The sequence below is a fragment of the Nycticebus coucang genome, chromosome 9 (genome assembly GCF_027406575.1).
Source record: "Nycticebus coucang isolate mNycCou1 chromosome 9, mNycCou1.pri, whole genome shotgun sequence".
Classification (NCBI taxonomy): domain Eukaryota; kingdom Metazoa; phylum Chordata; class Mammalia; order Primates; family Lorisidae; genus Nycticebus; species Nycticebus coucang.
In genome coordinates this window covers 48,830,635-48,891,582 of record NC_069788.1, presented here as the reverse complement: position 1 = coordinate 48,891,582, position 60,948 = coordinate 48,830,635, and the positions used below count along the sequence as shown (strand labels likewise).

Sequence of the window (60,948 nt, the reverse complement as noted above, 5' to 3'; positions counted from 1 at the left end):
AGTGGGGTCCTGGGCGGCGCCTGTGGCTCAAAGGGGTAGGGCGCCGGTCCCATATGCCGGAGGTGGCGGGTTCAAACCTAGCCCTGGCCAAAAACTGCAAAAAATAAAAATAAAAATAAATAAATAAAAAATAAAAGTGGGGTCCTGAAATAATCAGCATGAGCATCAGCTGGGGACATGTTAGAAATGCAATTTTCTTTTTCTTAATCCAGGCCTGCCACCTAGTGTCTATAACAGTGATTTTCTTTCTTTCTTTTTTTTTTTTTTTTTGAGACAGAGTCCCACTATGTCACCCTTGGTAGAGTGTTATAGCGTCATAGCTCACAGCAACCTCAAACTCTTGGGCTTAAGCAATTCTCTTGCCTCAGCATCCCAAGTAGCTGGGACTACAGGCGCCCACCACAATGCCTGGCTATTTTTTTTGTTGCAGTTGTCATTGCTGTTTAGCTGGCCCGGGCTAGGTTTGAACACTCCAGCCTGGGTGATGTGGCCAGCACCCTACCCACTGACCTATGGGCAATGCCAACAAAGATTTTCCTTTTTTTTTTTTTCTTCTTCTTCTTCTTCTTCTTTTGAGACAGAGTCTTACTTTGTCACCCTTGGTAGATTGCTGTGACATCACAGCTCACAGAAACCTCAAACTCAAAGTCTTGGGCTCAAGCGATTCTCTTGCTTCAGCCTCCTAAGTAGCTGGGACTACAGGTGCCCACCACAATACCCTGTTATTTTTCGAGACGAGGTCTTGCTCTGGCTCAGGCTGGTCTCGAACCTGTGAGCTCAGGCAATCCACCGGCCTCAGCCTCCCAGAGTGCTAGGATAACAGGCATGAATCACCATGCCTGGCCTTTTTCTTTTTTGGTTAAGACAGAGTCTCACTTTGTCTCCCTGGGTAGAGTGCTGTGGGGTCAGAGCTTACAGCAACCTCAAACTCCTGGGCTCCATTGATTTTTTTTTTTGCAGTTTATGGCCAGGGCTGGGCTTGAACCCGCCACCTCCGGTATATGGGGCTGGCACCCTATTCTTTGAGCCACAGGCACTGCCCCTCCATTGATCCTTTTGTGTCAGCCTCCCAAGTAGCTGGGACTACAGGCATCTGCCACAATGCCTAGCTATTATTTACTTATTTAGAGACAGAGTCTCATGTTGTCACCCTTGGTAGAGTGCCATGCCATCATAGCTCACGGCAACCTCAAACTCTAGGGCTCGAGTGATCTTCTTGATTTAGCCTCCCAAGTAGCAGGGATTACAGGCACCCCCCACAACACTGGGCTATTTTTAGAGACAGGGTCTCACTCTTGCTCAGGCTGGTCTCAAACTCCTGAGCTCAGGCAATCCATGCACCTCGGCCTCCCAGAGTGCTAGAATTACAGGAGTGAGCCATCACGCTTGGCCCTATAGCAATGATTTTCTTTCTTTCTTTCTTTTTTTTTTTTTGAGATAGAGTCTCAATCTGTCACCCTGGGTAGAGTGCTGTGGCATCACAGCTCACACACCTCCAACTCTTAGGCTTAAGAGATTCTCTTGCCTCAGCCTCCCAGGTAGCTAGGACTACAGGTGTCCGCCACAATGCCCGGCTAATTTTTGGTTGCAGTCGTCACCATTGTTTGGTGGGCCTGGGCTGGATTTGAACCCATCAGCTCTGGTGTATGTGGCTGGCGCCCCAGCCGCTTGAGCTACAGGTGCCGAGCCTATAGCAGTGATTTTCAAGTGGTGTGCAGTGGCACACTGGTGTGCTGTGAGAGGATCTTAGGTGTGCTGCGAAAAATTTTAAAGATCATTAATTAAATTCTTTTTGATAGAAGTTCGAAGCAGAGTAAATATATTCCTTTTTTCTTTTTCTTTTTTTGAGACAGACTCTCACTCTGTCACTGTGGGTAGAGTCCATGGCATCATCATAGCTCACAGCAACCTCAAAGTCTTTGGTCTTGAGCAATCTTCTTGCTTCGGCCTCTCAGTAGCTGGGACTATAGGTGTGGGCCATTATACCTGGCTAGTTTTTCTATTTTTAGTAGAGACAGGGTCTCACTGTTGCTCAGGCTGGTCTTGAACTTCTGAGCTAAAGCAATTCACCTGCCTCAGCCTCCTAGAGTGCTAGGATTACAGGCATGAGCCACCACACTCAGTCAAATATATTCTTTTTAAAAATTTTTTTTGATCAATATAATTTAAGTGTGCCTTGGAAGTTCAACTATAGGTTCAAGTGTGCTATAAAAAAAAAGTTGAAAAACACTGGTCTATAGCAATGTAATTTTCAGGCCCTATCCCAGACCCCACTGAATCAGAAGCTCTATATTTTAATAAATCCTACACCAGAATTTTTTCTTTCAAGTTAGCTTTGCCCCCCTGTCACTCAAGTCTCAATACTGAGTAGCTGTGATTTCTGAACAGTCAGATGTGGGATACATTTTCTTGCTAGGTGATCCTAAATCAACCTAGTCTGAGTCCTGGCCTGGCCCATGGAAAGAAATCCATGTCCTGGATTCTGAGCTGTACTCTCTTGTTCTCAGTGTCTGTCAGGCTCCTACTTATATATCAAAACACAGCTGAAATATTATTTCTTTTGTTGGGTTTCTGTGACTCCTTGGTCAGAGTGATGGTTTGTGTATACATCCAAAAACCAAATGCACATGTCCTACTAACCACTTGTGTTAGAATTTCTGTACTGATCTCTGCCTAAGCAAGACTGGGTCAATGTTGAGGGCAAAGAGGGTTTGGTTCCTCTGACCAGCTCCTCTAAAGACAATGCCCAGCACACAGCAGATGTTTGAGAAATGGTTACCAGATGAATGGGTTGCCTGGGATGGCCTAGCAGACAGGGCCGTGGAACAGGAAACCACAGGCAAAAGTGGCTCTTTGCCGGGCTGGCGGAGGCTCACGCCTGTAATCCTAGCACTCTTTGATGCCCAGGCAGGTAGATTGCTTGAGCTCACAAGTTTGAGACCAGCCTGAGCAAAAGTGAGATGGAATCTCTACTGAAAATAGAAAAACTGAAGTAAGAGGATCACTTGAGCCCCGGTAGGAGGGTGCTGTGAGCTGTGACACCAGGGCACTCTACCTAAGGCAACAGCTTGAACTTCCATCTCAAAATAAATAAATAAATAAAGTGGCTCTTTGCTGGTCCACAGAGCCCCTTAATGCTCACTTTGGAGCCCTCCCATCTGTCTAGTCTCCCCTCATCAGGCACTTGCATGGCCCCCAGAGCCCATCTCCTCAGACTCTACCTTTGAGGACCACCCTCCAGATCAGCCAGGTGCAAATTCAGAAGTAACTTCCTGCCTCAGTACCAAGTGCTTAGCTGCAACTCTGAGGCCAATTTCCATGGGAGTTGAGAGATTATCCATTTGAGATGTCACTAGCAGGTTGGGTACGGTGACACGCCTATAAGCCTAGCACTCTAGGAGGCCAAAGCAGGCTGATTACCAGAGCTCAGGAGTTTGAGAACAACCTGAGTAAGAGTGGAACCCCCTGTGTCTAAAAACAATAGCCAGGCATTGTGGTGGGCACCTGTATTTCCTGCTACTTGGGAAGCTGAGGCAAGAGGATCACTTGAGCCCAAGAGTTTGAGGGGGCTGTGAGCTAAGATGCCACAGTATTCTACCCAGGGCAACAGAGAAAAAAAAAAGGAAAAGAAGTATTTCTTGCTTTCCGTACGCCAGGGCATCTTGATCTTCAGTTCTCCCAGTAAACTCAGGGTGGAGGGGGGAGGATGGCGCTGACTAGAAATGGCCAAGCAGTTGAGCACAGCCCAGTCCAGGGTTATATAAGAGATAGCAGGGGGGGGGGGAGTTTCTCTTTCACTTTCGGAGGCAGCTGTTACACCCAAGGTCTGAGAAGAGAAAGTTGTCTTTATTCTCGTGAGTCCAGGGGTCCAGAGGGGAGAGGGTGGTAGAAAAAGTAGTTTCTGGGTCAGAGAAGAAGGTGGGTGGAGAGGTTGGGGCGAAGTGAAAGGACTTTGTACAGAAGACGATCTGAAGGGTTGATGGGGCAAGGGTAGCCAGTCCTGGATTCTGGGGAGTGACTTGTGTCCAAGCCCAAGATCATTAGGGCCTCCTCTTCTCCTAGAACAGCAGTTTTCAACCTGTGGGTGGCAACCCCTTTGTTCCATTTGTAACAACACAGCAATTAGGAAGGTTGAGAACCACTGCCCTAGAAAGTGGGGAATCAGCTTCATGTCAATCAGCTTCATATCTCCTGGCCATCTCCTCCAGGAGATGTTTGTTTGCCTTGGAACAAAACTTTCATATTTAATATTGTTATCATTTTCTTTTCTTTTCTTTCTTTCTTTTTTTTTTTTTTCAGACAGAGTCTCATTCTGTCACCCTCAGTAGAGTGCTGTGGCATCATAGCTCACAGCAACCTCAAACTCTTGGGCTCAAGTGATTCTCTTGCCACAGCCTCCCAAGTAGCTGGGACCACAGGTGCCCCCCCACAGTGCCCTGCTATTTTTTGTTTGTTTGTTTATTTAGCAGGCCTGGGCCGGGCTTGAACCCACCATCCCCAGTGCATCTGGCTGCGCCCTAACCACTGAGTGACAGGTGCTGCCAATTGTTATCATTTGCATTGAAGTATTAAAATTCTTCTTTAGAGTGAACTGAACTGAGACATACTGAGGACATTCTGCAAAGAAGGTAGACTTTGTGGAGAGAAGGGCTGCGGAGCACCTGTCAGGGGCGCTGAGTCCTCTCCTTCTCTGCCCTTCACTACCTTTGTGACCTTTGGCAATGAAAATAATCTCTCTGAGATGGGGTCAGGACCCCAGTCACTGCTGAGATTAATAAAGTATGATGATCAAAATAAATAATTAATGGGCTTGGTGCCCATAGCACAGTGGTTATGGCACCAGCCACATACACCAAGGCTGGTGGGTTCAAACCCAGCCTAGGCCAGCTAAACAACAATGACAACTGCAAAAAAAAAAAAAAAAAAAAAAAAAATAGCCGGGCATTATGGCGGGAACCTGTAGTCCCAGCTACTTGGGAGGCTGAGGCAAGAGAATCGCTTAAGCACTAGAGTTTGAGGTTGCTGTGATGCCAAGGCACTGTACTGAGGGCAACATAGTGACACTCTATCTCAAAAAACAAACAAAAAAAATTGATTAATGAGTCTGGGTGTGGTGGCTCATGCTTGTGATTCTAGTACCCAAGGAGGCTGAGGCCAGAGGATCCCTTGAGCTCAGGCGTTCAAGACCAGCTAGAGCAACAGTGAGGCCCCTTTCTATACTAAAAATAGAAAAACTAGGTGGGCATTGTGGACAGCACTGGTAGTCCCAGCTGTGGCTAAGAGTTTAAAGTTGCTGTGAGCTATGATGACGCCATGGCACTCTACCCACAGCAACAGAGTGAGACTGTCTCAAAAAACAATCAAAATTGTCCAAATGGTTATATAAAGTGATTAAGTTTGAGGACCACTGGCTAGATACTAAAGCCTAAGAGAATGTGCATTAGGGTAAATCTTTCAGTAGAAGAAGGCTTTCCAGATGGCATTATTATTAAGATAGAATTCATATACCACGTAAATTACCCTATTAAAGTGTATGGTTCAGTAGCTTTTAGCATAATCAGAAGATTGTGCCTATATAATTGGGAACATTTTCTTTTCTCTCCTTTTTGTTTAAAGGCTAGTCAAGAGAGGCAGTGGGAGTGGAGAAGGAACAATTAAATTTGTAATTGGTTGAGATCAATTAGTTGTAAACACCACTGCAGTGGGACCAGCCCCATTGGGAAGATTTTAGGATGAGGTGAGGTCTGCTGGGTGAGAAGGTACAGGTGACAGCAGTCTGGAGGAGAGAGACTGTTGAAGCAGTGGCATCCTGGGGGGACAGGTTGAGAAGATCAGGGAGGCCACCCTGGGGAGATGTCAGAGAAGTGGGGGTTAATGCCAGAATGTATGTCATGGCAGCTGTGGGTGTTATGTGTTAAATTCCTAATGGGGCACTGTGGGTGGCCTGGAATACTCTGGTTATAACTGGGGCAGGCACAGTGTTTGGGAAGCCTGAGCGGTGTTCCAGGTGGAAGGTAGAGAGAAAAGCCTGAACTAAGGGAGTGAAAAAGGGTTGAGGGAGCTGACTTTGAGTCTTAGAGAAGCAGGGGACAGGAGAAATCAGACGGGATCAAGGAGCAGGATGCTGTTAAGAGAAACAGGGGAGCGGGAGGGGGAGGTGTGGTGAGAGAAGTGCAGGTTGTCCTTGCAGACCCTAAGGCAGGTGGCGAAAAGGAGTCTGGGGAAAGCTTGTTGTTGGAGTGGACCTTGGGGAGCTGCTTTATTAGGCCTGTGATCACCCAGGGGCTGAAGTGGTAGAGTTTGGACACTTGCAGGATGTGGCCACAGGAAAGGAGACCTGGCCTCCAGTCAAAGAGAAGGAGATTAAAAGCTGAAACGCCTGAGAGTGTTTGGCTTGCGAGCGATTCAACTCGGGGAGGTGCTTCTGAGAGGCAGAGGTGGCTCAAATCTGCAAATAGGTCTGAGAATCTGGTCACTGATCACATTGCCAGTAACTCTGTGCGGGTCGAGGGGGATGTGTTTGGGGCAACAACCCCGCGCGCTCTCTTCTCTAAGTCAGTCCCAGAGGGAACCAGCGGAGGCCGAGGACGGCCTGGCCATCTGAAGGAGCTTGGCGAGACCAGCTCTGCTTGCTGTGGGCGTGCGGGGGATGGGGTGGTGGCCGAGGCAGGGAAGGGCGCTAGAGCCCTGGCGGTACTCATCAGCTTGGGACTGTGCCCTCGGTAAATCGGAAACGCTCGCTGGGTTCCGCAGGTGGGCACCGGAACTTTTCTAGCGTCAGAACTTTTCTACCAGGTGTAGCGCTTATTGCTCGCTCTGGATTGGCCTGAAGTTCCGCGGCGTCGGTGCCGGTGTTCAGTTCATTGGATGAGCGGCGAAGGAGGGGCGGGGCGAGGCGAAGCCCGGGGAGTTGGCGGACTCCGGCGCGGGTCATCTGTGTTTGCAGCTGGCGCTGTGGCTGAGGGACTGGCCGCGATGGTGGCAAAGTTGGGGCCCATGGAGGTGGGCCGTGTGCTGCTGCTCCTGGCCCGCGCTGCCCTTTTGGTACGCCTGGGGGCCGCTACTGGTGAGTGGAGTGTCTGGCGGTCCTCAGCGGAGCCGGAGCCCGGGAGTGTTTTCAGGGGTCTGGGTGGATGGCGGCGGGTGTCGAGCTGCACAGGTGTCTGGTGAGGTGGCGGAGGTGGGTAGAAGGAAGAGCTGGACTCGGCCCGGCCCCGTCGCACCTCACTCCTGCTTTTCCAACCTCTTTTCAGTCCTTTTCGGGATCGCTCATCCCCAACCCCGCACAGCCCCTCTTCCCTTTGACTCACCAACACCCCCTGCCCTGCTGCATTTTCTTCTGGTTGCGCCGTGCTCTGGTCCCTTTCTCTTCCTTTTCAGACATCCTGGTCCTTCTTGCCCCGAGGTTCCTGAGTTGCCTCTGGGGTTGCTCCTTTGAATGGGGTTCGAGTACCTTTCGAGTTCTGCTCGGGTAACCGTTTTCCCCGGTGTCGGGGACCAGCTCTCACGTTCTTCTGAGCCCTGTCTTCTCCGCGGAGTCAGCCTGTTCTCAGCTCTGGGGCCCCAGTACCTGGAGTTAGGGGCCTTCCTGTCTTGTGACCAGGAGCTGGCACTTTGTCCTGCTGCTGTGGGGACTGTGGCTGCTCCTGACCCTCAGGTGTGGGGAGTTTGCGTCTTCTGAGGCCAGGGATTCTTCCTGTGACTCTCTCAGTCCCACCTCTACTCTCCCCACCGCCCACTCCCTGGGGTTCTCTCCTCCCTTGTATCCTCCACCCCCCACTATTAACCCTATGATCTGACCACACATCTCCCACCTCCTCCCCCGCCTGCCTCACCCCTTTCCCTTCTCCCATACACTTCCCTGCCTCCCTGCTCTCCCTTCCTGGCCACAGTTCTCTGATCCATTTCTAGGGTGCCCTCTGCCGTCACCCCCTACTGCACTACTGCAAGGCTCTTCTCCTTCCCTAGGGCCCTTCCTGCTAGGAGCCTTCACCCAGTGCTGCTGGTATGCCACCACTTCCAATGCCCTGACTTTCTGGTGGTGCCTTCCGTCCAAGGGTCTTCTCTCCATCCCACTCCCCTCCGGCTGTTCCAAGGGAATCCCTGATGAGAATGACACTCAGGCCCTAACGGGGACCAAGGCAGAGTAGTTCCCCTTCTCCCCATACAGGTGCTTGCTTGTGCCCTGCCTTGCTGTGGCCCCTGTCCTCTCCTTCATCCTGAGCCTCACCCTTCCGAGGCTTGCTCTGCAGCCCATAGGAGCTGCCACTGCCTCTCTCTGGTTCCTCTGGGCCTTTCCACCCAGAGGAGGGACCTCATCTTGCTCTCATCCCTTGCCCAGCTGCCTGGGGCCCTCACCAATTTCTCATCATTCCTTGCCCCCGCCTTCTCTCACCCAGAGACCCCCCTTCTCTCTTGTCCTCTCTTGACCCAAGTTCTCCCAGGTTGCCCCTGCCCCTTGGGTGCTCACCTCACCCCAATCCTTGCCCTGACCATCTCCACTTCCCCACCAGACCCCAAATGGGCTCTTCATCTACCTGTTTCTTGACCCTCATCATTCCCTTTTGATTCTTTGACTTCCTACAGCATGTCTCCAAAATCTTAGTTTTGCCTTGTTGTTGGCTGTGGTCTTCCCCTAGTGTGGACCTTCTCCCAGCACTATCTTCTTCCTGGATGGTTTTCTAACTCTGACCCTCTTTTAGGGAGTGACTGCTCCTCTTCAGCTCTGCTCCTCTCTGCAGACCTTTCCTCAGGCTGTGGCTCTGGCCTGGCTGCTTTGTTTTCCCTCCTTTCTAATTTTGTATTATTCTGGGGTACACTGTGCTGGTTCCTTTTTTGTTGTTTAATTGTGATTAAAATATACATAACACATTTTACTGGTTTTAATCTTTTTCAGTGTACAGTTGTGTGGTATTAAGTGCATTCATGTTTTTGTACAATCTGAACCTCTGCAACCTTGAACAGCACCTCCCCAATTCCTTGCTCCCTGGCCCTTGGTGACCCCATTCTACTTTCTGTCTCTATGAACCTGACCATTCTAGGTATGTCATGTAAGTGGAATCATATAATATTTATCTTTTTTTCTGGTTTATTTGACTTACCATAATGTTTTCAAGGTTCATCCATGTTGTAGCATGTGTCAGAACTTAATTCTTTTCTTTTTTTCTTTTTCCAAGGGAAGGATTTTTTTTTTTTTTTTTTAAAGATAGTGTCTCTCTCTGTTAGTCCAGTCTAGAGTGCCATGGCATCAGCCTAGCTCACAGCAACCTCAAATTCCTGGACTCCTGGGTTCAGGCATTCCTCCTGCCTCACTCTCCCAAGTAGCTGGGATAAGTAGCTGGGAAGCACAGGCACCCACCACCATGGCCAGCTCATTTTTTCTATTTTTAGCAGAGACTGGGTCTCACTCTCCCTCAGATTGTTCTCAAACTCCTGAGCTCAAGCAACCCAACTGTCATGGCCTCCCAGAGCACTAGGGTTACAGGTGTGAGCCACTGTGCCTGACCTCCTTTGCCCATTTTGGAATGGGTAGAATGTTTTGTCATTTTTGCATCGTTAAGAGTTCTTTGTACATATATTCTGGGTATTAATTGCTTATCAGATAGGTGACTTGCAAATATTTTCTTCTGTTAGGGGGAATTGCTTTTTCATTCCCTTGATTGTGTCCTTTGAGGCACACATGTTTTATTTTATTTTATTTTTTATTGTTAAATCATAGCTGTGTACATTAGTGCAATCAAGGGGTACAATGTGCTGGTTTCATATACAGTTGGAAATATTCTCATCAAACTGTTCAACGTAGCCTTCATGGCATTTTCTTAGTTATTGTATGTAGACATTTGTATTCTGCATTTAGTAAGTTTCCCCTGTACCCATTCTAAGATGCACCGTAGGTGTGGCCCCACCCATTACCTCCCTCTACCATAACCTCCCCCCTCACTTCCCCTTCCTTAGCCCTTTCCCCATAGTCTTGTGCTATAGTTGGGTTATAGCCTTCATATGAAAGCTATAATTTAGCTTCATAGTAGAGCTGAGTACATTGGATACTTTTTCTTCCATTCCTGAGATACTTTGCTAAGAAGAATATGTTCCAGCTCCATCCATGTAAACATGAAAGAGATAAAGTCTCCATCTTTCTTTAAGGCTGCATAATATTCCCTGGTATACATGTACCACAATTTGCTAGTCCATTTGTGGGTTGTTGGGCACTTGGGCTTCTTCCATGACTTAGCAATTATGAATTGGGCTGCAATAAACATTCTGGTATAGATGTCTTTGTTATATTGTGATTTTTGGTCTTCTGAGTATAAACCTAGTAAAAGAATTATAGGATAGAATGGCAGGTCTATTTTTAGGTCCCTAAGTATTCTCCAAACATCCTTCCAGAAGGAATGTATTAGTGTGCATTCCCACCAGCAGTGTAGAAGTGTTCCCTTTTCTCCACATCCACGCCAACATCTCTGGTTTTGGGATTTTGTTATGTGGGCTACTCTTACTGGGGTTAGGTGATATCTCAAAGTAGTTTCGATTTGCATTTCTCTGATGATTAAGGATGATGAGCTTCTTTTTCATGGGTTTGTAGATCGTGCGTCTGTCTTCTTTAGAGAAGTTTCTCTTCAACTCCCTTGCCCACCCTGAGATGGGATCACATGTTCTTTTCTTGCTGATATGTTTGATTTCTCTGTGGATTCTGGTTATTAGACCTTTATCGGAGGTATAACCTGCAAATATTTTCTCCTATTCTGAGGGCTGTCTGCTTGCTTTACTTACTATGTTCTTGGCTGTGCAGAAGATTGATCAGGTCCCAGTAGTGTATTTTTGATACTGCTTCAATTGCCTGGGGAGTCTTCCTCATAAAATATTCACCCAGGCCGATTCCTTCAAGAGTTTTCCCTGCACTTTCTTCAAGTATTTTTATAGTTTCATATCTCAAGTTTAAATCTTTTATCCAGTGAGAGTCTGTCTTAGTTAATGGTGAAAGGTGTGGGTCCAGTTTCAATCTTCTACAGGTTGCCAGCCAGTTCACCCAGCACCGTTTGTTAAATAGGGAATCTTTTCCCCACTGAATGTTTTTAATTGGCTCATCAAACATCAGATAACGGTAAGTAGGTGGATCCATCTCTTGGTTCTCTATTCTGTTCCACACATCTACTTCTCTGCTTTTGTGTCATACCATGCTGTTTTGATCACTATGGATTTATAGTACAGTCTCAGGTCTGGTAGCGTGATTCCTCCTGCTTTGTTTTTTTTTTTTTGTAGAGACAGAGTCTCACTGTACCGCCCTTGGGTAGAGTGCCGTGGCGTCACACGGCTCACAGCAACCTCTAACTCTTGGGCTTACACGATTCTCTTGCCTCAGCCTCCCGAGTAGCTGGGACAACAGGCACTCGCCACAATGCCCGGCTATTTTTTTTTTGTTGTTGCAGTTTGGCCAGGGCTGGGTTTGAACCCACCACCCTCGGCATATGGGCCCGGCGCCCTACTCACTGAGCCACAGGTGCCGCCCTCCTCCTTCTTTGTTAATTTTCTTTTCTTGTTGGGTCTTTCCCTGGTTTAGGGATCCAGGTGATGTTTGCTTCGTAGAATGTGTTGGGTAATAGTCCTTCTTTTTCTATATTTTGGAAGAGGTTTAGTACTATAGGTACTAGTTCTTCTTTAAAGGTTTGGTAGAATTCTGACGTAAAGCCATCTGGTCCTGGGCTTTTCTTTTTAGGGAGATTTTTTATAATTGATGCTATTTCAGAACTTGATATAGGCCTGTTCAACATTTCCACTTCGTGCTGGCTAAGTCTTGGTAGGTGGCGTACTTCCAGGTATTGTTCGATTTCTTTCAGATTTTCATATTTCTAAGAGTAGAGTTTCTTGTAGTATTCGTTAAGGATTTTTTGAATTTCTGAGGGGTCTGTTGTTATTTCATCATTACCATTTCTGATTGATGAAATTAGAGATTTTACTGTTTTTTTCCTGGTTAGGTTGGCCAAAGGTTTATCTATTTTATTGATCTTTTCAAAAAACCAACTTTTGGATTTATTGATCTGTTGTATAATTCTTTTGTTTTCAATTTCACTTAATTCTGCTCTGATTTTGGTTATTTATTTTCTTCTGCTGGGTTTGGGGTTGGAGTGTTCTTCCTTCTCCAGTTGCTTGAGATGCCCCATTATGTTATTAACTTCCTCTCTTTCCATTTTCTTGAGGAAGGCTTGCAGTGCTATAAATTTCCCTCTTAGGACTGCCTTTGCAGTATCCCAGAGGTTCTGGTAGTTCGTGTTTTGATTGTTTTGTTCCAAAAATTTTTCTTAATCCCATCTATAACTCATCTATCCTTCAGCATAAGGTTGTTTAGCTTCCATGTTTTCATATGGGTATGCAGGTTCCTGTTGTTGAGTTCAACTTTTATTCCATGATGGTCTGAGAAGATGCAAGGAATAATTTCTATTTTTTAAAATTTGCTGAGGTTAGATTTGTGGCCTAGCATGTGGTGGATTTTGGAGTATGTTCCATGGGCTGATGAGAAGAAGTGCATTCAATTTTGTTGGGATAAAATGTTCTGTAGATGTCTGTTAAGTCCAGATGTTGAATGGTTAAGTTTAAATCTAAAATTTCTTTGCTTAGCTTCTTTTTGGAGGATCTATCCAGCACTGCTAAAGGGGTGTTAAAATCTCCAACTACTATGGAACTGGAGGAAATCAAGTTGCTCATATCTGTTAGAGTTTCTCTTATAAATTGAGGTGCCTTCTGTTTGGGTGTATAAATATTAATAATTGAGATCTCATCATATTGAGTAGTAGTACCTTTAACAAATATGAAGTGTCCATCCTTATCCTTCCTTATTTCGGTTGGTTTAACGCCTATTGCGTCTGCGAATATGATTGCAACGCCTGCTTTTTTCTGTTTTCCATTTGCCTGGAGTATAGATGACCATCCCTTCACCTTGAGTCTATATTTGTGAGGCATACATGTTTTTAATTTTTTTTTTTTTTTTGAGAACAAGTGAAACAGCTCCTCTCTCTGTAGCTCTGAGAGGGGAGAAAGTTGGGAACCCTGGATCTTTACAGGCGGCATGGGTGAATAGGCAGGTAAGGCTATACCCAGGGATGCCCACATCATGCCCAAAGGACTTAGGGCCAGTGCTGGACCCTGTTTGACAGGCAGACAAAAGGCCAGCAGAGGGCAAGGCTGGGACCCCACTCAAGGGTTTGCTGGTGACCTCACGGTGGATGCCTGGGCACTGGCCCACACTGTTCAATCTATTCCTACTGTCTCTGGAGATTCTTAGATGGCAAAGGGTAGGTTGGCTTTGGTGGGGGCCATCGCCTCATTTCTCAAGAGGGAGAGACTTCCAGAAGGAAATGCTGGAAAAGAAATTCAGCACCCTGGGCCTCCGTTTCTTTATCTCTTTGAAGTCCGTGTTCTCTTAGTAGAATGGGGATAAGGTCTATGATAGGACAAACGTTGAATACACAGTTACCTAGCAGGGTTTGGAAAGTTGTTAGTACTGGGTGCTTGGCCTGGGTCCGTGGCAAACCAAGTGCTGAGTCCTAGCAGATCTGTCTCTCCATCCAGAGGCTCCATGCTAGGGCATGGTAGGTGAATGGGGTAATGAGGGAACACTCTTGCTGCTCCCCTCCACCTCCGCACCAGGGCAGGATGGAGTCCCCTGCACACATGCATGCCCACCCCTCCCTTCCTCCCAGGATGCCCTCAGTTGAACTGGATCACCAACTGTCCCCCGCCAATCCCTCTCCCCAGCCCCATCTACGAGATATTTTTAATTTTTTTTTTTTTTTTTGAGACAGAGTCTCACTATGTCACCCTTAGTAGAGTGCTGTGGTACCATAGCTCACAGCAACCTTAAACTCTTGGGCTTAAGCGATTCTTTTGCCTCAGCCTCCCAAGTAGCTGGAACTACAGGCACCCACCACAACACTCGGCTATTTTTTTTGGTTATAGTTGTCATTGTTGTTTTTCAAGCCCAGGCTGGGTTTGAATTCCCACCAGCTCTGGTGTATGTGACTGGCGCCTTAGCTGCTGAGCTATGGGCACCGAGCCTATCATTTTTTTCTTTGTTGTCTCTGCTTTGATGCCATATCCATGAAAGTGTTGCCAAGTTCTATTTCATCAAGATTATCCTCAGTGCTTTCTTCTAAGAACTTTTTAGTTTTAGTTCTTGAGTTTAGGTATTTAATTTATTTTTGGTTAATATATTTTTTTAATTTTTTGAGACAGAGTCTCACTTTATCACCCTTGGTAGAGTGTTGTGGCATCCTACCTCATAGCAACCTTAAACTCTTGGGTTCAAGTGATCCTCTTGTCTCAGTTTTTTCATTTTTAGTAGAGATAGGATCTCACTTTTTTTTTTTGAGACAGTCTCACTATATTGCCTCCAGTAGAGTGCTGTGGCACCACAGCTCACAGCAACCTCAAACTCTTAGGCTTAAGCAATTCTCTTGTCTCAGCCTCCCAAGTAGCTGGGGCTACAGGTGCCTGCCACAATGCCCAGCTATTTTTCTTCTGTTGTTGCAGTAGTCATGGTCATTTTTCAGCTAGCCTTGGCTGGCTTCGAACCTGCCAGCCTTGGTGTATGTGGCTGGCTCCATAACCACTGTTGTATGGGTGCCAAGCCATGGATCTCACTCTTGTTCAGGCTGGTCTCAAGCAATCTGCCCGCCTCAGCCTCCCAGAGGGCTAGGATTACAGGTGTGAGCCACTGTTCCCAGCCCATTTAGTTAATTTTTACGTGTGTGTTAAGGGTCTAACTTCATTTTTTTGCATGTGAACATCCACTTTTCCCAGCACCATTTGTTGGAAACATGAACTGACTCTCGAGACCTCTGACACGTGCCTGTCCCAGGAGACACTAGTAGGTCCATCTACCTGCTCACTTGGGGCCTTGCCATGCCATTCCACTTTGAGCCCAAGCCTACACTGTTGCTTCCCCCTGGGATGCTGACCTCAGTCTAAACTACTTTTTTTTTTAGACCGAGTCACCCTGGGTAGAGTGCCATGGCATCATAGCTCACAGCAACCTCAAACTCTTGGGCTCAAGTGATTCTCTTGTCTCAGCCTCCCTAGTAGCTGGGACTACAGGTGCCTGTTACATGCCTGGCTAGTTTTTCTGTTTTTAGTAGAGATGGGGTCTCACTCTTGCTCAGACTGGTCTGGAACTCCTGAGCTCAAGTGATTCTCCTGCCTTGGCCTCTCGGAGTGCTAGGATTACAGGCATGAGCTACCCCACTCTAAACTTCTCTGGGGCCACAACCTTCCTGCCTCTCCTACTTCACAGCCACGTCCTCCCTTCCCCCCTTGTCAGTGATGAGCCTTCCCCAGGGGCCGCTGCCCCCACTCTCAGTTGCACCTCAGCCTGTCTGTGCATCGCAGTTGCTCAGGCCAAGGGGTCCCTCTTAGCTTCAGTCCCTGCACATTCTCTCCTCCCCTCTGGCCAGGACTTCCTCCCACTACTGGCCTCCATGCTCCTCTGTGCCCCCTGCAAGGCGGCCTCTCTCCTGACCTCCTGCCCATACCTTCAGGGAAAATGTGGCCACTCTGCCATGACAGCTGGTCTGTGCCTTTGCCATCTCCATTCCCCCTCTTCCATTCCTCAGTCCTCTTCATCTTTCCACTTTTCCAATTTTCCTTGCATTTGAAATCCTTATTCTTGTCTGTTTGCTCATGTGTGTTTTCTGCATCCTCATGAAGGTCAGGGGGGTAGAATCTGTTAGACTCTGAAATGAAGTTACTTCCAGGAAGAGGTTTCATCTGTGGTTTGCTCTTCCTCAGGGTCCCACAGACTTCATTACAACGTCACAGTGGTGTCCGAGAATGGATCTGTGTCATCAAAGTTTCTCGCTGAGGTGCATCTGGATGATGAGCTCTTCATGCTCTATGATGGGCAGAAAGGCAGGGCAGAGCCTCAGGTGCCCTGGGCAGAACCATTCCTGGGAAATGAGACCAAAGACTTGAAACAGAATGGGAAGGCTCTCAGGATGACGATGGCGCAAATAAAAGACCAGAAAGGAGGTGAGAGTGGGCAGGGGGCAAGGGTGGGGCCTTTTCTAGGAGATTTGGAGGCACTGAGCAGTGACCTGTCTCTTCCTGCTGGATCTGGCTGGGGAGGGGGTGAGGACAGGGTCAGTGGAGCTCAGCGGGGAGAGAGCCAGTCCTCAGCCAGCACAGGGGGACAGAAGGAGGGTCAGGGAGGGGTCCCCTCTGGGCTGCATTTCTCCCTGGAGTGGGAAGGCGAAGGTTTCAGGGAACTGAGACATCACTTCTGGCAGGGTTAGGGGCAGCCTGGCATTCGCTGCAGGAGATAACGGAATGTGAGATCCACAAAGACAATAGCACCAGTGGCTTCAGGCATTTCTACCATGATGGGAAGTTCTTCTTATCCCAAAACCTGAAGACTCAGCAGATAGTGCCCTCGTTCTCAAGAGCTAAGGAAATCCGGAAGATCTTGATTACAGAAGCCATGACACACGCCAGCCCTGTGCTGGCAGACTGTGTGCATAAGCTACAGCGACATCTGGAATCCAAGATGGGCTTCAGGAGAGCAGGTACTGACCTAGTTCTGCAGGAGTCACCCCACCCCCAGCTCTGTCCTGAGGACCCTTCTCGTACTGTGGTTGCACATTCTGTTGGTGTATTGTGTTCTGATTAGCCTCTCCTGTTAGAGCCACTGGCTCAAGACAGTAGGTCAGCGACTGAACTGTTTAGTGTCATAATCCGGGAAGGCAGTGAGCCTTCTGACAGAAGCCTGCACCTGGGACGTGGGTGTCAGACAGGAGCGCAGCCCTCAGAGCTGGGGCTGTCCTCCCTGCCTCCCAGACTGCCTGTCATGGAGAGTCCCTCCTGGCCCACGGCCCAGGAGCCCACCCCTGACATCCTCCTCAGCATCAGCACAGGGACCCGAGGGCAGTAGACCACTTTCCCAAGGCCCTTCCTCTTTCTTGCCAGTCTCGAGGAATGGAACCTAGGAGGGCAACAGGCTTACAGAAGGCCTGGGGTCAGTGAGGGCGTCAGGCAGTGGGGGAAGAGTGGGAGGACCCAGCGTGCTCCCTGTGTCTCCTGTGGAGGGAGCAGGGCTTGGCCCTGGGCCTCACTGCCTCTCCTCTTCCTTCTCCAGTACCCCCGACAGTAAATGTGACCCACAGTCAGGTCTTGGATGGCTACATGGGACACGGCAGGAATCAGAGCACTGACACAGGTGAGCCTTGGGTGACCCTGGAGGCTTCTGTCTCAGGGAGGGCTGGGTTGGGGCCGGGAGAGCAAAGAAGTCTATGCCCTGAGTCTGATGAGGCCCTTTTCTCAGGGAATGCCCGGAGGCCTTGGAGTCGATGGCTAGCCATTCTCTGTGCCCTTATTTTTGCCTCGCCTATGGTGTATTTCTTTTGGTTAAAGAAGAGGACATCAGCTGCCGGAGGTCCAGGTGAGAAAGGGGCACGGGCTGGAGATGGAAGTGCCCCTGTCTGGGCAAGCGGGTTTCCTCCTCCGTTCCACTGTGTAGACAGGTGTGTAGGTGATGGGCTTTCTGGAGAGAGGGTGGAAGTCAGGGAATTTGGGAGGTAGCAGGAGCCACATCTCCATCTCTATCCCTTAGTCCAGCTGGCCAGGGCTGGTGAATGTCCAGCTGTGGCTTCTTCTCTCTGCAGGGTGAGGAGTGGGCAGCAGAGAGGGCCATGGCATCTGCTTTGCCCCCAGCCCCAGCTTTCTGTCTCCCAGGCTCACCAGGGTGCAGCTAGAGGGGTGTGCTGGGCATCCTGTGCTGATAGTGAGGGCCTAGGTTGGCATGGCCTCGGAGGGAACAGGTAGTGCAAACGTCTGTGGCCTGCAGGAGGGTTAGAACCCAGAGAGGAGGGAGAGAAGGCGTGACATGTCTGGGCCCTTCCTTCCCAGCATCCCTTTCCCCAGGGTCTCTAGTCATCATGAGGACACCAAGAAAAAGCCCGTGGAAGGGGTCACTGGCTGTGCAGCCCCCTGTGACAGATGGGTCTGAGCACGCAGGGTCGCCTTCTGTGTACTTTGTACCTCATGTGGCTCCTCCAGGGACTGTCTAGAGAGTGTGGGGTCCTCTGGGTCCCTTAAGACCTGTACTCTTTCTAGGTCCTCTTCACCCCTATGGCCCTTGCCTCCTTGAGTTTCTCTGGGGATAATGTGGAAGGGGAGAGAAGCAGATGGCCCTGGAGTGTGTGGCAGTAGGGACCAGCCACACATAGCCCGTGTCGGGGCAGATGTGGTCACTGAGTTTATCCCACCTCTGGGTTTCCCTGTCCATGTTCCAAGGACCATGTATTTCAGGGCATTTGGTCTGTGCTCTGTGGCCTCTCCTTGCTCCCTACCCCTCCAAGCCAGTTCCTCTTTCTCAAGGTAGTCACTGCCTACTGAATTTCGAGGAAGGAACAGGACAAATAATTCCCCAGGATCAGGTTGCTTGAGGGGAGAGGAAAAGAGAAATAGGAAGTTTGACTTTCTGCAAAGAAAGAAGTAGTGCAGGGGACAGTGAGAGGGTGGGTGCCCTGGAGACTCAGGTCTTTCTGTCATTTTTCCCACTTCTGAGACTGGCACTAGGGGTGGGGTTGGGGGATTTCTCATCTGGGAACCTAATTGTGCTGTCAGTTGGCCCCCCAGGCATGCGCAGAAGGGCCAGTTCATTCCCTGCAGCTGCCCTCCCCCCAGGTCCAGGTGGCAGCTACAGCAGGGACACTGCAGGTTTGTCATGGTTCCTGCTCTCACCTCTGCATCTCTCATAGAGGGAGCATCAGTTCTGGTTCCCCGTGGGCAGGAATGGCGGCCTTGTGGGTGACTGCGGCATTGGCCACAAAGAGGCTGTGTGTGTGACATGCACAATTCTCACAATTCCAGCTTTAAATGTTAATGTCCAGGAATGATGTTTATAATTTCAGCTGGATAATCTTAATAGGATTCGTCCATTATGATGTTATGAAGCATATTAGATGAAACGGGAAATCCAGTTGTGGATTTCCTTCTCCAGGAGGGGTCGTGTGGAGACCGCAGATGTGGCAGTGGAGTCTCAGGCTGCAGAGGGTGGACAGATGCTGTCACATCGAGGGGTCTCAAGAACCCCCCTATTCAGCAGGGAGAAGATCCCTTGGGGTTTGGAGGGCAGAGGCCTGGGCAGAACCCAGCTAGAAACAGAGGCAGGAAGGCCAGGGCGGCCTTCTCCAAGCAGCAGCCCTGGGATGGAGCTGTGTTTTTAGGGGTGAGTGGACCAGGCAGGAGCAAGGATGGCCCAAGTGCAGGTCTCAAGCCTGGGCTTCTCAAGACGGTAAGGGGAGGCCAGGCCTCCTTGAGCTCCAGGGTCAGGTCAGATGCAGACCCAGTGGCAGCCACATGTTTTAGTGCTGGGCCTGGGGATCCCCTGGGCTTCCTGCTGGGCTGTCCAGTTAGGAGTTGCTGGCTCAGGGCTGGGAGGGAGGACCATGAGCTGCAGGTGGAGGGTAGAGCCCACAGTGCCCAGGGCTGCCTGGGTGTACAGGCGCCTCCGCAGGTAGGGGGCCTGGGGCCTGAGGGGAGATGGGCTGTAAATATGACCTACTCCAGGTTCCTTTGAGGAGACATCTGGCCGTGTTGGGAGGGCACTGGGTTCCTCCTCAGTCTCGTCCTTTAGTCCTGCGGCCCTTTAACTCCCCATTGGGCACAAGGCAGGTGCCATTGTTGATGAAGTCACAGGAGCAGGCTGGTGGGACCTCAAAAAGCAGGGTAGGAGGGAGAAAATGTGGGCGTGTCACCTTCCCTGGAAGGAAGGTTGAATCTGATTTTGGAGAGCTGAGGAGGGAGAAGTCTTGAGGGAAGGAAAGGCAAAGCTCTGAACCCAACAAGACATTCATTGGTTTCTCTCCTTCTAGATCTCGTGAGCCTGCACGTCCTGGACCAAGGCCAAGTTGTGACAGGAGCCCATGAGGGCACCACACAGCTGGGGTTGCAGGCTCTGCTGTTGGCTCCTGGGGCCACTGGCCACGCTGAAGGCACCCAGACCTTGCAGCCAGGTGGCCTGGCCTCACCTCCTTGACGGGACCTTACCAGCACGTTCCCTCTCAGTGACTCAGTCCCCTCATTTGTGAGGTGTTCCTAGCACTACCATATGACTACTTTATTTTTGTTGTTTTACTATTTATCACATTTTAAGGTATCATACGTGCAGTAAGTGTGTCAGGGGAGCTTTGTGTTGAGTGTCCTTGGAGTGACTCCCCCTGGGGAACTCTGACCTTGGGAAGTGCTTTCTTGGCACTTGGAGGACCCCATGCCACCATCACATTCTTATGCCTGACCTGGTATGCATTATGTCTGTACAGTTTTATGTAATAGAAATTTACTATTTAAATATACATTTCTGGTTTGTGTCTCACTTCCTGTGTCTGGGAAGGGACTGTGTGTGAGGTTCAGGAAAAAATCTCCCCCATCTTCTCCCCACCAGCTTGGTGACTGACAGATTCTCAGCAAAACAGAGGGCTGGGACAGGAGGGTGGGCGATCCCTGGGGCCAAGTTTGGGTCTTCATCCTGTGGGGAGCAGCTGCCCTGAAGGGTTGGAGCCTTCCTGTCATGATGAGAGCCCAACTGTGATGTCGGGGAAGGGACAGAAGGTGCTTTGGATGTCCTGATGTTATAGAACAGGGTCAGTGTGCTGCTGTGCTGAATGTCTGCTGGAGAGAAGTGACTAAGGTAATGAAGGATAAATGAGCCCAGAACGTGGATGAGTAAAGAGCCTCAGGGTCTCCTACCCTCAGTTCAGACTAACTGGAGAAGGGAGGTGGGAGGTAGGATGTTCCCCTCTAATCCCTGATGCTTGGTTCCCCTGAGTACTTGTTGTGGGGCACACAGGTGGCCAGTGCTTTTCTTGGTCAGGGCAGCTTCAGCCTCACCCATGCCAGGCAGTGGTGGCCAAGTGCTGTAGGGTCCCTGACCAAGAGACCAGGGCAGTGGTGGGATCCTTCTGAGTAGCAGGATCAGGACCTGCCTGGGAACAGGAGATGGATGAGGGACCCCATTAGGTCCTGTTTCCCCAACCTGGCTTCACAGAGTAACTGATAGGGAGCTGGAGCGGGGAATTCATTCATACATGGCTTATCCAGAGATGAGTTTATTGACATATTCCTTTGTGTTTTTATTCAGTGCTGATGTCATCGTATATACATTTGTGCATGCATGTTCTGTGTTTAAGTATTCTTGTGTTTTAGTTAAACTTCAAGTGTCACTTGTACTAGTTGTCATCAGGCCTATAATCTTATATTCATTGAAGTTTTTATTTTAATCAAAGGTATAATTTTTTTTTTTTTTTTTAGAGACAGAGTCTCACTTTGTCACCCTCGGTAGAGTGCCGTGGTGTTACAGCTCACAGCAACCTCCAGTGGGCTTAGGTGATCCTCTTGCCTCAGTCTCCCGAGTAGCTGGGACTACGGGCGCCCACCACAACACCTGGCTATTTTTTTGTTGCAGTTTGGCTGGGGCCACGTTTGAACCCACCACCCTTGGTATACAGGGCTGGCACCCTACCCACTGAGCCACAGGCACTGCCCCAAAGGTATAATTTTTTATTTTGATCAAAGTTATAATTGTCCAAGACCAAAAAAGTCAAATACTTGCACAGGATTTTTCAAGAAAAAGAAGTGTCTTCTCTGCCTCTCCTCAATGTCTACCTTCCTAGAGGCAACTGCTTTTGACTTTTTTAGGTGATTCTTTTGACTCCTACCTCCATATCTCTAAATACCTTTCTTTTAATAATACTGCTTGATTTTTCACTTACATTCATTGTCTGTTACATCTCACAGTGATGGATGCAAAAGCTAATAGTAATTGTTCTCTTTCACTCTTCCATCTTCTGTATGCATGCACGTATATAAATATCTGTTTTATTTTTTTTTTTAATTATTTTTTTTATTTTTGGCCGGGGCTGGGCTTGAACCCGCCACCTCCGGCATATGGGACCGGCGCCCTACCCGTTGAGCCACAGGCGCTGCCCTAAATATCTGTTTTAGAGGCCGGGTCTCACTCTGTTGCCTAAGCTGGAGTGGAGGGACATGATCATAGCTCACTGCAGCCTTCAACTACTTCCCAATATATTCATACAGTAATTATGTGTAGCTGAGTCATTCCCTGTCCTTTTCCATGACTAACCCTCTCATATGTCAATTTTACTGTTAATACTTTTCACCTCCTACACAACATTTGTTCTCCCTGGAGTTAATACTTGCCTTTGTTTTTGTTTGATTACTTTCTAGGTGCTCTCATTAATTTAACTTTGATATTTCTTTTTAAAGTTAATTTTTATTTATTTATTTATTCTTCAGACAGAGTCACCCTCTGTTCCTCTGGGGTTGAGTGCCATGGTGTCATAGTTCATAGCAAACTCAAACTCTTGGGCTCAAGCAATCCTCATGCATCAGCTTCCCAAGTATCTGAGAGCACAGGTGCTTATGGCAGCAACGCCCAGCTAATTTTTCTATTTTTTAGTAGAGAAGGGGTCTCGCTCTTGCTTAGGCTGGTCTTGAACTCCTGAGCTCAAGTGATCCTCCCATCTCAGCCTCCCAGAGTGCCAGGATTACGTGCATAAGCCACCACACCCAGCCTAACTGTTGATATTTCTTCTATTTGTATGACTCTTTTAAGAAGCTGGAAAATGTGGGTATTCTATTAACTTTATCTTCTTGGAAATATCCCTCCTGGGCCCTTCTGACGTGCTTCATTTAGACTGGAGGCAGGCATCTATATCCAGAGCAGAGCCCTCATCCTGGGACCTCCCTCCACTACCACCTGGGGCAGTGCTTTTCTTTTCTTTCTTTCTTTTTATTTTTTTCCAGGGTAACAGAGAGATTTTTTTCTTTCTTTTTTTTGAGACAGAGTCTCACTCACTACGTTGCTCTTGGTAGAGTGCCTTGGCTTCACAGCTCACAGCAACCTCAAACTCTTGGGCTTAAACAATTATCTTGCATCAGCCTCCCAAGTAGCTGGGACTACAGGCACCTGCCACAATGGCGGGCTTTTTTTGTTGCAGTTGTCATAGTTTAGCTGGCCCGGGCTGGGTTCGAACCCACCAGTCTGGGTGTATGTGGCCAGTGCCATAACCACTGTGCTACAGGTGCCAAGCTAGGCAGTGTTTTTCCATGTTGTAGAGCCACTGAGGATCCTGCCAAAATGCAGACTGACTCAAGATGACCAGGGGGCCTGGGAGCCTTTCTGTCCAGTTTCATGAGATGCCAATTCTGCAAGGCTGTGGATGACAGCTGGGGAAGCAAGGCTCTGACTTTGTCTCTCTCCTGTATTGTATCTCCATTTTTCTGTATCTTTTTCCCCCAGGGAAAGCACATACTAATTTTTTTTTAATGGTGATAACTTTTAATAGTTTTATAGTAACAGCATACCAATTTTCATATGTGTACATACACTATGGTCTTTAAATAGTTATAGACCATAAATACCCATATGGCAAAATATCTACCTCAAAGCGGGAAAAACATCTTTCCAACTAAATAAACAGCCTTAAGTAATACGGAGAAAAACAAATGTGTGGTAATTTTTCATCAAAAGTAACTATACCCTATATTATTTTTATTGTAAAAATTCAAGTAGTTATAAAATCCTTGTCTCATAACTCAAAAATAGAACTTTAACACACACCTTCAAATGAAATAAAAATATTTTGATTATAAATAGATAAAATAAATAGTTACTTCTGCTGAAATTCTATCATGCCATTATTTTCGTGTATGACTATATGGGATTTTCATTGTGAATAAGAGATATCTGTCCCTTTTTAAATCAAAGTATATTCTAATTATGAAAATATTTATTTCTTTTAAAAGATCGCTTTTCATAGGATACACACTGATTAGTATTTTAATTTTTAGGAACATCTTTAGAACATGTACTGGCCTTAATACATTTTAACTGCAGGCGGTGCCTGTGGCTCAGTGAGTAGGGCACCAGCCCCATATGCCGAGGGTGACGGGTTCAAACCCAGCCTTGGCTGAACTGCAACAAAAAAAATAGCCGGGCATTGTGGCGGGCACATGTGGTCCCAGCTACTTGAGAGGCTGAGGCGAGAGAATTGTCTAAGCCCAGGAGTTGGAGGTTGCTGTGAGCTCTGATGCCACGACACTCTACCAAGGGCGATAAAGTGACTCTGTCTCTACAAAATAATAATAATAGTAATCATAATAAAATTTTTAACTGCTTCAGTTGAAAAGTCAAGTTGTACTTTTTCCATTTTCCTTAGTTATACAAAATCCTCTTTTCTCATTTTATGTTCAATGTGCAAGACTTTGGCACCAAGTAATCCTCTTCTAAAACCCAATTTTTTCAAAGTTATTTTCCAGTTTTCCACACTTTCCAGTTAACCCCACGGAACACATTTAATGAAAGTCATCCGAACACAAGCAATACAATTTCAATCAGAACAAACAAATTAACTTATTTTACATTATGTAGTGACCTATGCAATCTACATTCCTTATAACATTCAGTGTTCTCAGAATGAAATTTGTCCTTTTAAAAGACAATATATATATAAACCAAATAATATACAGTGCTCTGGAGTTGACACTGAAAAGCAAACAAACAAAAAAAACCCAACACTGAACTGCTTCTTTCAGCCTTAATCTTATTTTCTTTTTTTTTTTTTTTTTTTAGGTTTTTGGCTGGGCTAGGTTTGAACCCGCCACTTCCGGCATATGGGACCGGCGCCCTACCACTTGAGCCACAGGCGCCGCCCATTAATCTTATTTTCAACTCCTTTTATACCAGGCTGGGCAATGACCTTCAGCAAAAATAACAGAATAATTCTGTAACTAAAATAAAGCATTGTTTTCAAATAAACCAAGTAGTTTCACAATGTTCTCACATCCCCAAAAATGACATACGAAAAACCCAACAAAAATTCTTCTGAGGTGTTTCATCTTCACTTCTCAAGGGCATCCACAAGCGAGTGAATGCTCCTTCTCACTCCTCTCAATTACAATGAGACCCCTCTTCGAATTGATGAAATTTGTACCACTTGCACGTATTGTGGGAAACTTCCCCTTCGAAGGAGTCCCCTTATGCACAAGTTTTTGTTGCAGTCAGGTTCCTGAGCAGAATTTGTTTATCAGATTCAGAAGTTTCTGCCGGAAATTCAGTTTGTCTCCCAGTCTCCTGAGCTGAGCTGCGCATTCCTCCTCGAGCCCAGTCCGCGCAGGGCTCGGTTGCGCGTTCTTACGCGCCTTGGTCCCAACCATCTCTGCAGGTGCCGCCGCGAACGCCGCTGCGCATCCCGGGGTCTCAGTCTCCCAGCCCGAGCACCCTCGGGCGTCTGCAGGATGCCAAATGCGTGCGGGCAGCCGGGTGGGACCAGGTGGCGAGGCCGGAAAAACGAGAAGCACGAACCTCTGAGATACTCATTATTTTTTATTCATTGATGTGCTTTCTTCCTAAAATTGTAATAGGACAGTGTGATGTAAATGTTTCTAACTCTATATGAAATCAGCACATTGTACTCCATAAATGCATTAATGTATATATGATATATGCATTTGTGATTTAAAGAAAAACAAAATAAAAGAGTTGTCTTAGGTCACATATTAAATACACAAATACTAATGAAAGCTGATGAGCAAAAAAAGAGATCTGTGCATACTTTTCATGATATCTACCATCCCAGCAAAAAAGTCCTCACATAATAACCCTAATTATGCAGTAGCCCAATTCAGAGTCTTAAAATCATCAAGAAGGGCCCAAGTTTGGGATCACTAATGTAGAAACGTACATGTCTAAGTAATAAAATGTTTTAAAAATATATTTTTTATTATAACAGTAACAGAAAGTAGGCACCATAAAACTAGTGGGATACTTGATATTGCATTTGAGAATCTAGTTCCATAGAACCAGTATCAGTGAGTTCTCAAGATGCTCATCAGATATTTTGGTTCTAATTTTACTCTTACTGTGCTTCATTCCTGAAAATGGTTGCTCACAAATATAGGTGCTGCCAAAAAGTGATGACACGAATAAGACGTGCTTGTGAAGCAAGGAATATTTGTCCAAGACAGGACCTATAAAACTCCAATAAAGAAACACAATTAAATTTCTCTTTGAGTTGAATGTGAGATTGCAGCTCTATGCATTCCATTTGAAAATTAACAGGTGACATGTTTATGTTGGCTGACAATGGAGGTGCAAATGCACTAAAATATTATTTTCCTGGAAATCTTGAAGTGTATTTTCAAATTCTTACATCAAATTGGAAAGCAAGGCTGCATATTTTTTGCTGATCACAGGACTTTGTTTAACCAATGTGTGGAAATGCATAAAATTGTTTGCCTTAATTTGAGCTTGCCTACAATTTCAGTTTCATTTGGATAAGTTGGTTTTCATCTTGAAGACACATGTTTACCTCATTTAAATGAGTGGTTAAATCCCCTAAAAGTGCTAATTCTGTAAACCAGTTTTAATTGTCAAGTTCTGGCACAAATTTGGTTTTTGATACCATAAACAACATGTCACAAATCAAAGTCTTTTCAATATGTGGCCTTGACTTAGCCATCTTACTTCTGAAAAGTAAATGATGTCATCACAGTCAGCATTAATATTTTTAGAAAATTGCTTCAATTGATGATGATGGAATTTCTTTCTTGGCTCTCACAAAATTGACAGTTTTGATAATTATTTGTGTGATATTATCCATTTTTAAAGCTCTTGTGCATAAACTTTCTTTCCTTTCTTTCTTTCTTTTTTTTTTTGTAGAGACAGAGTCTCACTGTACCGCCCTCGGGTAGAGTGCCGTGGCGCACACGGCTCACAGCAACCTCTAAGTCTTGGGCTTACGCAATTCTCTTGCCTCAGCCTCCTGAGCAGCTGGGACTACAGGCGCGCGCCACATCGCCAGGCTATTTTTCTGTTGCAGTTTGGCCGGGGCTGGGTCCGAACCCGCCACCCTCGGCATATGGGGCCGGCGCCCTACTCACTGAGCCACAGGCGCCGCTTTTTTTTTTTTTTTTTTTGACTAAATTCTCCACTCTGTCACCCTGAGTGCTGTGTCCTCATTGTAGCTCATAGTAACTTCAAACTCTGGGGTTCAAGCAATCCTCTTGACTCAGCCTCCCGAGTGGCTAGGACTATAGGTGAGCAGCACCAGCCTGGCTAGTTTTTCTATTTTTAGTACATATCGGGTCTCATTTTTGCTCAGGCTGGTCCTGAACTCAAGCAATCCACTCACCTCAGCCTCCCAGAGTGCTAGGATTATAGTCGTGAGCCACTGTGCTTGGCCATAAATTTTCTTGATGTACTATACAATGATACTTCATCCAATGTGAGTTTTAGACTACAACTGCATCATCTATTAATTTTACAAGTCCCTCTCTTTTGCTTACCCTCACAAGGGTAACCGTCTGTAACCATACCAAATATGTTGACAATGGACAAAGAAAATACTCCGCATATAGTTTTTATTCTTCATATAAACCTCTTGATTTAGTCTTTTTCTTTTCTTTCTTTCTTTCTTTTTTTTTTTTTTGAGACGGAGTCTCACTCTGTGCCCTGGGTAGGGTGGCATGGTTAGCTCACAATAACCTCAAACTCTTGGGCTGAAGCAATCCCCTTGCCTTCAGCCTCCTGAGTAGCTGGGAATACAGGTACCTGCCATAATGCCTGGCTAGTTTTTCTTTCTTTCTTTCTTTGAGACAGAGTCTCGCTATGTTGCCCTGGGTAGAATGCCGTGGCGTCACAGCTCACAGCAACCTCAAACTCTTGGGCTTAAGCAATTCTCTTGCTTCAGCCTCCCAAGTAGCTTCTTACAGGCACCCACCACAATGCCCCGCTGTTTTCTGTTGCAGTTGTCATTGTTTAGCTGGCCTGGGCTGGGTTGGAATCCACCAGCCTTGGTGTATGTGGCCAGTGCTGTGACCACTGTGTTATGGGCGCCAAGCCAGTTTTTCTATATTTTAAATAGAGATGGGGTCTCACATTAGTTCAGGCTGGTCTCAAACTCCTGAGCTCACGAATCGGAATGAACTGTCACTCCTGGAAGCTCTTAAAGTGGTCTATAGCCACAGACAAATGAACAAGGAGTAAAGCGCAAGAACTACAGGGCACAGAATCCAAAATCAACCTCTCTTGAAGAATCCACACAAATCAAGCCCTGCACCAAAAGATATTCAGAATCAGGTAGTTGAGTCCCTCCCTAAGGGGGTGTGCCACATACCCCTACATTGTGCCTGATAGATGGGAGCTAACCAATCCCCCCTTCCTGAATTGGATTGTATTTTTTCTCATACAGGCTAATGAATTTGTTCATCTATTAGTTTCAAATTAGTACATGGGATGCTTGCTTTTCCATTCTTAAAATATCTTCCTATAGAGAATGTTCTTCAACTCCATCCAGAAGAACACAAAGGATGTAAAGTTTTCATCTTTTTAATGGTTGAATAATATTCCATTGTATATATGCCACAGGTTTTTTTTTTTTTTTTTTTTATTGTTGGGGATTCATTGAGGGTACAATAAGCCAGTTACACTGATTACAATTGTTAGGTAAAGTCCCTCTTGCAATCATGTCTTGCCCCATGCCACAGGTTATTAATCCATTAATGGGTTGATGGGCAACGATGTCATATCCATATATATATATATATTTCATTTTAATGGGGGAAACCATTGTTTTATTCTTTGATCTTCCCCATTTTTTTCTTCGAGATAAATGTCTCACTGTCCCTCCCTCCTTTAATCACCGCCACGTAAGGAATTCCCGCTCCCCTCCCCGTAAATTGTCCCGCCGGCAGGGAAATCCTTCCCCGGGGCCAAGAGCAGTATAGGAGGCAGCAATGGCAACTGCACCGACGGCAACGGCAGCTTTTTACCCATTGCCGGGTGGCAGGGAGGCGGCGCTGACGGTGGCTGCGTTAATCAGGCTGCTTCTCCCCCGACCTCTTCTGTTTCTCGCTCCTCCATCCAGACCGCGCTGGACTCGCCAGCTCCGCTTTTATCCGGTGCCGGGAGCCTGCGCACTGGCGCCTCCTCAGCCCCTAGTGGGCGTCGAGTGTCACCCCAACCGGGTTCACCCCGCGCCGGAGGCCAGACCTGGGTGGGGGAAGAGGAGGAGGAGGGGGAGACGGGACTGTGGTGGTTTTGGAGGTGGGAGAAAGTGCGTCGCTTTCGGAGGGATATGGGAAGGGGCTTGTTCTCAGGCCCTGCGATCTTCATCCTTTCACCCAATAGTGGCATGCCCAAGGTTCCAGTCCCACCAAATACCGAAACTTCCCCAAACCTTGAGTGAATTGTTGAACACATCTGTTGTGAAAAAGATCTGTTCCCTTCACTACCTCTAGTTTGTTATCCTCGAGCCTCCGTGGAGAGGAAACAGCGGCCGGGAGCCCACAAGCAAAACGGCGGCGAGAGCCCATATCCATATTTTTGTGATTGTGAATTGAGCTACTATAAACATTTGAGTGCAAATTATCATTTTTTCTTCGGGGTAGATACCTAGTAATGAGATTGCAGGATCAAATGAAGGTTTACTTCTAGCTCTTTGAGGATTCGCCATACTTCTTTCCAAAAAGGCTGTATTAGTTTGCAATCCCACCAACACTGTATGTGTATTCCCTTCTCTCTGCACCCTCACTAGCATCTGCAGCTTTGGGACTTTGTGATATGGACCATTCCCCCTGGGATTAGGTGATATCTCAATGTGATTTTGATTTGCATTTCTCTGATGCATTAGGGACAGTGAGCATTTTTTCATGTGTTTGTTGGCCGTTGGTCTGTCTTCTTGGGAGAAGGTTCTATTCATGTCTCTTACCCAATGATTAATGGGGTCATTTGTTCTTTTGCTTGAGTTCTTCATAGATTGGGTTATTAGCCCTTAGGCCTTTGTCGGCTTTCTGACATGTGAATAGCTTCTCCCATTCTGTAGGTTGTCTACTTGCTCCGTTTGTTGTCCTTAGCTATGCAGAAACTTTTCAGCTCGATTGAGTCCCATTTATTTATTTTTGTTCTTGCTCTAATTGTCAAAGGGGTCTTCTTCATAAAATCTTTCCCCAGGCCAATATAGTTAAGAATTTTTCCCACAGTTTCTTCCAGAGTTTTTACCATTTCATGCCTTAGATTTTTCTTTTTTTGAGACAAAGTCTTTGTCACCCTTGGTAGAATGCTGTGGCATCATAGCTCACAGCGACTTCAAACTCTTGGGCTCAAAGTAATTCTCTTGCCTCAGTCTCCCAAGTACCTGGGACTACAGGTGCCTGCCACAACGCCTGGCTATTTTTTTTTTTTTTTGTAGTTTCTGGCTGGCCCTGGGTTTGAACCCACCACCTCCGGCATATGGGGCTAGCGCCCTACTCCTTTGAGCCAAGGCACTGCCCAAATTCCTGGCTATTTTTAGAGACAGGGTCTCACTGCTGCGCAGGTTGGTCTCAAACTCTTGAGCTCAGGCAATCCACCTACCTTGACCTCCCAGAGTGCTAGTATTACAGGCATGAGCCACTGTTCCAGGCCCTTCATGCCTTTAATTTAAATCTTTTATCCAGCATGAGTAAATTTTTATCAGTGGTGAGAGGTGTGGGTCTACTTTCAATCTTTTACATGTACCTAACCAGTTATCTAAGCACGTTTATTAAATAGGGATTCTTCTCCTCAGTGTATGTTTTAGTTTGCTTTGTCAAACATCAAATGGTGGTATGAGGTTGATTTCATCTCCACGTTCTCTGTTTTGTTCCACAGGTCTGTCTCTATATTTATCCCAATATGTTTCTTTTGTGACCACTGTATATATACTTGTAGTATAACCTGAGCTCCAGTAAGGTGTTGCCTATAGATTTATTTCTTAGAGTTGCATTAGCTATTCAGGGATTTTTCTGGTTCCATTTGAAATGAAGGACTACTTTTTCAAGTTTGTCAAAGTGTGACACTGGTGCTTTAATAGGTATTGGGTTAAATCTCTATATTGCTTTGGGCAGTATGGATATCTTAACAATGTTGATTCTTCCCAACAATGAGCATGGTATGTTCTTCCATTTGGTAGCATCTTGTGCTTTTCTTTTCTGAGAGTTTCATAGTTCTCTCTTTAGAGATCTTTTACATCCCTTGTTAGGTATATTCTCAGGCATTTCATTTTATTTAAAGCTACTGTGAAAACAATTATGTTTTTGATTTCATTCTCAGCTTGACTGTTGTAGGCATATATGAAGGCTATTGATTTGTGGACATTCATTTTATTTTTATTTATTTTATTTATTTATTTTTATTAAATCATAGCTATGTACATTAGTATGATCATGGGGCACCATACACTTGGTTCATAGATCGTTTGACACATTTTCATCACACTAGTTAACATAGCTTTTGTAGCATTTTCTTAGTTATTTTGCTAAGACCTTTACATTCCACATTTACTAGGATTCACATACACCCTTGTAAGAAGCACCGCAGGTGTAATCCCATTAATTCCCCTCCCTCCACCTCCCTCCCCCCTTCCTCCCCTCCCTTTCCCCCTTCTCCCTATTCTTAGGTTGTAACTGGGTTATAGCTTTCATGTGAAGGTCCTACATTAGTTTCATAATAAGGGTGAGTACATTGGGTACTTTTTCTTCCATTCTTGAGACACTTTACTAAGAAGAATATGTTCCAGCTCCATCCATGTAAACATGAAAGAGGTAAAGTCTCCATCTTTTTTTAAAGCTGCATAATATTCCATGGTGTACATACACCACAATTTATTAATCCATTCGTGGATTGATGGGCACTTGGGCTTTTTCCATGACTTAGCAATTATGAATAGGGCTGCAATAAATATTCTGATGCAAATATCTTTGTTATGGTGTGATTTTTGGTCTTCTGGGTATATGCCCAGTAGAGGGATTACAGGATTGAATGGCAGATCTATTTTTAGATCTCTAAGTGTTCTCCATATCTCTTTCCAAAAGGAATGTATTAATTTGCGTTCCCACCAGCAGTGCAAAAGTGTTCCCTTTTCTCCACATCCACGCCAACATCTCTGGTCTTGGGATTTTGTGATATAGGCTAGTCTCACTGGAGTTAGATGATATCTCAAAGTAGTTTTGATTTGCATTTCTCTGATGATGAGCATTTTTTCATATGTCTGAAGGCCGTGCGCCTGTCTTCTTCAGAGAAGTTTCTCTTCAAATCCCTTGCCCAGCCTGCGATGGGATCCCTTGTTCTTTTCTTGCTAATGCGTTTGAATTCTCTGTGGATTCTGGTTATTAAACCTTTGTCGGAGACATAACCTGCAAATATCTTCTCCCATTCTGAGGGCTGTTTGCTTGCTTTACTTACTGTGTTCTTGGCTGTGCAGAAGCTTTTTAGTTTGATCAAGTCCCAATAGTGTATTTTTGAAGCAGCTTCAATTGCCCGGGGGGTCCTTCTCATAAAAAATTCGCCCAACCCGATTTCTTCAAGGGTTTTCCCTGCACTCTCTTCTAGTATTTTTATAGTTTCATGTCTTAGGTTTAAATCTTTAATCCAGTGAGAGTCTATCAAGATAGACTTGGTTAATGGTGACAGGTGTGGGTCCAGTTTCAGTCTTCTACAGATTGCCAGCCAGTTCACCCAGCACCATTTGTTAAATAGGGAATCTTTTCCCCATTGAATGTTTTTAATTGGCTTGTCAAAGATTAAATAACCGTAATTAGCTGGATTCATCTCTTGGTTCTCTATTCTGTTCCAGATATCTACTTCTCTGTTTTTGTGCCAGTAACATGCTGTTTTGATCACTATCGATTTGTAGTATAGTCTGAGGTCTGGTAGCGTGATTCCTCCTGCTTTGTTTTTATTTTTGAGTAATGTCTTGGCTATTTGAGGTTTTTTCTGATTCCATATAAAATGAAGTATTATTTTTTCAAGATCTTTAAAGTATGACAGTGGAGCTTTAATGGGGATTGCGTTGAAATTATATATTGCTTTGGGTAGTATGGACATTTTAACAATGTTGATTCTTCCCAACCATGAGCATGGTATATTTTTCCATTTGTTAACATTCTCAGCTATCTCTTTTCTTAGAGTTTCATAGTTCTCTTTATATAGATCTTTGTTAGATAAACTCCCAAGTATTTCATCCTTTTTGGCACTACTGTGAATGGGATAGAGTCCTTAATTGTTTTTTCAACTTGACTATTGTTGGTATATATAAAGGCTACCGATTTATGAATGTTGATTCTGTAACCTGAGACACTGCTGTATTCCTTAATCACTTCAAAGAGTTTTGTAGTAGAGTCCCTAGTATTTTCCAGATATACAATCATATCATCTGCGAAGAGCGAAAGTTTGATCTCTTCTGACTCTATGTGGATACCCTTGATCGCCTTTTCTTCCCTAATTGTGGTGGCTAAAACTTCCATTACAATGTTAAAGAGCAATGGAGACAATGGGCAGCCTTGTCTGGTTCCAGATCTGAGTGGAAATGATTCCAATTTAACTCTATTCAGTATGATATTGGCTGTGGGTTTGCTGTAGATGGTCTCTATCAGTTTAAGAAATGTCCCTTCTATACCAATTTTCTTTAGTGTTCTGATCATGAACGGATGTTAGATGTTATCAAAAGCTTTTTCTGCATCGATTGAGAGAATCGTATGGTCTTTGTTTTTTAATTTGCTTATGTGCTGAATTACATTTATAGATTTACGTATATTGAACTAGCCTTGAGACCCTGGGATAAAACCGACTTGGTCATGATGTATGATTTGTTTGATATGTTGCTGAATTCTGTTTGTTAGAATCTTGTTGAATATTTTTGCATCTATATTCATTAGTGATATTGGTCTATAATTTTCTTTTCTTTTCTTTTTTTTTTTTTTTTTGTAGAGACAGAGTCTCACTCTATGGCCCTCGGTAGAGTGCCATGGCATCACACAGCTCACAGCAACCTCCAATTCCTGGGCTTAAGCGATTCTCTTGCCTCAGCCTCCCGAGTAGCTGGGACTACAGGCGCCCGCCACAACGTCCAGCTATTTTTTGGTTGCAGTTCAGCTGGGGCTGGGTTTGAACCCGCCAACCTCGGTACATGGGGCCGGCGCCTTACCGACTGAGCCACAGGCGCTGCCCAATTTTCTTTTCTTGTCGGGTCTTTTCCTGGTTTGGGGATCAGGGTGATGTTTGCTTCATAGAACGTGTTGGGTAGTCTTCCTTCTTTTTCTACCTTTTGGAACAGGTTGAGTAGTATAGGTACTAATTCCTCTTTAAAGGTTTGGTAGAATTCTGACATAAAACCATCTGGTCCCGGGCTTTTCTTTTTGGGGAGATTTTGTATGGTTGATGTTATTTCCGAACTTGATACGGGCCTGTTCAACATTTCCACTCGATTTTGGTTAAGTCTTGGAAGGTGACATGCATCCAAGTAACGGTTGATTTCCTTCAGATTTTCGTATTTCTGAGAGTAAAGTTTCTTGTAATATTCATTAAGGATTTTTTTGATTTCTGAGGAGTCTGTTGTTATTTCGTCTTTGTTATTTCTGATTGATGAGATTAGAGATTTTACCCCTTTTTTCCTGATTAGGTTGGCCAAAGGTTTATCTATTTTGTTGACCTTTTCAAAAAACCAGCTTTTTGATTTATTGATCTGTTGTATCATTCTTTTGTTTTCAATTTCATTTAGTTCTGCTCTGATTTTGGTTATTTCTTTTCTTCTACTGGATTTGGGGTTGGAGTGTTCTTCCATTCCAGTCTCTTGAGATGTCCCATTAAGTTGCTTACTTCCTCTCTTTCTGTTCTCCTGAGGAAGGCTTGCAGTGCTATAAATTTCCCTCTTAGAACTGCCTTTGCGGTGTCCCAGAGGTTCTGATAGTTCGTGTCTTCATTATCGTTTTGTTCCAGAAATTTGGTAATTTCCTTCTTGATCTCATCTCTGACCCAGCTATCATTCAGCATAAGGTTATTTAACTTCCATGTTTTTGTATGTGTATGCAGATTCCTGTTGTTACTCATCTCAAGTTTTATTCCATGATAGTCCGAGAAGATACATGGAATGATTTCTATTCCTTTAAATTTACTGAGGTTAGACTTGTGACCTAAGATGTGATCGATTCTGGAGTAAGTTCTGTGGGCTGATGAGAAGTATGTGTATTCAGTTTTGTTGGGATGAAATGTTCTGTAGATGTCTGCTAAATCTAAATGCTGGATGGTTAGATTTAAATCTAGAATTTCTTTACTCAGCTTTTTGTTGGAGGATCGATCCATTACTGCCAAAGGAGTGTTAAAATCTCCGACTATTATAGAGTTGGAGGAAATCAAGTTGCTCATGTCTGTTAGAGTTTCTCTTATAAATTGAGGTGCATTCTGGTTGGGTGCATAGATATTAATAATTGAGATCTCATCATAGTGAGTCTTACCCTTAACAAATATGAAGTGACCATTTTTGTCCTTCCTTACTTTTGTTGGTTTAAAGCCTATCGTATCCGCAAATAAAATCGCAACTCCTGCTTTTTTCTGGTTACCATTTGCCTGAAATATGGATGACCATACTTTCACCCTGAGTCTGTATTTGTCTTTTAAGTTAAGATGTGACTCTTGTATGCAAGAAATGTCTGGCCTGAGTTTTTGTATCCAGTCAGCTAACCTATGTCTCTTTAGAGGGCAGTTTAAGCCATTCACATTAATGGAGAGTATTGATAAGTTTGGTGAAATTTGGGGTATTGAGTTTTTCGAAAGTCCAGTGGGCATATTTAATCCTTTGTGGAAGGATTAAAAGTCCAGTGGGCATATTTAATCCTTTGTGGAAGGGCCATTGTGGAAGTTGGAGTTTGATCAGAAATTTCTGAGTGAGTTTGCTTTTGTAGTAGAGGATTGGGTTGGTTATTATGGAGGATAGGTCTGAGAATATCCTGAAGAGCTGGTTTGGTTATGGCAAATTTCTTTAGCATATGTGTGTCATTAAAGTATTTAATTTCTCCGTCGTAAATGAAACTCAGTTTAGCTGGGTACAAGATCCGGGGTTGAAAGTTATTTTGCTTGAGGAGATTAAACGTTGATGACCACCCTCTTCTGGCTTGAAAAGTTTCAGCAGAGAGATCTGCAGTCATTCTAATGTTCTTCCCTTTGAAGGTAATAGATTTCTTTCTCCTGGCAGCTTTGAGAATTTTCTCCTTCATATTAACTTTAGTGAAGTTAATTATGATATGCCTGGGGGATGTCTTATTGGGGTTGAGTCGTGCTGGGGTTCTGAAGCTATCTGCTAACAGGTTCTCTAGGCATGTCTGGAAAATTCTCTTTCATAATTTCATGCAGCAGGGCCTCTGCGCCCAGTGAGGCCACTTCATCTGTTTCAGGAATTCCTATGAGTCAGATATTTGCCTTCTTCGAGTTATCCCAGAGCTCTCTGAGTGAGTGATCCATTTTTGCTCTCCATTTCTCTTCCTCTTTGAGAGTTTGGGAGCATTCAAAGGCTTTATCTTTGATGTTGGAGATCCTTTCTTCTGCTTGGTCCATTCTGTTGCTAAGGGATTCTACTGTATTTTTCATATCTTTGAGGGCTGCAAATTCTTGTTTCAGTGTGTCTAAGTCTTTGGTGGTTTTGTCTTTAAATTCGTTAAATTCTTGAGACGGCTTTTGAATTTCTCCACGAATTCCTAATTCCATTTTGTTAATCTTGTTTGCCATCCAAATTCTGAATTCGATTTCTGACATCTCAGGCAGTTGTTTGTGAATGGGATCTTCAATCACATCTGCCGTATCTTTCCTTGGGGGGGTTGATCTATTCTGGTTATTCATGTTACCAGAGTTTTTCCGCTGATTCCGCCCCATGATTGTTTTACTCCCTTTGATTTTCCTCTGGTGTTTTGTCGAGGACCCGTACAGTGCTGTGGCCTGAGAAACTGGGGCCCTGTTTGGTGTAGAGGGGCTAAGTGGTTCTGTCTTGTTTTCAGCTGGTTTCTATGTGACTCTAGTGAAACAGTTACTCTGGGTTGAAGTCTCAGCTGTGGAGAAATACCAGCAATTAAGTCACCCCACCCACCACAGGCAACAAATGGAAAAGGAAAATCAAACCTTCCTACAACCACACACCGGGGGCACCACCTGGATAGTCCCCAGGTGAGTGACTCAGTTCAAAAGGTCCAAGTCAATTGTCTCAGTCAGCAGCTGCCTCGGGTGGGAGAGTTCAAGAGGTCCCTGGGAACTGGATCACAGGGGTCTGGTGACTGCTCTAAAATGGCTTGCTCCAGTGCTGTGTGGAGTCAGGAAGAGCCACCAGTAAATAGATCAGTCTGGGAAGATTGATGCCTCCTTCCCCACCTTGCAGCTCTGTCAGACCCAGTCGCTGCTAGCCCCACAGGGCTGTGACCCAGTCAGTTGTCTGCAGTAAGCAGATACTCCAGGGATTTGCACCTGCCTAAGTCACAGGGTAGTCTGTGTCTACTCGACTAGGCTGCTATTCTCTGTCTTTATCCAGCAGGGGGTGGTGTGGCCTGTCAACCTCGGGGACTTGATGGAGGCTGGAGGTGTTCACTCAGTTCCAGCCCCACCCTTAGTTTATGTTACTGGGTGAAGGGAACAACCCTGTGGGGGTTTGTTTCTGACCTTGCCAGATTCCTCTGCAGAGGAGAGGCTGATTTGAGTTCCCAGAACCTGTGCCTCAGGCCCGTCTTTAGTCCTGCAGGTTTGTATTCGCAGCATGATCAGTTGTTGGCTGTAGCCTCTTGGCCTCCTTTGTGTATAGGCTGGTGATCCCCTAAGGGCCAGGTGCGTCTTAGGCTCAGTAGAGTGGTTCTCTGGATCAGCCCCACCCCATCCCGGCTCTGTGGGTGTGTTTTCTAGTCCCCGTGTTCCACCCAGGTTGGTACCGTCTCAGGAAAACCCTTTACTCATGGGGCCTGTGTTTCAGTCCCAGGTGTGTTCCATGGTGGTTGCCATCTGAGAAGATGCTCGGCCTCATCTGGTTGCCCAGGAAGACAGGAGGAGAGGCTATGGAATATCTGGGGGTGGGCCTCGTTATTGCTGAAGACGGCTGTTGCTCTGCACCTCGGGGCACCACTGCTCCAGTGTAATTCCCTTTCAGCCGACCGTCGTCTTCTCGCTCCTTTGCTACAGAGTCAGCACTGGCCAGCTGCAGTCCAGGTCCTGTCTACACCTCTTGAGAGTTCACCCAAGAATCTGGACTCCTGAGGGGGCAGGTCTCCCGATCGTGGAGTGAGAGTGGAGGGGAGTGTTAGGAGCTCAGAGCTGCAGGTCGTAACACCAAGCTCATTTAGACCAAATGAACAAATAAACAGATACAAAGGTTACCAGGCACATGGGCCCATAGATACAGAGACAGACGGAAACACATAAACATACAAGCAACAGCCACGACAATAGCAATATAAGAACAACTGCAATAAAAATAGTGATAATCGTAAAATAATTGAAAGAAAGGAAAAAGAAGAGAGAAAAAAGTGGTGTTAGAAGGAATGTTAAATGAGAAGAAAGAAGAAATTAAAATTAGAAGACTTAGAAGTAAAAAATATATCTATATAAAAAGTAATAATAAAAAATTATCGAAATCTCCTCTAAGAAAATGGTGAGGAAAAAACAGACAAAACCAAAACAACAACAACAACAACAAAAACCCCCACGAAAACCAAAACAAAAGAAAACAAAAAAAAGGCACCAACTACAAAAATATTCTTGTGTGTTGAAATATACCTATAAGTATCTATATGTCTGCTGTAGGGATTAACTTTCGTAGGAATATATTCATACTGCAATATACTTTCTGGACACCAGGTGGCGCTGTGAGTGGTTCTGAGACACATACCTGATTTACAGTTTATACCGTTACCATGGTAACCACCTTCCATGGCCTATCGCCATTTTGGAGTTTCTGTAAAAGTTTGTCGCCTAAGAGTTGTGCAACCTTGTTGTTCTTTTCCAGACAGCACTTGCGACCGACCTTCCCACTCAGTGCAGGTGTCCACGCTTCCTAAGTCCCTCCACTCTGTTCCCAGGTTCCCCCGCAAACTGGCGACTGCAATAGGCCATAAGGGGAGTGGTGTTGAGTTCGCGCGCTCGTTGGCGGGCTCGCGGCTCTATCTCCTGTAGCTGGTTCCCGCGGCTTCAGCAGCCAAAACCCGTCCGAGGCTTCAGTAGCTTCGTGGCTCCAGAAGCCAAAGCTGGGTCCTAGGCTTCAAGCCGGTTCCCGTGGTTGGAGCGCTTGTGGGATTTATTCTGAGTTTTATGGTTCAGAGTTTTGGATGGGCGTCCACCAGTTTGCTGCGCAGCCTGAACCGCCAGCCCCCTCCAACACCTGGGGGAAAGGTTCCCGCCCTTTTGGGTAGTTCAAAATGTCTGTTTCCCGGGCAGGATCCCTTCCCTTCAATTGTCCAACAGTTTGCCCAGCTCCCTGTGGTTTTGAGTGGCTCTCCTTTTGGATACCTCCCTCAGTTCAGGATTAATTATTTGTCAATTGGATTTTGTCAGCATTTACAAGCTGCTGACGTCTGTAGGGGAGGGGCCTGCTGGCCGGCATGGCCGAGCAGGGAAGAATCTCTACAACAGAGTCTGTGATTTTAAATTACCCCTCAGATATAGCAAACCGCCAGTTCGCTAGGCGTCTCCAACTGTCTGTCCACTCCAATAGTCCACACACAGGGAAGGTCCAGACCGCCTTTCCTCTCACCTGGTGGCTTGGGAGAGGTGGGCTACACGTCCGTCCTGTCCGCCATCATGCTCCGCCTCTCCTGGACATTCATTTTATGTGCTGAGATGTCACTGTACTTCTTGATCACTTCCAGGAGTCTCATGGTTGAGTCCTTAGGATTTCTAAATATAAGATCATATCATCTGCAGAGACCAATAGTTTAAACTTCTCCATCCCCATTCATATACTGATCATATTTCTCTGGCCTGACTGCATTGGCTTGGACTTCCAGCACTGTGTTGGATAATACAGTGGATAATAGTGGCAAAGTGGGCACCCTTGTCTGATCTTGGGTCAATTTTTAAATTTTCTTTTGGTGGCTTTCCCCTTTCCCTTCAATTCCCTTCATTTTTGCCATTCATACTCTTAAGTCCCTATCTATCACTTCCATGATTCCTTTATAGATGGGTAGCTGCACTGTGACTTCTTGGGGGAGTTGATCTGCTCTGATTTTTCATGTTCCCAGAATGTTTTGTTGGCTCCTTCTCACGTGTGGTTTCTTCTTCTTGATTTCCTTCCTCTACTTATTCTCTTGCTTCCTCCTTCCTCTCAACCTTCTTTGTCTCTGTGCTTTGATGTTCAAGTGGCCTTTTGGTATAAGGACAAAAGGAAGAGAAAAGAAAAGAAGAAACTGAGATAGGTGCAGGGACGAAGGAAGAGAAAAGAAAAGAATAAAATGAGAAAGAGAATGAAAAAATAGGCTGGGTGCAGTGGCCCACACTACCAATGCTGTTACTCTGGAAGGGTTAGGCAAGAGGATTAACTGAGGTGAGGAGTTTGAGACCAGCTTTAGCAACAGAAAGACTCCCAAATAGAAAAAAATCAGCCATAGGCCATAGCAGGAACCTCAGTTCTAGCCACTCCAGGGATCAAAGCTGAGGGTCCCTTAAACCCAGGGATTCAAGGCTGCCCTGAGCCTAGCCAATACCACAGCACTCCAGCTGAAGCCTCAGAGCAAGACTCTGTTAAAAAGAAAAAAAAAGATTGGTTGTCTAGCTTGTCTAAGGGAGTTAAGCGAGAAAGATGAGAAAAATAACAAAAGAAAAAGGGAAAGAGAACAAAAAAATTAGTACTAAAAATATATTGTATGAACACCAGTAGGTGATCCGTGATTAGGAAAAGAAAAAAATTAACGCTAAGTAGTGTTCATGGATTGAAAAAATGCCCTACATCTGCTTTTGTATGTGGTGGGGGCAGGAAGTTACTACCTACTTGCCATGGAAACCTGTTTTTATTTTCCTGATTTTTAAAATTTCAATGTGGGCATGGTAGCTGTAGGAAAGTTAAATCCCTGGAGGGGCAAGGGAGCTAATATCCTGGAGCTTATACCAGACTTTCTGGGGGACACCCCCAACTATTCTGTGTGGGAGGTGGGATCTCCCCACTTTGGCCCCCATCTCTGTGGGACTCAGCCCAGATTTGGTTGTCTTAGCCTAGAGGTCCGAGTTAAAGCCTGTCTGTACCGGGATCCTAGAAAGCTGGTCCAACTGGGCCGCCTTGGGTGTGAGCTGTCTCAAGGTTTAGTCATCTTTGCTCCCCTCTTGTGGCTCTCTGAGGGTGGCAGGATGCCTGGCAGCCGGTTTCCTGTTGAGTAAGCGCCACGACTAAACCCACCTAGTGGAGCTCCTGTAAGTGCTGGGACTCAAGCCTCCAGCTCTGACCCAAAGAAGCAGCATGAAATCTTTTTAGCCCATTGTCAAAGCCTGTTTCTGTGCCCTTGAGAGTCCTGTGAGACCTAAGTTTCTCCTTGTTTCTTACCACAACCCATGCATGGAGGGATAGGCCCTCCTGGAATTTGGTCCAGTCTCTGGTCCATTCCACCAGGGTGCTTGGGGGGTGTGGAGGAGAATCTCCTGCAGATTTAATCCCCCAGGGATTCCACCTGTAGGCTCTGTCCCTGGGTCATGGCACTCCTTTGCACCTTTTCTTTGCAGGCCTCCCACCCTGATTTTTTTTTTTTTTTGCTCCTGGTGTCCTAAGCTGTTTCACTGTGCCATTGCAATATTGTTTCTGGGCTGGAGAATCCAGATGGAGAGCTTTTCTCCCCTAACTTACTGAGAACAGCTTATGAGGAGATGTCTCTAAGCTGCCATCTTGTAGCTTCTCCTGAGTTCCTTGTAGCACTCCCAATTAAATGAACTTAATTGTCAGACCTCGTATATACTGCTTTATGTGTACATTAGAAATATTTGGCTTCCATTCATTTCTCCAAGAAGTGAGAAATCAGTCTGGGGAACAGTGTCTGAGCACAGCATTCAGAGATGTTCTTTATGCAGAACTGAGAGTCACTTCCAGAATCCCCTCCCTGGCCTTACCTGAAAATAGAGAGAATGATTCAAATCTCTCAACATCACATCTCACAATAAATGATAAATGTTCTCCTTTTACTTTCTGAAGGGTAAAGGGGTTTAAAAAGGGTTTGAAGACCCAGCCTGGTCACTCTCTGACCTCTGGCTTCAGGGCTTGCCACTCTGGCTGAGCACTAGGATTGCTAGAAAATACCCCTCTTAGAGCATTATGCGCAAGACCAAGGACTCACTTATTAAATAAGCCGTATATGTGAGTGGATGCACACACACCTGGGTATCCTGGTCCGCAATCTTGCTACTAAAGTGTGATCTGAAGACCAGCAGTATCAGCACCACCCTTGCCATGAACACAGGATCTCATGTTCCACTCCTGTCTGTGTCTCAGCACCATGTTGGGGTGATTCTGGCACACAGTAAAGTCTGGGACTCTGTGGTCTACGTGCCTTCTTGATGTGGTGTCAGAACTGTGCGGTCTCCTCTGGGCATGTGGTCAGATCCCATCCTCAGCCCTGGAGGTCCAGGGTTCATCCTTGTTCCCGTTAGTCTCTTGTGCCCTCATCCACGCTCAAGACTTTGAATATCAATTATATGGTGTCACCCCCGAATTCATTTTCCAGCCCAGACATTTCTCCTAAACTCCAGCTGCCTCCCCAGGATCCTCCCCTCCTCCCTTAGTGGACACCTCCTCCACCTTGCCTGGGAAGCCCCTTCCTCAAACACATCCCTCTCAGAGTTGCCCCGATCTCCACTGATGACAGCTCCATCCTTCTGCTGACACAACACACAGCTATTAAGTGTCCTCCGGGACTCCTCTTATTCACACCCAGATGTATTAAAAGATGCTGTAAAGTCCATCTTGAAAATGTATCCAGAACCCATCGCTTATCTCCATTCCCATTGCTCACACAGTATCTGCAGTCTGGAATCCTGCCCTCCTTCCCTGATGTTTCCCTGTTCCTCCATTGTCCCCCACCTCTCAGTTCAGTTCTCAGCATACCAGCCAGAGATCCTGTTAAAAGAGAAGTCATACCATGTCCCTATTCTGCTCAAAACTGCCCTCTAACTCCCCACCTCCATCACAGCAAAACTCACATCCTTCCCACACCCTCCAGTGCTACCTGCTCCCAGCCCCACCTCTGACCTCATCTTGGTGACTCTCTGTCCAGCCCTCCTGGCTTCCTGTTCTTCCCAGAACACTGACACCTTCTTGCTCCAGTGAATTTGAGCTGAAGGTTTCCTGTGCCTGGAATTGAGCTGAAGGTTTCCCCAGAAACTTCGTTGACAATTCATCATGTCCTTCAAATCTTTCCTCAAAGATCACCTTTGTGACAAGGCCTATACTGACCACCCAGCACAATAACCACCATCCTGTCCCCACAGACCCTCTGGGTCACATTCCCAGTAGGACCTTACCATCTTCTAACACAAACAATTCCCTTCTTTGCTTTGCTCACAGAACATAGCTTGTGTCTTCTCACTAGAACATGTGCTACATAAAGCTTGCAATTTTTCTGTTTTTTACTTGAACGATGTTTCCTAGATGTGCAAACAGTCTCTCCTGTATCTGACAAACCTCTCACACTGACATCAATGCTGCCTGAGCTTTTCTCCCCAGTGCTGTGGGTGCCCTCCCTCACCCTCCCCTCCACACTGACCCTCCTGCACACTGCAGCACACAGTGATATTTCTCTCCTCAGAAAGAACAATCCTTAGAATTTTCCTCTTTGCAGCACACAGTGATATTTCTCTCCTCAGAAAGAACAATCCTTAGAATTTTCCTCTTAACCTCCATCATCATTTTCCTAAGGTCTTTTGCTTCTCCTTAATCCCTTTCTATTCTGTGATTATTCAGATCTTAGACTCAAATTTTCTTGATATAAAAATCCTAAAGATTAATAAATTAAAAATACAATTATTATAAAGAGAGAAGGTCTGATGCTGCTAGAGAAGTTTTTCTCTGGCTCGGCGCCTGTAGCTCAAGCGGCTAAGGTGCCAGCCACATACACCAAAGCTGGCGAGTTCAAATCCAGCCCAAGCCTGCCAAACAACAATGACGGCTACAACAACAACAACAACAAAAATGGCCAGGCATTGTGGCAGGTGCCTGTAGTCTCAGCTACTTGGAAGGCTGAGGCAAGAGAATCATTTGAGACCAGGAGTTGGAGGTTGCTGTGAGCTGTGATGCCATGGCACTCTACCCAGGGCGACAGCTTGAGGCTCTGTCTCCAAAAAAAAAAGAAGAAGTTTTTCTCTAAAGAAGCACAAAAGAAAATATTAATGAATTTAAAATAGTTTTTACCATGGAATTTAAAATATAGTAAGATCCGCATCCACATAGGTCATTAAAAACAGAAATAAAATTCAGTAAGATGTATAGTATAAATTTGAAAAAAATGCAATGATTAGTTATCAGAAATGTATAAAAATTATGAAATATCTATTATGTTAAATGATTACATTGTCTCAAAAATCTAATAATATGTAGAATTACTCGTAGCTTTATTTTTTCTCTTTTCAAAAATGTATGTTGGTCCACCCATATCACTTCTAATTTTATGAATTTCTGATTTACATAAGGATAATTTGGATTCTACCCTTGGTACATGTTTAGGAATTTATTGTTTGCTATTAATTCAGATGTGAATATCATTTAATATACTGTCTTAGATTTAGTGTTCATTGGACCATTTAATTTTAAGGCATAGGTTAAATATCCTCATTCAGGTATTTCTCCAATACATGTGTAAGGGAATTTTTTAGTACTTTCATTTGAATCAAATGTTCTAATTTGTGACTATAAGAGAGTTTTTATACCAATGTACAATTGTACCGAAGGACAACCATTAATTTTGCTTGTTTTTTTCACTATATTTCTGTTTGATTTAAGTGAATTTATATTTACTTATATTTCCGAACCATAGTACATCTGAATTTATGTTTAGAAGTTAAATACATTTTCATATTTTGCTAATGACATAAAATGATATCAAGCTATCACAGATTTATATATTTATATGCATTTACATTTTGTACAGTTCTGAAAAAAATTTTAAGTACTGTACATAATAAAACATTTTAAATTACTGCTTGTTCTATACAGGTACTTTTTTTCATCTTTTGAAATTGCATACATTTTCAATTTAATATGAAAAAATTTAAATAAGTAGATATAGAAAATAAAAGAATAAAAAATTAAGGACATAAATAAATGAATAAAACAAAAATTCTAGAGATAACCAAACTATCTTTATATTTTAAACATCTCAAGACACTGAGCCTGGCTCAGTGCTGCCCTATAGGATTTTCTTAATAATATTAATGTTCTGCATTGTCCAGTACCATAGCCATTGGTCACATGTGATTGTTGAGCACTTGAAATGTGGCCTTGTGCAACTGAAAAAGTGAATTCTTAACTTTATTTAATTTTAATAGCCATCTTGCTGGTTATGCAGATCTAGCCTGTTCTTACAAGAAAGCATTTATTTAAAACAACTCAGTATGTCTGTTAAAGACCTCTTATATGTAATATGTATTTAGTAGCCTTTTTAAATATAATAATTTTAATCTATTTATTTTTAATGTTTTCTCCTTGAAGAGGGAAAATCATACTTCAGCTTTGAAGGTGAGTGGTTACTAACATTGTCCTTTATCACTCTCTCTTTTATCGCCTTTCATATTGTTTCTGGGGTACATTGGGTACTTTTGTGTGCCTCTGATTTAAAAAAATGGAAGTGAGGCTGGGCACACCTGTCTAGCCTCACTTTGGGAGGCTAAGTGGAAGAATCACTTGAGGCCAGGAATTTGAAAGAAGCCTCAGCAACATAGCTAGACTTTGTCTCTACAAAAATTAAAACATTCTAAAAATTAGCCAGGCATAGTGGTGTGCACCTGTAGTGCCAGCTACCCAGGAGTCTGAGGCAGGAGGATTACTTGAACCCAGGAGTTTGAGGTTGTAGTAAGCTATGATGAAACCACTGCACTCTAGCTAGAGCAAGAGAACAATACCCAGCCTCAAAATAAAATTAAAAACAAACAAAAGGAAGAAAAAACCCAAAACACAGAAACAAGTGTATATGTAAATATTTTCTCTTTTCTAAAAACAAGTATATTTTAATCAAATTTGATCCACTACCATAGTCATGGTTTTATTTATTTATTTATTTATTAATATTAAATCATAGCTGTGTACATTAATGCGATCATGGGGCACCATACACTGGTTTTATAAACAGTTTGACACATTTTCATCACACTGGATAACATAGCCTTCCTGGCATTTTCTTAGCTTAGTCGTGGTTTTAAAAATGATTTGTATATGTGTCTGCATGGTCGTCTCCTAATGGAGCAAACAAATCTTAGGAAATGCATCATTATATTAGGATTTTTGAAGTCTTCTTTAAATTTTACTAGGAAGAGTTTATCTCCAGAATGTACATTAACACAATTCCTTTTACTATTTACTCTTGCCACATGAACAAATAGAGTCCTCTTAATATGGCTGATTGGAGTTGTTTATACTAAACTGTCAATGTCAGGAAAAAAAGAAAATACTTAATAAAACTTTGTGCTGTGTCTTAGGAGGAATTTACCATGTTAGTGCCCTTGTGAGTCTATTTACTTTTATGTCATAAGGACAACTTACTTATTTTAAGAATGTAAAGAGATTTATGTCCTAAGTTAGGACTGTCAGTTAAATGAAAGTGTTTGAATTTCAGCATCTTCTACCTGAGGTTTATTCATACATGTTACATTTCTTATCAAGATACATTCCCTAAAACTCGTAGCCTTATTATAATTTGATTCTTTCTTTTCCTCTGTTAAAATATTTAGAACTTTGCTTTTGACATATATAATATTAGACCAAACGTATCCTGTTTGTGACTTAATTCCTTTACAGGAATTGGCAAACATTTTTTTGTAAAAGGCGACCAGTAAATATTTTAGGCTTTGTGAAACCTAGAGTCTCTGTCGCAACTACTCAACTCTGCAAATGTAGCACAAAAGCAGCCATAGACAATATATAAATTCAATTTATGTGAACATGGTCAGTTCTAATAAATCTTTATTAACAAAAAGAGTCAGTGATATGCTGTTGGCATTTAATTCTACTAATTAAGAGATGTGTCCCTTTGTGTTTCATAATCTTTGGAAATCTATTTTATTTTATAATAATATAACCACAATTCTTTTTATGCTTTCTATTGGCCCTGTATATCTTTTGCTATTGATTTACTTTTAACCTGTGTGGTTATATATAAAATGCATGAGTTATAGACAATAGATAGTTAGGTCTTACTTGTTTGTCTGTTTTGACAAAATAAGTCCTTTACTTTCATGGTCCACCTAGAATTAATATTGTACCACTTAGTAGCATAAATATAGAAACCTTACAACTATATCGGTTCGTTTCTCCTCTTCTTATCCTTTATGCTGTGGTTGACATGTATATTACCTCTACATCCATAACTAGTCCCTCTCAATCATGTTACAATTTTTCCTTTAAACAGTTACATGGAATACCACTAGCTGTCATCATCAATGTACGATAATACAAAATAGTTCTTCAATGTAACATTACTGTTTATTCCTTTCTTTCTTTTTTTTTTTTTTTTTGTAGAGACAGTCTCACTTTATTGCCTTCGGTAGAGTGCCATGGCATCACACAGCTCACAGCAACCTCCAACTCCTGGGCTTAAGCGATTCTCTTGCCTCACCCTCCCGAGTAGCTGGGACTACAGGCGCCCGCCACAACGCCCAGCTATTTTTTGGTTGCAGTTTAGCTGGGGCCGGGTTTGAACCCGCCACCCTTGGTATATGGGGCCGGTGCCTTACCGACTGAGCCACAGGTGCCACTCTGTTTATTCCTTTCTAAAGTAATAGGTAACTGTGGGCAGATACTGCAAATGTACTATTTCTCTTCTCTCATCATTGTTGATAATTTTTGCCTAAAGCAGTTATTACTCTGATCATTACCCAATGATTATTTTCTCTTATTTTTTAATGGTAGAAAATTGAACATTTTGGTAAAGCTTTGATGCATTGAGAATAGCAGACTAAAGGGAATTGCTTATTATATCATTGACAAAACTAAAATGTAGTACTGAGAGTTTTACAATTAATACCGCACGTGCTTTCTTTTTTGTGCATATTCTTACAGGCCAAGATTTTAAGATTTGCTTTCTAAGAAAATAATTGTTATGTTAAACATATTGGATTTTTCTTAACCCCTAGGACCCTTTGGTTATTTTTCTTTCCAAACCCACTATTATGAGAGTTGCTCATTTAAATCACAAGATTCTATTTGTTTGGGTCATCACTTACCTGGGCTCTTTCAGTGGTCACCAATACATATTAAATGTGTATTACCCATAATAATGATTAAGTATTTTGGATTAAGAAACTAATTATACATTTCTAGCCTTCACTGAGCTTAAATTTAAGAAACAGTAGAACCTCTCTAAGTTGGCCACCCCAGGAACTGTAACAAACTGGTCAATGTAAGGAACTGGGCCTAGTGTAGTTACATGTGGTGTGTGCCCGGTCTTTGAAAATGAAGCCCACTTGAGGTGGTCAGCTATGGAGATTCTACTGTAATTAATTTTTTAATAATTAAGATGAACAAATAGATATGCCCTGTGCTTAAAAAAGGCAGATTTTTTTCAATAATGTGAATAATAAGCCTGATAAATACTTGACAGTGTATGTCTCCGTATTCCATAAGTTGAGAGGAAACATGAAATAAAAGAATTATAAGCTAAAAAAAAAGAAAAAAGAAAAAAGAAAGAACAATCCTTGCCTATGGGTCCAATTTTGCAAACAAGTATAAATCTAACTTAGAGCCCGCTTTAGAAATCCATGAGCTTGGAATGGAGTCTGCACTAAGATTATTAGAACTAAGGGTGGGAAGCAGAACAGAAGAGGAAATTTACCTAAGATGAGAAGTGATGGGCTCCCGCCCCTCTAATTCCAGAATCTGGTTCCTTTAAACAATTTGAGTGCAGCAACGTGGATAGAACTGGAGGACGTTATATTAAGTGCAATAAGCAGGGCACAGGAAGACAAATGTTATGTCTTCTCTCTTGTCAAGTGACAGCTAAAAAAACTGAATTCATGGAGGTAGCAAACAGGATGGTGGTTACCAGAGGCTGGGAAGGGTAGTGTGGAGGGGGAACCGAACGGGGTTGATTAATGGGAACAAAAACAGTTAGATTCAAGAAATGAGACCCAGTATTCAGTAGCACAATAGAGTGATGATTGTTACTAGGCTGGATGGGGTGGCTCATGCCTGTGGAGGAATTGCTTTAGGCCATGGGTTCAAGACCAACCTGGGCAATAATGAGGCTCCATCTCTACAAACAAGATTTTAAAAAACTAGCTGGGCGTGGTATCAGCATCTGTAATGTAAGCTACTCAGAGGGTGAGGCAGGAGGAATGTTTGAGCCCAGGAGTTTGATGTTGCAGTGACCGAGGATGATGCCACTGCACTCGAGTCCATGCAACACAGTGAGACCCTGTCACAAAAAACACATTTTAAAAAATACAATGATCTATTATATGTTTCAAAATAATGAGATTTAGTTTAATCTAATTTAGAATGTTCCCTGCAAAAACAAATGAAAAATGTTTGAGGTGATGGATATCCTAACTACCCAGATTTGATCATTACACATTGTATGCTTGCATCGAAATATCACATGTACCCCACAATTATAGACAACCATTCTGTATCCATAAAAATTAAAAATAAATTTAAAATAATAAATAGGTTGGGGAAAACATGGAAAATGCTGTCTATGAAAGAGCCCTAGAAGGAGGACAAGAGCTGGACGGGTGTGAAAATTCTACCTCTGTGTGCAGCCATGTGTCAGCTCCTGTGATTATAGGTCCTGCTGGGACAAGGTTTTTTTTTTTTTAATTAAATCATAGCTGTGTATGTTAATGCAACCATGGGGTACCATGTGCTGGTTTTATATACAATTTGAAATATTTTCATCACACTAGTTAGCATAGCCTTTCTGGCTTTTTCTTAGTTATTGTGTTAAAACGTTTATAGTCTACATTTAGTAAGTTTCACATGTACCCTTGTAAGATGCACCGTGGGTGTGGTTCCACTGATTACCCTCCCTCTACCCATCCTCCCCCTTCCCCTCTCCTCCTTTTCCCCATATTCTTAGGCTATAATTGGGATATAGCTTTCATATGAAAGCTATAAATTAGTTTCATAGTAGGGCTAAGTACATTGGATACTTTTTCTTCCATTCTTGAGATATTTTGCTAAGAAGAATATGTTCCAGCTCCATGCATGTAAACATGAAAGAGGTAAAGTCTCCATCTTTCTTTAAGGCTGCATAATATTCCATGGTGTACATATACCACAATTTATTAATCCATTCGTGGTTCGATGGGCACTTGGGCTTCTTCATGATTTAGCAATTATGAATTGGGCTGCAATAAACATTCTGGTACACATATCTTTGTTATAATGTGATTTTTGGTGTTCTGTGTATACCTAGTAGAGGAATTGTAGGATGGAATGGCAGGTCTATTTTTAGATCTCTAAGTGTTCTCCAAACATCTTTCCAAAAGGAATGTATTAGTTTGCATTCCCACCAGCAGTGTAGAAGTGTTCCCTTTTCTCCACATCCACGCCAACATCTCTGGTCTTGGGATTTTGTGATATGGGCTAATCTTACTGGAGTTTGGGACAAGGTTTTACTGAAGGGACATGGGACAGTGGAGCAGTGAAGAAGACCCTGCCAAGGAATGACCAGAGAGCCCATGATGGACTGAGCGCCAACTGGACACAGGCCCCCCTCACTCACGGGGTGGTGGTGGTATTAAAGGAGGGCACACACAGCCCTGGGGAGAAAAGCACAGGCAGCATTGATGCCAGTGTGAGAGGTTTGTCTGCCAGATACAGGACATCTGTCCATACTTGGCTCCTCACAGTTTTCTCTCATCTCCACCTGCAAAAGACTCAGGACAGCAAACTCAGATTCTGGAAGATTCTCAGATCTTCCTTTTATTTCCTCTCTTGCCCCTCTCATTGGAAGAATTTGAGAAAACAAATATTCAAATTATTTTTTGAGACAGAGTCTCCCTGGGTAGAGTGCCGTGGCATCACAGCTCACAGCAACCTCCAACTCCTGGGCTCAAGCGATTCTCCTGCCCCTGCCTCCCTAGTAGCTGGGACTACAGGCGCCCGCCACAATGCCCGGCTATTTTTTGGTTGCAGCCGTCATTGTTGTTCCGTGGGCCTGGGGCTAGATTTGAACCCGCCAGCTCAGGTGTATGTGGCTGGCGCCTTAGCTGCTTGAGAAACAGGTACTGAGCCTATATTCAAATTCTTAATTTCAGTAGAGAAGCAGCACAGTGTACTATTAAGTTGAGATAGGGATGGAGACATCCCAACCCCATCTCTCCCCTATTTTTCTGTAATAGGAAAAATAATCAGGAAGGGACATAGGTCAATGTAGGAGAAGGGGTCATGGTGGACATGGTGCTATGTTGGTCTCCCCACCTCCTCACATTAGGCAAAGAGGGATGAAGAGTCATTCAGAAACATCTGCAGAAAGAGAAGTCAGAGGCTCCTGATGTCACGAAGGGGAGATGTGAACACTTAGTCCCACACAAGGCAGCTGTCTCAGGCTATAGACAAAAATAAAGAACAAATTCAGGTTAGGCACAGCAACTGGGACACTGAACAACCCACCCCACACTCAAAATGTCCCATCAAAGAATCTCCACAGCCCAGTTGTGTCCTTTCTGTCCCTCTCCACTCTCATATCACACTCCCTGGGTCTTGCCTGTACAAGCTGTGAGAGACACACAGGATCTCTGGGCACTGTCCCTGCTTAGAGTTGAACAAAACAGGACCTGGTCAGAGTCCACAGAAGATGTGGCTAAAGGAGGAATTATGTGGCTGGGAGCTCCACCATGGGCTCCTGTCTACACTATCCTAAAAGCCTCACAGATCACTGCCCCCCATACATACTTGCAGCTGGAGAGTAGCTCCCTCCTTTTCCACCTGTGGGAAGAAAATGCCCTGTGAGAGGCCCTGTGGGAGGAAACAGGGGCATGAGGTCTTAGAGGAAACCCCTAGTCTTGGTTCTCAGAGAAGTTTCCAGAACTGTGAGTGAAGAGCCAGGGCAGGATCAGGAGGGGAAGGAAAGAGTGGATCAACTGCCTTCCTGGAGATCTGTTCTGAGCAAAGTCTTTTCTCTCTGACCTGTGACCACTGGGGATCAGGTCCCCATCACCATAATCATCACATTAAAACTTTATCCTTCATTGTCACATGTGCTATACAAAAGAGTAAGTGTTGGCACACAGGGACCCCAGCTGGGGAAGCAGGTGTGTGTGGATGGAACTTCCAGTAATGGGGCAGGGCACCCTGCTGTCTGCAGTTGAAACCCAAGTGGAACAAAAAAAATGCAGACCTTGGTGGCACCTGTAGTTCAGTGGTTAGGGTGCTGGCCACATACACTGAGGCAGGAGGGTTTGAACCTGGCCCAGGCCTGCTAAACAACAATGACAACTGCAACAACAACAAAAAATAGCTGAGCATTGTGGTGGGCACCTGTAGTCCTACCTATTTGGGAGGCTGAGGCCAGAGAATCACTTAAGCCCCAGAGTTAGAGGTTGCTGTGAGCTGTGATGTCACAACACTTTACTGAGGGTGACATAGTGAGACTCTGTCTCAAAAAGAAAAAAAAAAAAGTGCAGACCCTGCCACTCACCCCTTCCCTACCTGAGTTCTTCTTCCTCCACATCACAGCAGCAACCACAGCTCCCATGAGCACAGTTCCAAGTAGAACCATGCCAGCAATGATGGCCAAGGGAAGGGAAGGTGGCTCTGAGAAAGGACAGGAAAATGAGGGGCCTGACCCCAGGCCTCAGCCCTGACCCTGCTGAAGGGGTCCAAAAGGGCCCTTACTTTCCCTGAAAAGGCACATGACACTCCCATCCCCCTTCTTACCCCATCTCAGGGTGAGGGGCTCCCGCAGCCCCTCATGCTGCACATGGCACGTGTATCTCTGCTCCTCTCCAGAAGGCACCACCACAGCAGCCCACTTCTGGAAGGTTCGGTTGTCCCCTGAAGGCCTGGTCTCTATAAGTTGGGTGTCCTGGGTCTGGTCCTCCCCATCCTGCTGCCAGGTCAGTGTGATCTCCGCAGGGTAGAAGCCCAGGGCCCAGCACCTCAGGGTGGCCTCATGGTCAGAGATGGGGTGGTGGGTCACATATGCCTTTGGGGGATCTGAGGGGAAGAGTCAGAAAATTCAGGTACTTTTCATCCCTCATGGGACACTCCAGTAGTGCTCATGTAACATCCTGAGAATGGACAGGACAACTGGGGTGGGGAAGGGAGTGCAAAACCCAGGCCAGCCTGAACACAGTGGTCTGGGATGATCTCCTGTTCCTTCAAACTTATATTCTCTGAGGAGGAGAACAAGAACTTCTGGTCCTGACCTGAGTGGAGGCTGAATGACCAGAAGGGCTGGAATCAGACCTCCAAACACACTGAGTGGGGCAGAGAACAAGGCCAGAGAGAAAAGGTCATGGTGCCCAAAGCTGCTGCAGGGTCAGAGAAAATCAATGACCAGTATTTCAGGTACTGTCTTCCCCTCCGTTCGCTAGGAGACTTGATCTCTTAACTGTTCCAGAGGGAAGGGTGGGACCTCTGAAATCACTGTGGCACGGGATCTGGACCCTCAGGGGCCGTCTTTCTGCTCTGGATCAAAGGGAGGGCAATCATCTTACCCTTGGGCTCTTTTTCCTCCCTTCCTTGTGGACTGGGAGGGGAGAGAGCTACAGGAGATGTGGGAGGTGCCCCGCGCTGCTCGTACCCACGCGCTGCAGCGTGTCTTTGCCGTTCTCCAGGTATTTGTGGAGCCATTCCACGCACGTGCCCTCCACATAGGTCCTGTGTCTCTCCGCTGCACCTTCCGCCTCCAACTTGCGCTGGGAGATCTGAGCCGCCATGTCCGCCGCGGTCCAGGAGCGCAGGTCCTGGTTCAGGGCGATGTAGTCGGCGCCGTCGTAGGCGTACTGCCAGTACCCGTGGAGGAGGCGCCCGTCCGACCCAACGTAGCAGCCATACATCAACTGGAGGGTGTGAGACCCTGGCCCCGCCCCCGAGGTCAGCCGCGCCCACCGCCCCACCCCCGCCCCGCCCAGCCCGCAGCGATTTTGACCCTCACTTCTCTGGTGGAAGGTCTCAGGAGGGTCCCGCAGCCTCGGGGTGACTCTCGGACCCGGAGGCTGAGGGGACCTGGGCTTCTCTGTGGGGCGGGAGGGGTCGTCGTGGCCTGTGACGCGAGCCCGGGTTCACTCACCGTCCTCGCTCTGGTTGTAGTAGCGGCGCAGAGTCTCCAGGTTCATTCGGAAATTCTGTGTGAGGTCTTTGACGCGCTGCGTCTCCTCGTCCCAATACTCTGGCTCCTCCCGTTCCACCCACGGCGCCCGCGGCTCCACCCTCGGATTCTCAGCGTCGCTGTCGAACCGCACGAATTGCGTGTCGTCCACGTAGCCCACTTCGATGTACTGGGCCTCCCCGCGGCCGGGCCGGGACACGGAGGTACTGAAATACCTCATGGAGTGGGAGCCTGGGGGACAGGAGGGGCTGGGACCCGGCCGGACACTTCTCGCGGCGCGGCTCCCCGGGTCCTGCGTCCCGGCCGGGTGGTCCCCTGGCCTTCCCGGCAGAAGCCGTTTCTATCCCGATCCCGCACTCACCCGCCAAGGTCTCGGTCAGGACCAGGGTCACCCACAGCAGCAGGGGTAGGGTTCTGGAAGCTGTGACTCCCATGCTGGAGTCTGCGTAGCTCTGCAGAGACTTAACCGGGAACCGCGGCAACGCTGATTGGCTTATCTAGAAAACGACACCCAATGGGAGTGAGAAGTGGTGTTACGTCAGCAGTACCCAGGAACAAAGACCTGACCAGGGTTGGAGGAAGGAGAACTGAAGCACTGGGAGACCGGTAATCCCTAGCTCTGAGCTTCCCCACCCCCGATACCGCCCTCGGGGGAGAGACCCTGAGATTCCACGCCCGAAACCTGGGACATTGCTCTGACCCTTCTTCTCCTGCACTGAGTACTGTTCTTCACGCCATCTCCAGAATCCTGACCCAGGAGCTGTCTGATCCCCAGGCTTTCCAGACCTGAATCCTCTCCCTGAACTGGACTCCTTCCCACTCCTTTCCTCTCCACCTGGACTCTTCTAGAACAAAACTCACCCCAGGAAACTTGACGCCAGAGTGATCTCGGCCTGGGACTGGAAGTGTAGAGATGTTGGTTTTCACACCTGACAGAGACTCTCATAGAGGCCAGTTTCCTTCTTGCTTTTAACTAGAGTAGGTAGCACAATCTAGGTAACCCCTGAATGATCAGGAATCTAATCTGTAACAGAAGTGATGTTGGTCCCTTGATAGAGCAATGTGTCTGAACGCATTGCAGTTAATTCACAAAGTTCCCTAGTTTTTACTTTCCCGGACTATGTATCTTGGACTCTGAGTTGATGTATTTTAAAATTATCTTTATTCCATAGTCCTTAGTCTGTGCTTGTGAGTGCAGGACATCTCCTCATACAAAGAAGCACAATTTGTTACTGTGTATTTCAACCAGGAGTTGGAGGACTTTAATCACTTCAAAGCTGCGCTGCGCTCAGTCAGAATTCCCTTCTCCAGTGCTCCTGCAATGCCTGCTTTTATGAATTATTCACATCTGAGCTGTGTGCATATTTTGCAGGGGACACTTGGTATTTTTTTTAACCTAATTCACACTAGTAGGCGATTAGCTCTTAGGCAGCCCCACAAATGAATTAATTACCAAAAGAAAAGAGCACCCTTCTAGACTCTGTATTAAATATCCACAAAACACTGTATTTAAATGCGGGAACTCAGCTGCTTTACAACTCTTTCCCTCTGCTCCTGTTCCTCACCTCCTGCTTCTCTAGCTCTTGCTCGTCCCTCTCATCCCTCAGTTCCTAGTGCTGCATATGGACATGTATCTGTGCTCCCTCTCATCCCTTAGGCCCCTTCTTCCTTTAGTCCCACCATCTCTGACTCATGAACCATGGCACTAGCTTTGTCCCCTCACCTAGTGCTCATGACTGCTCTCCCTCACAGTGGTCACCAGTCTGTTGCTGAGAGTTAGATTCTGTCATTTTTCACTAAAAAAGCTCCAAAGGGTTGACCTCACTCTTGTAAAGCCTCTGGAAGGTAAGGGGCATGAACACAGGGGCTTTGGGCTATTTTGGTGAAAATTGTATCCCCAGAGTGGAAAGGCATACCTGGTACTTAATAGGACTAAGTTAATTATTGTTGAATGAATGAGTGAATATGTTTGCAGTAAAATTGAATCACCTAAAAATCATAAACTTAAAAATACTAAAAGAGTTAGGAAAGATTTTATTTCATGCAAGTAATTGAACACAAGTTCATAAATTCAAATTAAAAAAGTTATGTGCCTATCTATTGAGACTATTAATTTTCTGTTTCTACATACTAAATTACCACAAATTTATTGTCTTTAAACAAGGGCTGTTTATTTGTTTAGTGCTCCTTAGTCAGAAATCCAGGCATGGTGTGGATGGTTCTCTGTTCAGGGTTTCACTGTGCCCTCATCTTGAGATTGGGGTCCTCCCCTAAGCTTACATGGAGCCCATGGGCAGAATTCAGTTTCTGGCAGTTGTAGGACTGAGGTCCCTGTTTGATTACCACCTGTCAGGGTAGGTGGGGGAGGGCTGTTACCAACATTCTTTGCCATAGGAACTCTCCACTTTCAAAGCCCAAAGACTCACATCAAGTCCTTCTCGCCCTGTGAATTGGGTGCTCAGGGTCAACCCAGTCTTTTATGAACTCACCTGATTCGGACATTTCAATCTTTGATAATCACTGTCTTAAAGTCAATGGATTGGAGACTTTTTTTTTTTTTTTTGACACAGAGTCTCAAGCTGCTGCCCTGGGGAGAGTGCTGTGGCATCACAGCTCACAGCAACCTCCAACTCTTGGGCTTAAGCAATTCTCTTGCTTCAGCCTCCCAAGGAGCTGGGACCACAGGTGCCCACCACAATGCCCAGCTATTTTTTGGTTGTAGTTCTCATTGTTTGGCGGGCCCAGGCTGGATTCAAACCCACCAGCTCTGGTGTATGTGGCTGGCTCCCTAGCCACTTGAGCTATAGGCTCTGAGCCTGATTTGAAACTTTAATTGTATCTGCACATCTCCTCATAGTAGTATCTACATTAGTGTTGATTAAATCTGAGGGAAGGTGAATAACCAGAGGGTAGTTATTGGGGGACGTTACAGAATCAGCCTATTATGGCCTAGATCTTCTCTTTGTGTTTAATGGGTCACAGTTGGAAATAGAAGTTCCAGTGTATAGGTGGTAATAAAATGCATCCTTTTTAGCCGTGGAAATTCTTATATCCTAAAACCAATACAGCATTAATATTTTATAATTGATGTAGAGCAAATGAAAATTAAAGTGCAAGAATTTATTCTCAACAGACTGATGGCCAACACACACATGGTCATGGACCAGGCTGCACCTCCTTCCCTGTGAAGTGGGTCCCTGACATGGCTTGAATGTTTCTCTTCTCCGGACCTCATATCAATCCTCAATTTGGAAGTGAGACCTGGTGGGAGATGTTTGGGTCATGGGGGCTTTTGCCTTATGAGTGGCTGGGTGTCCTCCCTGAGGTAATGAGCGACTTCTCACTCTATTAGTTCACAGGAGAGTGGGTTGTTTAAAGGACACTGGAACCTCTTCCTCCCTCTCCTTCTCTCACCATTTGATACACCTGTTCTCCCTTTGCCTTCCGCCTTGATTGGAAGCTCCCTGAGGCCCTGACCCGAAGCAGATTCTGGCACCATGCTTTTTTGCACAGCCTGCAAAACTGTGAGGTAAATAAACTTGTTTATTTATAAATTACACAGCCAGCCATTATTTTTATAGCATCGTAAAAATAGGCTAATAGAGAAAATTGGTAGCAAGGAGTAGGGCATTGTTCTAAAGACACCTGAAGATATGGAAGCAGCTTTGGAACTGGCTAATGGGCAGAGGTTGGAAGAATTTGGGGGGCTTCCGAGAAGACAGGAAGTCAGGCGAAACTTTGGAAGTCCTTAGACTTGGTAAGTGATTAATGACCAAAATACTGATAGAAACATTATGGCGAAGGCCAGGCTGATGAGGTGTGAGATAGAAAATAGGAACTCACTGGGAACTGGAGCAAAGGTCACCCTTGTTGCATCTATTAAGAAAAAAAATCCAGACTCTGTAAATTATTTTAAAGAGGTTAATTCTGAGTAGAACATGTGTGTTCATGGCCCAGAGCAAAAAGTTCTGTCTATACATTCTGTAGAGACAAGATATGCAGGTAAAATAACAAATGAGTGCATGGAAGTTACAGGTTTGGCCTGAAAAGGCAGGCCATCTTGAAGGAGGGGCTTGGAGGTCATAGGTGGCTTCAAAGACTCTTTGATGTGTAATTAGTTAAAGAAATAAAGCTTTTTTAAAGAAATTGCAATGTTGACGATATGGAAATCTGTCAATCAGAAAAAAGACACAATATACCAACTAAAGTGATCTGTTACACAAATTAATGGCCTCCAAGTGATTTAATCCTTTCTCTGAATGGCCTTAGGTCCTCTTAATATCTTAGTATCTTATCGCCTGAAGTGTGTCTGACTTCACTTCGTTCATGACTAGGAACTTGGTTTAAGGTTTGTCTGTGTTTTCCATGTCCAATAGTGGGTCCATTCCAAAGAGGAGGAGTGTAAGTATTTTATTTTAGTTCACAGTCCCACCCCCTCAGTGCTTTTGTTCAGGATTTGTCAAGGGCAGCATGGATGGACAAACTTTCATTTTTGCCTTGCTTTCAGGTGTTGTGGCTGCCTGCTCCACATCCATCCAGGCCATTGTCGGAATCCCTGTGGCCAAAGGACTTACAGCCAAAAGTCTTACAGATAATTAAAGGTTGTAGACCAGACAAGAAGGCAGGTGGGCAGGCACTCATCAACCCTGTATGTCTTTTAAGTAACATAGGAGGAAAATCCAAATGCCAAAAGCAAGGTTATAAAACTAACTTATCTGACCTACACAAGGGGAAAGGATATTTGCATATTTTGATTCAGACAAAAGCTTGATAACTAGGATCTATAGAGGAAGGCAGGCATTACCTCAGCACAGCACACAGGGAAGAGCAGGGTGACAAATGCCTTGAATTCTCACTCCACCAGCACAAAGATACCGGCAGGCTTCCTACTGTCAACCCCCCTGGAAGCCAGAGGTCAGGGACCCCAGGTGAGGTGTCCTATGAGAGTAATAGAAAACATACATGATGCTCCAGGCTGGGACATGAAGAGTAGACAAAGGAGGGCAATTAGGATGCTGGATGATGGAGATTCTGTGAAAGAAAGGCAGGCTGAGTGTCCGCTGCTGTAAGAAGAAATGATGGGAAAATGACATTGTCAGGCTTACTCTGCTAGGTCTCCTGTGGTCCATCTTAGGGGCAAGGGAGAGGAAGTGGCTGCAGGTAACTGAGATGAGGAGCTGCCTGTGAGAAATCCCCAACACAGAGTGTGGGGAGTCTCCATCAGTCAGAATGGACAGGCATGGCTGGGGAGCCACTCAGTCAGAATGGACAGGCATGGCTGGGGAGTTCACCCCTGGACTAGAGGGCCTGTGTTCATTCCCTGGGATATGTATCAAAGCGGAAGTCTGGAGACAGTGACGTGGTGGTAAAGGACAGTGCTTCCCTCAGAGTCTCTAGCACTCAGGGGCTCATGGCCTATGGGGATAATCTGCTAGAGGAGGGGCCGGTGGGCCCTATGAAGTCTCCCCAAAAACCACGACCCTGAGCTAACCTGTTATCCCAGTGAGAATTTTGTTACATGGATTTTGTGTTCCTGGGCACAGCTTGTGTTTGCCTCATTCACAGCTTCCAGTTTCACAGAGGCCACACATCCTCATTTGTTGGGTTATCATGTGGAAAGTTTCTCACAGCCCCGAAGGTTCCAATAGACACTCAAAATTATGCTGAGTAGGGAATAAACATACTTTTCTTCAACAGCTAATCACTTTTCTGTTCTTTTTTTAATTCTTTTTTTTATTTATTGTTAAATCATAGTTGTGTACATTAGTGCAATCAAGGGGTACAAAGTGCTGGTTTCATATACAATCTGAAATATTCTCATCAAACTGTTCAATGTAGCCTTCATGGCATTTTCTTAGTTATTGTATGTAGACATTTGTATTCTGCATTTAGTAAGTTTTGCCTATACCCATTTTAAGATGCACCATAGGTGTGGCGCCACATATTACCCTCCCTCCACCCTAACCTCCCCCCTTCCTTCCCCTTCCTTGGCCCTTTCCCCATAGTCTTGTGCTATAGTTGGGTTATAGCCTTCATGTGAAAGCTATAATTTAGCTTCATAGTAGGGCTGAGTACATTGGATACTTTTTCTTCCATTCCTGAGATACTTTGCTAAGAAGAATATGTTCCAGCTCCATCCATGTAAACGTGAAAGAGGTAAAGTCTCCATCTTTCTTTAAGGCTACATAATATTCCATGGTATACATGTACCACAATTTGCTAGTCCATTCGTGGGTTGATGGGCACTTGGGCTTCTTCCATGACTTAGCAATTATAAATTGGGCTGCCATAAACATTCTGGTACAGATGTCTTTGTTATGTTGTGATTTTTGGTCTTCTGGGTATAAACCTAGTAAAGAAATTATAGGATCAAATGGCAGGTCTATTTTTAGGTCTCTAAGTACTCTCCAAACATCCTTCCAGAAGGAACGTATTAGTGTGCATTCCCACCAGCAGTGTTAGAAGTGTGCCCATTTCTCCACATCCACGCCAACATCGCTGGTTTTGGGATTTTGTTATGTGAACTACTCTTACTGGGGTTAGGTGATATCTCAAAGTAGCTTTGATTTGCGTTTCTCTGATGATTAAGGATGATGGGCTTTTTTTCATGTGTTTGTAGATTGTGCATCTGTCTTCTTTAGAGAAGTTTCTCTTCAACTCCCTTGCCCA

The 60,948-nt window shown here is 45.0% G+C and overlaps 3 protein-coding genes across 5 annotated transcripts; 1 reads left to right on the top strand and 2 right to left on the bottom strand.

The window, feature by feature from the left end:
- Positions 1-3,791: 3,791 nt before the first annotated feature.
- Positions 3,792-21,819, top strand: LOC128594839 (MHC class I polypeptide-related sequence A-like). The gene is made up of 6 exons (XM_053603685.1): positions 3,792-3,854; positions 15,778-16,017; positions 16,275-16,550; positions 17,120-17,200; positions 17,306-17,422; positions 19,860-21,819. Exons 2-6 carry the CDS (start codon positions 15,876-15,878, stop codon positions 20,021-20,023), a joined length of 780 nt encoding a protein of 259 aa, XP_053459660.1. The 5' UTR covers positions 3,792-3,854; positions 15,778-15,875; the 3' UTR covers positions 20,024-21,819.
- A 3,025-nt stretch (positions 21,820-24,844) lies between these two features.
- Positions 24,845-25,494, bottom strand: LOC128594846 (phorbol-12-myristate-13-acetate-induced protein 1-like). Its single transcript, XM_053603697.1, has one exon. It carries the CDS (start codon positions 25,219-25,221, stop codon positions 25,066-25,068), a length of 156 nt encoding a protein of 51 aa, XP_053459672.1. The 5' UTR covers positions 25,222-25,494; the 3' UTR covers positions 24,845-25,065.
- Positions 25,495-50,258: 24,764 nt separating this feature from the next.
- Positions 50,259-56,435, bottom strand: LOC128594092 (patr class I histocompatibility antigen, A-126 alpha chain-like). 3 transcript variants are annotated; one of them, XM_053602633.1, is made up of 8 exons: positions 54,641-56,435; positions 54,241-54,510; positions 53,752-54,027; positions 52,884-53,162; positions 52,656-52,760; positions 51,896-51,932; positions 51,715-51,755; positions 50,259-51,555 (listed from the first exon to the last, which is right to left on the bottom strand). In XM_053602633.1, exons 1-8 carry the CDS (start codon positions 54,711-54,713, stop codon positions 51,461-51,463), a joined length of 1,176 nt encoding a protein of 391 aa, XP_053458608.1. In that variant the 5' UTR covers positions 54,714-56,435; the 3' UTR covers positions 50,259-51,460. The 3 variants fall into 3 exon arrangements, with proteins under 3 accessions (XP_053458608.1, XP_053458606.1, XP_053458607.1); XM_053602631.1 differs by lacking the exon at positions 51,715-51,755 and having other exon boundaries at positions 50,259-51,553; positions 51,900-51,962; positions 54,641-56,429; XM_053602632.1 differs by lacking the exon at positions 51,715-51,755 and having other exon boundaries at positions 50,264-51,553; positions 51,900-51,932; positions 54,641-56,421.
- Between the last annotated feature and the right edge of the window lie 4,513 nt (positions 56,436-60,948).

Coding starts and splice junctions, on each gene's coding strand:
- LOC128594839 (XM_053603685.1), top strand. CDS start 15,876: ATGCTCTATGATGGGCAGAAAGGCAGGGCAGAGCCTCAGGTGCCCTGG. Junction 16,551..17,119: donor GATGGGCTTCAGGAGAGCAG/GTACTGACCTAG, acceptor TTCCTTCTCCAG/TACCCCCGACAGTAAATGTG. Junction 17,423..19,859: donor ATCAGCTGCCGGAGGTCCAG/GTGAGAAAGGGG, acceptor CTCTCCTTCTAG/ATCTCGTGAGCCTGCACGTC.
- LOC128594846 (XM_053603697.1), bottom strand. CDS start 25,221: ATGGTTGGGACCAAGGCGCGTAAGAACGCGCAACCGAGCCCTGCGCGG.
- LOC128594092 (XM_053602633.1), bottom strand. CDS start 54,713: ATGGGAGTCACAGCTTCCAGAACCCTACCCCTGCTGCTGTGGGTGACC. Junction 51,756..51,895: donor TACTCTCCAGCTGCAAGTAT/GTATGGGGGGCA, acceptor AACTCTAAGCAG/GGACAGTGCCCAGAGATCCT. Junction 51,556..51,714: donor TGTGTCTCTCACAGCTTGTA/CAGGCAAGACCC, acceptor ATTTTTGTCTAT/AGCCTGAGACAGCTGCCTTG.